The sequence below is a fragment of the Gigantopelta aegis genome, chromosome 3 (assembly GCF_016097555.1).
Source record: "Gigantopelta aegis isolate Gae_Host chromosome 3, Gae_host_genome, whole genome shotgun sequence".
NCBI classification, from domain to species: domain Eukaryota; kingdom Metazoa; phylum Mollusca; class Gastropoda; order Neomphalida; family Peltospiridae; genus Gigantopelta; species Gigantopelta aegis.
Window position 1 is genome coordinate 43,988,881 of NC_054701.1, and position 64,352 is coordinate 44,053,232.

General features: G+C 35.8%; 2 protein-coding genes across 5 annotated transcripts; one reads left to right on the top strand and one right to left on the bottom strand.

Annotated features, from left to right (window-relative positions):
* Positions 1 to 3,888: 3,888 nt before the first annotated feature.
* Positions 3,889 to 38,191, bottom strand: LOC121368095 (protein bicaudal D-like). Of its 4 annotated transcripts, none has more exons than XR_005957475.1 (5): positions 37,876 to 38,191; positions 21,345 to 22,610; positions 19,361 to 20,415; positions 10,478 to 10,508; positions 3,889 to 5,454 (listed from the first exon to the last, which is right to left on the bottom strand). XR_005957475.1 is itself a non-coding variant. In XM_041492652.1 (5 exons), the coding sequence occupies exons 1-5, from the start codon at positions 38,089 to 38,091 to the stop codon at positions 5,366 to 5,368; spliced, it is 2,544 nt and encodes an 847-aa protein (XP_041348586.1). In that variant the 5' UTR covers positions 38,092 to 38,191; the 3' UTR covers positions 3,889 to 5,365. The 4 variants fall into 4 exon arrangements, 3 of the variants coding, with proteins under 3 accessions (XP_041348586.1, XP_041348589.1, XP_041348588.1); XM_041492652.1 differs by having other exon boundaries at positions 19,474 to 20,415; XM_041492655.1 differs by lacking the exon at positions 10,478 to 10,508 and having other exon boundaries at positions 19,474 to 20,415.
* A 9,110-nt stretch (positions 38,192 to 47,301) lies between these two features.
* LOC121368657 lies at positions 47,302 to 63,385 on the top strand. The gene is made up of 3 exons (XM_041493396.1): positions 47,302 to 47,449; positions 48,479 to 50,485; positions 60,829 to 63,385. Exons 2-3 carry the CDS (start codon positions 48,518 to 48,520, stop codon positions 63,031 to 63,033), a joined length of 4,173 nt encoding a protein of 1,390 aa, XP_041349330.1. The 5' UTR covers positions 47,302 to 47,449; positions 48,479 to 48,517; the 3' UTR covers positions 63,034 to 63,385.
* The last annotated feature ends 967 nt before the right edge of the window (positions 63,386 to 64,352 follow it).

A 64,352-nucleotide genomic window follows, 5' to 3' on the forward strand; every position in this document is an offset into this window, starting at 1 on the left:
CATCGAAAACACTTTTATCTAAAACTAGTGCTAGTGGTGGATGAGACTGGAGTTTGGCATCCAAAGCAATATCTAAAACTGTAGTGCTAATGGTGGGTGAGATTGGAGTTTAGCAGTTTTGATTTTGATTTAATCCTATTCATATGCTTACATTTGTTTGACACCCAATAGCCAATGTGAATTTTTATGCTGGGATTATCATTAAACATTCATTCATTCATTCATTCATTCCAAAACATTGATATCTAAAACTAGTGCTAGTGGTGGATAAAATGTGAATTTGGAGTTTGACATCCACAACACTGGTATTTAAAACTAGTGCTAGTAAAGGGTGAGACTGGAGTTTCTCAGTTTTTCATTTTAATATTATTCTAATGCTTACACCCAATATGTATGTCAAACATTCATTTGAAAACACTGGGACAGTGGTATTTAAAACTGTAGTGCTAATAGTGAGTGGGACTGGAGTTGCAAAACAGTTACACAGACTATCACTATCCTGCTTGTACTTGAATTGTGGTTCTACCTGTACATGTGTACTAAAGCCAGTGAATGATGACATGCATCTTGTTTCGACTCCATGGATCTTGTTTCGACTCCATGGACTACAGGTTTAGCAACCTTTATGATACAACAATATGAGGAGTGTTGTGTTGCTGTCTTGATGTTGAAACCATTCTTGTATAAATGTCACAAAGACTGGTCATCTTGTTTTATTATATATACTCAACCATTAGTCATGAAAAACTGGTTGGAACATAAAAAGCCAAATGGCCAACAGAACCCCTGTCTTTTTAAGTAAAAGCTAAATTCCACTCTTGCATTTGATATTTTCTGAATATTTTACAGCCAAGCACATTATTGAAAGGAATATTTGTTTAATGCCGCCTCATAACATTTTATAAGCACTATTAGGTGTGTCTAACATAGGCTACTCCTACAGAAAAACAGGAAGAGATCTTATATATTTGTATATATATACTTTTAAAAAGGCGGGACAATACAAACCATAACATTTGATGTATCAGTTGTGGAATACTGCTTGGTAGAATTAAATCCATTAAGGGTGCTGATCCTACAATTCATCCCACCTCATATGAGTGCTCTACCACCGAGCTACATCCCATCAGTTGACTACTGGGGATCATACATAACAGGTCTGTATGAACTGGATGAAAATGTATAGGTTTTTTTCGTCCCATTATATAAATGAAAACAAAAATTAGGCTTGTGCCCACCGAACTAGACTGCGCTCCCCTCCACTAGAGAATGCCCCCGACTACAGATGTTCCTACGAGTCTGCATAAGACTAGTGTAACACTGTTTGGAATATTGAAGAAACCCACAGCTACCACATAAGGTACTCTTATAATTAGCAACAAGAAAATGTCTATTATACACGTGCACAGACGGAGCAGGATGTAGCCCAGTGGTAAGGTGCTCGCCTGATGCATAGTCTGTCTAGGATAGATCCAATAGACAGTGCATCACAACTGGTATATCAAAGGCTGTGGTATGTGCTGTCCTGTCTGGAAAAGTGGCATATAAAAGATCCCTTGCTGCATTAGGAAAAATGTAGTGGGTTTCCTCTGATGACTACGTGTCAAACACTTGCCAAATGTTTGACATCCATTAGCTGATGATTAATTAATCCATGTACTCCAGTGGTGTCATCAAACAAAACAAACTTTAACATACACAGACAAAATTACAGACTGCAGCCTTTGATGAAATTGGGATCGATTCCCATCGGTGTGCCCATTGGGTTATTTCTCGCTCCAGCCAGTTCACCACAAGTTGCTGGTATATCAAAGGACGTGATACGTGTTACCCTGTCTTTGGGATGTTGCATATAAAAGATCCCTTGCTGCTAATCCAAAAGAGTAGCCCATGAAGTGGCAACAGCATGTTTCCTCTCTCAATATCTGTGTGGTCCTTAACCATATAACCGTGAATAAAATGTGTTGAGTGTGTTGTTAAATAGAACATTTCCTAACTTCCTTTGATAAAACTACATCATGTGGTGGTGGGGGAGACAACCCAAGGTGGAGTAACCATACAACAGTGACACATGATCACAGCTCATGAGAGTATTGTACCAATCTTCACAAATTCATACACAAAATGGTATAAAATGTTTTCATGTACAAATAACTGCACACTTATAAAATTAAACAATTTTGTCGTTCTGCAGTGGTTCAGGTCGATTCAGTTTGACAATGTCAACTATGCTATTCAGGATACATTTACATTTGAGGTAAGATTCATACAGGGATGGTTACTTTTGAAAAGATTCCGACGTTTTAGTTTCTATCAACTTTACAGTCCCATATAAAAACATTTGCATGTTAGTTATAGTACATCCAGGTGTTGTATACATACCCCAGTAATGTTGAGCACACATTACCAGAAAGAAGGAAGGAAATGGTTTAGTTAATGACGCACTCAACACATTTTATTTACGGTTATATGCCGTCGGACATATGGTTAAGGACCACACAGATATTGAGGGAGGAAACCCGCTGTCGCCACTTCATGGGCTACTCTTTTTTTTTTTTTTATTAGCAGCAAGGGATCTTTTATATGAACCATCCCATAGACAAGATGGCACATACCACAGCCTTTGATGTACCAGCTAGTCGTGGTGCACTGGCTGGAGCGAGAAATAGCTCAATGAGCCCACGAACGGATTGATCCCAAACCGACCACGCATCAAGCGAGCACTTTACCACTGGGCTACGTACCGCCCTTTACCAAAAAGAATACCATGATATTTGCACTTTAACAGACTTCCGATTAATTCGTCGGTAGGGACTTGTATCTGCTGGCTAAATATGAGACAGTCGTGTCTAATCTGAAGTTATGCCCCAGTTAGAATTTACCAAATGCCAGCTGTTAAAATCTGTTGTTTAATGACACCACTAGAGCACAATGATTTATTTATCGACTATTGGTTGTAAAGATTTTTGGTAATTTTGACATTATAGTCTTAGAGCGAAAACCAGCTACATTTGTTCATTAGTAGCGAGGGATCTTTTATATATACCATCCCACACAGTATAGCACATACCATGGCCTTTGTTTTGCACTGGTTGGAATGAGAAGTAGCCCAGTGGGCCCCAACATCAAGGATCGACCCCCGACTGACTGTGTATCAGTCGAGCACTTGCCACGGGGCTATTGTCCTGCCCCATCCAAATGCCAACAAGACCATCATGTTGGCTGCCGTGTACCAGGGGCATAGCGTGATATGGACCTGGGAGGGTTCGAATAGGAACCAAGTGGACCCTTTTCTATTTTGTTTTTGCACCACCAGAAACTCCAAATGTATAAACCTGTATGCTTTAGTTCTGAAAGCAGACCATTTGCTTCAGCAGGGTTGGGGTGGGTTGTGTGTATGTGTGTGTCTGAACCCCCAAACCACACCAGCCTATGCCCCTGTGTACTGTATATCAGTTAGGATCCTGGCATGTCCTGGGCTCACACCTGTTTTTATTGTCTGCACTAAATACATACAAAATAAATAAAATGCAGATATTAATATTTAAAAAACTATTTCCAGTTGTTAGTGGAGGCTACCTCAAAGAATATCTATACCAAGTTTCAGATTTGAGGAAAAGTTAACAGATAAATGACAAACAAAGCAGACAAACTCCATTAAGGAATATCATTGCAGTGCCAATAAAAAATAAATGATAATTCTAAAATACCGACCAATGACACAGGTTATAGTAAGAGTTTTTAATTATTATTATTTTATTTTTTTTTTGGGGGGGGGGGGGGGGGGGGGGGAGGAGGGAGAGAGAGACATTTGTCCAAATGACAAAATTATTGTACTGAGGTTCTAAACTATTAATAAAGTGAAAAAAGATAACAAACATGAAGAAGTTTATTTTCACAAAATTTAATTGTGGTTACTTCATTGTGTGTATGTATACAAAGTCAGGTACGAATTTGGTACCAGCAACAGTCTCTGTGTAAGAACACATACAAGCCGACATTTTCAGCACTGAATAAAACAAAAACATGTATGCCGCTGTCTACACATACACAATCACAGCAGACGCAAATAAACCATTTCATATAGGCACAGAGATGATTGTGAACACTGGCAGCCAATAAAATGCATGATTTATGAGTCAACATTATGCGAACATTTAATTTATTAATCAGTAATAAAAAGACTTTGATTTCAATAAATAAAAGCTTAGTACCAGTAATTAATAAAATGTGGAATTCAGTTAAAAGTAGAAACTATTTCAATATACTTGTAACATTCATATTTCGTTCTCTCTGTTCTGCAGTAACTGTGTTGTTTGTGGTAGAGCAATCAGAACAGGTGGTCACAGATAATAAAAAATGAATGTACAATTTTTTTTTTTTTTTTAATTACTATTAATAAATATGTAACAAACATTGCATATAAACAATTATCCTACCACACACTCTAGCAAACACAACATGGTTTAACAATTAGGCAGGAACAAATTGCATAAATAAGCCATGAGGGCTTCTTCTGTTCAGTTCTATTACGAAACACGTGCAAGTCAGGTGTTTTATATTAAAATTTTCTCACACTCACACTCAAACTCAAGTTCAGCAATTTACGGAACCAAAGCTTCCCTCGATCAGAATAGCAAATTGTTAATCTCTGACTAGTAAATATACATGAATAAATAATCTATACCGGTATTCCTTGATTAAAGCATTTATGAATAAATAAATGCATTTAAACCACAAAACAATTGTATTTAAAATGTTGGTCAATTCATATTATAATCATGACACCTGTATTTCATACATAAAATCTATATATATATATACCCCAATTTATTTACCAATCATTGTTATTTTCTTTTAGACTATTATTATTATTATTATTATTATTAAATACGACTGTATCCACCACCATCTTATATAAATATCACAGTTTTGATTAAAGGGTATGTACAACATGCAGACAAATCTCAAACGTTAATATCAGACTGATTCTAAGAAATCTAGTGTGTACCTATTTCTTAACATATACTTTCCATCCAACGAAACCCAGTATAACATGTAGATATGCACTGTACGACTGCACAGATGAGACTTATATTAACACAATTTCAACTATATTCCATATTTTAAAGTAAGTTGTTTTTAAGTATCTGTCCAGAGTTGTCTCCCTTAAGAGGATTTTTTTTTTTTTAAACTGCCATCATGCATATTGGCATGATGGATACTAAAAAACATGAGATAGTCAGAATATATTTTTGAAAATCACGTTGGAGACAGAAGGAATGAGAGAAATGCCAACATGGCAGTTTGTTGCTGGGCTGGAAACTGTGGCCCTGTCTTTGAGTCGGAGGTAAGAGATCAGGGGTCATGGCTTGTCCTCCAGCATTTTGTCTTCCATCAGGCTTGTTGTCATCACCTGGCTACTGCAGGTGCCAGGACTGCAGTTCATCAGCTCTGCAAAACACAAGCACAACCACACTGAGCAAGCAGCTACACGTACATACAACTGAGCACAAACTGAAATACAATGACCTGCGAGCTACACAAGATGATTTAGCCCAACACAAAAGTCTGCCTAGTCTTATAACACTAACCCAAAAAACAAAACAAAAACAACAATAAAAAAAAAAGACAAAAACATTCGACCACAAAAGCAAAAGAATTACTGCCTTATTTGGGCAAAAATGCAACAGGTAATAAAAGTATTGCCAATACATTTTATTTGTCGACTCTTAAAACATTTTAGTGAGGAACTTGCTTTGTTAAAAGATGTATAGCTGAACATTAATACAGCCACTGCATGTACAAATGTAGATTTGAAATATTGATTAATGCTAAACATGTTGTTGTCATGGCTACCAGTACATCAAATGAATGCATGATTTATATCTCTACCAAATTATGTACATAATTTTGAAATTAACTTTTAAATACCAGTATATAAAGGTATAAACACTATGCACACCTGACTACATGTACATCTATATCATTCAGGTAGATTCATTTTATTTGTTAGTAAATAGTAATATTTTAAACTAAACTGAAGCTGAAAGCAAAAAGCTCCGATTAACTTATTTACATGCATAAAACATGCAGTATCATGATTTACAATGGAATTTATAAAAATAAAAAATAAATTAATTTTTTTTATACATATATGTGAACAGTTGTCAGAAATGGATAATTTTCAGTTTAGAATCTAATGTCAACTTGACAGACTATACATGTATACACATGTAAACTTTATTTTAATAAAAAGAAAGATGCACATGATGTATTTCATATTTGAAGAATAACTGTGTTCTGCATTCCCATCTTGTATGAATAAATGATAAGGTATTTAATAAGTTTTATGATATAACATGACTGAGATGAAAGTGGGTTATGAAAAAAAAATCAGGAAATTTTAATATTGGTGATCGAGTGCTGAGATTAGCCTTAGGGTTATAGTGCATGACTGTCTAAAATGGCAATCTGTAATAAGAATATATGCAAGTATCAGCCGAAAGCATATTGTAAGTTTTAAACAGTGAAAAACCTGGAAACACTGTATAGATTAAAAATCTGGAATTGTGGATAGATTTGGTAAGATGTTCATCTCTGTATTACTGATCAACAAAAGGTAAATAAACCTATAAATAAAATGCAACTGTAAATGCACTTCCTTCACTTTTACCGACTTTTCAAATGTTTATACTCAATGCCACTAAATACGTATACTGTGTATGTATGTGGTAATTTATTTAAATATGAATACACTCAACAGAACTGCACAACAAAAAAAACAAAACAAAAAAAAAGAAAAAAAAAGATTACCAATACATAGATCACAGGCCTCAATATATTGCCAAACCTATTGTTGCATTTGTGCATTGGTTATATATAAGTTAAATTTCTATTTAGCATAATTATTTATGTAAAATTTATTTAATTGTTAGTCCTAGCATTGAGGTTTTTTAAAATGTATTTTCAATGATAAAACCAGGTTAGGCAAAGTTTCACTTGGCATATACATGTATCTGAACATAAGAATGACTTTTAAAACATCTATTATTCATCAACAAAACATGTTATTAATAACACTGGCCATAATTATTGCACAGGTATTTAAGAAAATATATGCTCATGTGTACATACTACTGCATAATTTATTATATACATGTTCTTAAAAATTACATGTAGCTACAAAAATAACAAATTAACTCATGCAGAAAATTCTAAAAATAAAATAATAATTAAAAAAACCTTCATGTATGGAGATGATAAATAAGAACAAAACTAATTTTATCATATAATCAATCATTGATTGACACATTAGAACTTTAAAGTTTAACAAGTCTAAACTGGCTTTATGTTGAACAGAATGGCCAGCTGTGGTGCACAGAATCACAAATGCTTGATACTGGTCTTGAAGAGGATTCAACAATGGAAAGAATCTTATGTTTGTATCAATTTATCACACTGAAGGATTTAAAAACAATTCCAAAGTAGTGAAAGATTCTACATGTACATGTATTAATTTTGTTTGCATTCCTACATTTTAAATATATTTAAATTTGGAAAGGGGTTGGGTAGGTAAGAGCAGGCATATCTGACTAAACTGCCAAACTAATGATTGAACAGATCTGTTAAAGAAAAACTATCCGGTTTATTCCCCACTTCAACACGTGCCAGTTTAGAGTGTGCACAATATGACAAAATCAGAAAATCAAAGGCAGCATTATGAATACAGTGGTACATTTCAAAGTGATAAGAGCAGAAAAAGACATAAAACATTGAAAAGCTCATTAAGGCTAGGTGGTGGTCCAACACTGCAAATCAAATCAATGGGTATTAAAATGAAGGTCTCTTTCTGCCTAGCTAATTGCATTATGCTGATTATTAACTAAAAGGTTACTTTTCAGAAGTGAAAAGGCCACTGCGCATCCTGACACAATGTATGGACTCCTAAATATGTTGCTGTCTGTTATAATTGACTGTTACTAAAGCCACATTCAGATGGTTGAGTTCTGAATACAACATGAAAACACGATCTATGCTCATTGAACAAGATGTTAAAACTGTGCTTCATGTGGTTATATGATACATACATGTAATATACTAGTAGAACCATGTTTTTTGTCAAACTGATGTAAATGAGTACAAAATGAGAGAAGAAGTTTGCTTTGTTTAATGGCACCACTAGAACACATTGATTTGTTAATCATCGGCTATTGGATGTCCAACATTTGGTAATTCTGACAAATAGTCTTACAGAGGAAACCCACTACATTTTTCCATTAGTAGCAAGGGATTTTTTATATTCTCCGTCCCACAGACAGGATAGCACATAAAACGGCCTTTGATATACCAGTCATGATGCACTGGCTGGAACTAGAAATAGCCCATTAGGCCTGCTGACAGCGTAAATATCATTTTGGAATATGAGCTCTTCCTATGTACTTATTAATGAAAGGTGAGGATAAGGCCATGGCAGCCGAAAGAAGTCTTTCAATGGAAGACAGGACATCACACAAATGACAGTCTTTGATTAAGCAGGTGTCATTTGTCAGTCTGTGTCATGCATTAAGAAAATCTTGTACAAACAGATGTACATGTAATGGATGAAAGGACAAGGCTAGACTTTTGATACATATGTATTTTGTAAATTTGCTTAAACTGAAAAATTGCCAAAATGCACCAACAATTTTTATTAATTAAGTGAGGTGCATGTACATATACATTGTAGCATCTACAAGTTTATCTAAACACAGGAAATAGTGAAAATTAGTTACTACAAATACTGAATTGAAAATTTCTAAAAAGTTAAATATATATATATATATATATATTTTTTTTTTTTTTTTTTTAACATACTACAAAAAGTTAGCTTGGCAGAACAAGACCAAATAAAACCAAATAAAAACAGGAAAAAAAGGTAACAAATTAATCAACTGAAAATAGAAGCAAATTATTTCATAAAATACTTATTCAGGCCAGCACATTTCAATGGTTTTTCAAGTGATTTTACTTAAATATCACTAAAACCTAAACTGAAGTTTTCTATGCTTTGGCAAAATCACAATGTAGTTAAGATGGAGATGGGGGGGGGGGGGGGGGGGGGGGGGGGGGGGGGAGGGGGGGGGAGGGGCACGTGCGCCATAAAAAACCTCAAATAATTTCCAATGTAAATACATTTATGTACACATGTTCATATATTGAAAGTAAAGAAGCATGTTCACGTCTGTAAAATCTAATTAAGGTTTATACTTTAGATTTGCCGGTCTAATCACATCCAATTACTAATATGGTTTGTTATTTAAATGTTCCAATGGGCAATGTTTTGTTTTGTTAGTTTTTTTTTTATTTGTGATGCATTACATGTAGCTCTTATATTAATAATAATTTTTATCTTTATGAAGACAATAAACTTTACTGAAACCCAAGCACCGTATTAAAATGCAGACAATAAAAAATATTCAACCACAGGAAAATGATACATCTTATATGTAAGTGCCCACAGTCAAGATTAATAAGATATAATGTGTTTATAAGAGCAAGCTCTTTTTATCACGCCCTGCATGTCCTTGACACAAGTGCCAAAATATCAACATGCTTTATTTGTATTGTACATGTGAGGCAGGACGTAGCCCAGTGGTAAAGTGCTCGCTTGATGCACAGTCAGTTTGGGATTAATCCCCGCTGGTGGGCCCCCATTGGGCTATTTCTTGCCCCAGTCAGTGCACCACAACTGGTATATCAATGGCTGTGGTATGTGCTATCCTGTCTGTGGGATGGCACATATTAAAGGTCCCTTGCTACTAATGGAAAAATGTAGTGGGTTTCCTCTGTAGGACTATACGTCAAAGTTATCAAATGTTTGACATCCAATAGACAATGATTACTAAATCAATGTGCTCTAGTGATATCATTAAACAAAACAGTCAGTCATATATATGAAGATTTTTCTTTTATATAGCTACATGTATAAAGCCTGCATGTACATGTTAGTACAAGTGCATGAACTGTAGCCAACATATCTTAGTGTTGATACGTGTGTGACTATAACCGGCTTTCGTACCACATTATCTTAATATCAGCTATAAAAAGAACAATGAAAGGATATAGATACATGTAATAAACAGACTAGATTTAGCACAGATAAGAGTGTGTCAAAAGTGACATTCAAATCTGACATGGATTAATAGCTGGCTACCTGGAGATTTCCTACAGATTTTGTGCGTGAAAAATGAAATAAAACTTCTGACATGAATTAATAACTGTCTACATGTATCTTTAGTGGGATTTTTGTTTTCTTGTATGAAAGATGAAATACAGACTTGGAAACAGAATTCATGTTTTACATCATTTTTAAGTACCGGTATCGTAGATGGGACATAATGGTAACAATAAACCATTTTTACAGCATCCTAGCCTGAATGTGTAAATAAATGTACAAAAAGAAGCTGGCATGCTGAGATAATAATTGGTTAGAAACCTGTAGGTATCAGGCGCCTTGCACTTAAACCCTGCAAGAACAAAATCAAACATTAACCCTGCAAAAAAGTCAAACATTAACAGTTCATACGTTTTGTTCTATTTGTATATCTGACCTGGTCATTCATTCATGCATGTACACATGTGTACATACCCTGTATATAGACACAAATCTCATAAATATTAAGGCTCAATATTGACTGGCATCAGGTCGCTCACAAGCAGTTTTTCTTTCCATGTTATTTTTTTTTAGAGTATTCTAAATACATGAATATGAATATCCGAAATATGTAAATTTCAAGAGTGACAATTATAATCATAAGCTTTTAACTGCGTTTATCACATTATTGTTGAAAAAAAGAGTTACATTATGAATCTCATAAAAAAGACTAATTTCTCAATTTTTAATATTTGCTCCCAGATTAAAATCTAAGAAGCATGCAAGACTGCTTCTCAATCCTCAAAATGAATTTTGAAACTTGATAAAATATGGATGCATACGGAAATATTAAATATACAGGTACATGTATGTGCTTGTGTACCTCGTACGTACAGGTAACAGTAAATTTTATTGTGATCAAAACTTGTCTTAAGCAGGCACTGAGAGAGCAACAAAACTTGATTTCACAAAACAGGTTATTACTAAAAGCTGAAATCGTGCCTGAAATACAAACAGAACTAAATGTTTTGACAAACTAATCTGTTTCGCCATCAAGTAATACTGAAATTCTTAAAATAGATCATATTCTTTAATTATTTAGTAACCATGCAACACACAGGCAGCATGTATTTTTTTATAAAATAACTTAATTTTGCTGACATTAAAATTGATCAAATGATGTGGCTAAGCAAGTAAAAATCAATTGGATTTATTTTTAAACCTATCTAAATAGATAATAGTACAGATTACTTTAGAAATAATTGAACAAACATACTGTTCAGTATTGTACTGCAATTTATGATGGACGTTTCATATATTGCTAAACAGTGCTAAAACATTAAACATTATAAAATTATATACTTTGCCACCATCCACAATATATTTTGTAATAATTTGTATGTACATGTATTCACATTATAAGGTGAGGGATGGGCAGTTTACATAAGCCTCCTAGAATGTTTTTTAAAGATTAATATAAATTTGTTCCATTTTAAGGTCTAAGGCACCACTAACTCTGCTCAAACTGCAGCCAAATGTTAAACAACCCTATATCCTACATATTATATATACTGGTGTAGGAAGGTGCCTAAATGTGGGGGCACACACACACACACACACAAATACATGTAAAAATATATAAAAACCATCGCTGCTGCTGCTACATGGGGGGGGGGGGGGGGGGGGCGCGGCGGCACATGCCTCCTGCTTTCTACACCAGCAATATACTAGCTGTAACCTATGCCCAGCATGGGAAAGTTTAGATGGGGATGTTGTGTCCTTACATAAGGGCCAGGCTTTCCCTCCAAAACATGTTCACTGCATGTGTATAGTCAGCTGTCAAGTAATCACAAAGACGACCATGCCCTTCAAGGCTTTCATTATGGAATTCATCTTTGTACGCAATAGTTAGCACTTCGTGTTTACTTTCAAGAGAAGTGATCACAAGCATCAATGGTAATTTAAAAAAGGCAGGATACCAATCATGAGTTCCTGGTTGGGATGGGATTTAACCTTCTGAGTACTGCAGTCGAGATATCTCGCCCGACGTCACGTCAGTCGACATACTGTACACTGTATACAGTGCATTCCCCAATTCATATTTCCCGCCGTTTTGCACATGACACTCACCAGAAACGGAAATATAATAAAGAAAAAAGATTTTTTTTCAAAATGATGGCTTTTGTTTCGATTTCGGTTTTCGGCAAGTATTTTCGCTTGAAAACAATTGCGGCATGTCGTGGTCATTTTCAGGGATCGATAGCTGATTGTGACAGCTAATTTGATAATAAATTTGATCGTTTTACCAACAACGGAAATTACCAAATATTGCAATATGAATCGTAGTTCGGGTTTAAAAAAAATTCTGGTCAGAAAACCACTGTTATCGGGAATAATGGACATAAATACTGGACAGCTGGCCACAAATGCCCGTAAGTAGACGCAACTTTTTCGATTTTTTGCCTAATTTTAATCACCATTAGCCGATCTAAAATAATAAAAATTACAAAAAAGACACGAAAATAATACTTACCGATTCATATATGAACTTTATTTCATGTATTTATAAAACATTTAAGTGAATATATGTGAGTAAAAATTATAAACTTGTACCCACTCGACGTGGTTTTTGTTAAAAATTAATCCAGTAGTCTAAAGGTTAAAAACAACTGAAAACAATTGATGGCCCACTGGACATCAAGTGAATGAATGAAGGTTTAACGACACCCCAGCATGAAAAATACATCGGCTATTGGGTGTCGAACTATGGTAATGCAAACAAATAAGGTGATGATCAACATCAATATAAAAATTCAAGATTTAAATAAAAACAGTGTAAAGAACTGTGCAAAAGCGAATGCTCTACATCTGAGCAACAAATATATCCAACACCCAATAAAAAGAAACTGGGAGATAAATCATGTTCCTCTTTAAAAAGGATATATGTACAATGTTCACATTTTAACACGTGTATAGAAATTGTCACCACTACACTGAGGACAGATGACACTTGACATTTCCAGAGTTAGCATTGCTTTGTCTCTTAATTCGATATATCCAGAGGACTTGCAAGCTGCATACTGATCATCAGGAGACATCCTGCAGTGAAAACTGTCTGGCTGATACAGCAGAGAATACACATGTACTCGTAAATTATGTAATTATTAACATTATAGTCATGGACAAAACAAAGGCTATGCAGTTACAGTTAGGAGTCAGTGGGGAAAAAAATAAGGTTTTGTTTTGAACTACATTTGTTTATTATATGGTAAATGTTATTAATATTTTGGAAGCAAAAAACATTGAAAAAGAATTAAAATGGCTAAACTAGTAAAGTGGGGTTAAAAGTGCTGAAACTAGAAGAATGGGGTTAATTATCATTTTCCATTTGGTGATGAACCAAGATTTCGGGGAACAATATTTCAAAATCTTAGGTAACTGAAGTCAGTTTGTGTGATTTTCACCTACATGTAGGTAACTGAAAGTGTGTTTATGTTAGTTACATCTATGTAATTAGTGAGTTTACAACCTAATCTAACATACTTGTATGTGTAAGTCAGTTCTGTGTCACACAGACATAAACTGCAGATGTATATTAAACATATTGATTATATAATGAAATAGTATTTTGCTACTGGTCCACTAATTTGCTGCTTATCTAATGTTCAAAAAGTCAGTCTTGAACATTTCTGGAATAGTTTGCAACTTGTAAAATGTAAAGAAATTCAAAGCGACTGGCAGTTTTCATGAAATATATGTAATGTGCCTTGGGATTTAGATGTATGATGGGAGATACATTTTTGTACATGTATGTAACCAGGTACTGACTTCTTCTTTCAGCATTAAACCATATTATTACCAACATTGCTTATTTACTCGTGTTTAATGTGGGTCAATATACAAATATATGCATTTAGTGCATGCCATGTCCCCTCCCCTTCCCACTTACTACCACAAACACTTTTTAAAAAATTAAAAAATCAATAAAATTCTTTTGATGTTGTTGATAATAGTGTACCCGGTAAAGTAACACTGATGTATGCAAAATTACCTGTTAATTAATACTATTTATTAGTACTGGCAATCAGTTGGAATTTTATCATCAATTGTTGGTTTTCACCAACTGGTCAACTTTGATTATAAAGGAAGTGGTTTATTTAACGACAACTTTGATTATAAAGGAAGTGGTTTATTTAACGACAACTTTGATTATAAATACAATTAATTGGAATTTATCCTGTAACCACCGTTTCGATTGACAGAATACGATGACAGATAAAGCACTCATGTGATGTCACACACATAGCCTACATTACAAAATTTCTGATTTGACCTCTAGGTCATTGTACAATATGGCTGAAATAACAGAAATAATAGCTTTTCCCCTATTTTTATGGTATGCAGGATAAAGATAATAACTAGTTAATGATGTCAGATATCTGCTTTATCCTGTTCAGATCGAATGAGAAACTCCACTCAGCAATGCGGAATATCCCATTCTTACCATCACAGGATAAAGCGGATATCAGACGTCATTAACTAGTTATTCTCTATATATATTATATGAACTTAGGATTGATTTGAAGTATTATAACTGTGCACCTACATGTATATGTAGCAGATAAAGTTTGTTTTGTTTAATAACACCACTAGAGCACATTCATTAATTAATCATCAGCTATGGGATGTCAAACATTGGGTAATTCTGACACATAGTCATCAGAGGAAACCTGCTACAAAATTTTCCCTAATGCAGAAAAGGATCTTTTATATGCACTTTCCCACATACAGGAAAGCACATGCCATAGCCTTTGTCCAGTTGTGGTGCACTGGTTGGAATGAGAAAAAAAACAATCAGTTCAATAGATCCACTGAGGTGGTTCGATCCTGCGACACAAGCACCTCAAGCAAACACATGTAGTACATGTAAGTTAAAATGTTCCCTTTCTTCTTTTAAATGGTATAGGCCAACATGTAGTTGCATGGCTTTGTCTTGTTTAAAAAAAAAAAGATAAACCATGTGACAAGAAAACATGTTACCTGCATGCTCTCTACTTAAGTTTGTTAATAATCTATATTTATTATTAACTGATCAATATTACAGAAATTCATAGAATATCTGAGAGAAAGCAAGTACAAGTAACAGTCTCGTTTATCAATACAATGTACATTTTCAAAATGTTGATTAGCAACATTTCTATTCAATAGAAAATCGATTAGCATCTAATAGTTGTCTAATGTTTTAAAACTGTGTAGCATTTTCTGAAACTTGCTTAGCAAATTGTGACATGATACTGAACAAAATGTTCCCTGTCAGAGCCATTCCATAAATTGTTTGTTACATGCAGGGTGGGAGTGGAAGGAACTAAATGTTTGTCTCAGACTGTATATTCTACATAATTATTTTTATGCATGGTTGGGATTTATATATTTTTAATCATGCATTGTGGGAAGTACTACCCCATATGCTGGATACACTTGATTTGTTTTCCGTGGGCAGGTATTTTCAAAAATCACTATTTAATGCTTAAAAATTCAGACTTGTGTAACCAACCTATTATGGAAGTTCAAAATTTATCAAATGTGCGCATGCGCACACACACAAACACACAAAAACACACAAACACATTCACTCACATCACACACTGAGGTAGAGAGACCGAATTGCAGCAAACAGAGGGAGAAAGAAAAAAGAAAAAAAAGAGAGAGAGATAAGAACGGGAAAGGAACAGGAAGAAAGGGAGAGAGAGACAGATATAGAAAAGGGGAGGAGAGGCAGAGGAGAACAGAGAGAGACTGAGCCCCATAAAGATAGATGTACACAGAGACTGCATGCTGGCAATCCACTGTAAAGGAATAGGGTTATTCAACTGTATTTGGTATGCAATATATGTGATATAACAATAAAACCATGCAGTGTTCGAGATTAATGGTATCCTGATATCCCGGGGATACCAGAATTTAATTTTGGATACCAGACTTCAAGAACCCAGTATCCCACCGGGATATAATGGGTTTTTTTTAATCCTGCGTTATTATTTTTCACTAAACAATGAAAGTCGTCATTTAAGTAACAGTATTTTCGAGCTCATACCCAGTCTAATGCTATGCCATAACAATATCTCTCCCAACTCATACCCAGTCTAATTCTACACTGGAGAAATAGCGGAGTAGCAATAGACTGGGAACCACTAAGTTGCTATTGTTTTTGTTGGATGTTTCCTCCATTCAAATTTTATTTGAGATATTGATTCCACATCTGCAGAAAATTGATGCAGGTAGGATTATCATTAATAATGTTAGAACACTTATAAATTACTGCTAAATATTAATTTATGTTAGTAATATTAAAAAATCGATTCCGTTAGATTGCAAATTTCACAAATTCCACAACTGCAGTGTTGCAATAGACTGGGAACGAGAACAGTGTCCAAGTTTGTTACGATGTTATTTATAAATTTCATTTAAGTGGGATACTAAATTTTCAGGTGGGATACCAGATTTTTAAATGTTAGTATCCAACTGGGATACTGCCCCAATTTTTTTTATCTCAAACACTGCCATGTTGCTAATTTTATGTTGGAAGGGGCTATCCGTAAAGTATGTACATAGGTAAATATCTTCTACATAAAAATGTTCAAGCTCATTTGTACATGAACATAAACATGTAATGTATTTCAGTATGTTGTAAACATTACATGTAGTGAAAACAAAGCATTTAGCTTTTACATGTATTAGTGTTATGTACTCTTTATCAAATATTAATACTTCAGCCTTAGAACATTCTTTGAGTGAGAAAAGAAATAATGTGACGAACGGCAGCCATAACAATTTGATCACTTCATGACAAAAAGAAATATGTTTTGTTCATTGAAGCAATCGAACCAACACACAAATCCCATAAGTTTTATTCATTCATGCAGTCAACCTAAGACTATGTACACTGTTAATGCCAAGAAATGCTGATGAGAGATTTAATGGAAAAAAAAAAGGTTTAAAGCCATAATGATAGGTACATGTATCTAAATCTTTTAAATACATCTATAAGTTATATAACGCTGCCTACTGAACTGTAACTTGTACAACAATAGATACACAATATAACGCTATCGTTTTCAGAATCCACTAAAACTACAACAAGGTCTAAAACAGAAAACAATCCTATAGTTTTGCACTTACATGTATATGTAGAATGTATATATGGAAAAAGAACCACAACACTTATTAACTACAAGTATGTCATGTATGCATACAATCACTTACATGTACATGTGTATATATGGAAAAAGAACCACAACACTTATTAACTACATGTATGTCATGTATGCATACAATCACTTACATGTACATGTGTATATATGGAAAAAGAACCACAACACTTATTAACTACATGTATGTCATGTATGCATACAATCACTTACGTGTACATGTGTATATGTTAACACATTTTTTACCATTTGTTTTCTGAACCATCTCAAATGTAAACTTTCAAAACAAATATTACATACATGATCCAGGCACTAATCTAGTTATGAATGGCATTTTTTTAATGTGGCCAAATGTTGGTCAAAGTCGCCAAATTGTTATGTTAGCAGTAGTGAGAAGTCAAAGTCAATAATACTTAGGATGTAATCTGATTTAAAAAAAACAAAAAACACATAATAGACATCAAGCCACCGACTTGTGTACTGCCACATTTTAAAACGCTCATGTTTCAGTCATATGTATATTTCATTTTATCTTTGTATATATGGCCAGGCTAGTTACATGTAGTCCTTTGTTTTACTAAATTGGATATCAATACATGTCAATCTGTTTGCAGTCATGGGTCAAGCTTTTATCAGTTCTATGCTGGCTTTATTTGACTAATGCCAGAAAATATTGATTATTATTTTAACTTTAATATGACGACTCGCTAAGTATTAGTTACTAAACACTATCAGATTTTTAATATTCAAGTATTCTGCTTAAATTTTATTTCCGAAAGTAGTAGTACTTGATAACAAAATATTATGACTGGGATTGAGTGTACAATTCGGAATCTTTCTCAGTGATTGTGCAACATGATGAAACATTATGATAACATCCCGAAAAACCATTATTCTCTCTTTGCCAATATAAATTTTTATCAACTACTGGCCTTTCTTCTTGGAAAAGAAGTCACTTCTCCTTTTTCAATCCTAGATTAATGCCTGCATGAACATGATAATGAAAAATATATATACAATAACAAAAAATACAAATGTCAAATTAAAAAACTTTCTAATTTAAACAAAAATACATGAACACAATAATGAAAAAAGAAACTTGATAACAGATAAAAAGAGGTACATTATAAACTCTGAAAAAGAATTAATAGAACACATTAATGGAAAACACAGAACTAAAGCCAGCACAATAAATACTGCATTACAACTGTTAGTATAATCCAAAAATGATAACTCTGAAGGGAGGATAAAGGCTAGAATGAAAACTAAATAACTCATTAACTGTAATAATTTTGATCCCTTCAGCCCATCCACTCCAGTCTGTATGTGATCATTTCTGAAACAGTTGTAAGTAAAAACACAGGCAAACGTCACACTAATAATGACAACATGAACTGTAGGTTCTCCCTGTAGAAGAGTATGCTAGACAGTTTTAGATAGAAGTGGCTGGCTGCAGAGTTCGTATGCTACGTTCACTATAAAGAAGGGTATTAGAGGGTTTAGTCTACCCCAACACTACCTGTCATACCTCAGAATGGTGGACTTCCTTGTCATTTCTCTTTTTAATGGTGATTGTTTTTAATTGTTTTTTAAAACATTTTTTGTGGGGGGCCAGGGAAATTGTTGAAAAACTATAGAATTTGTTCCGTATTTTTAGAAACATTACATGTATCTGAGCCCATTTGTTTCACAGATGATTTTTTCTCTCAATAAAACCTAATGTATTCAAAACAAAATGAGTTCATAAATATTCTCATTTTCTTTTATACATCATAGGAATACATTCTTTGGTATGACAAGGCAACAGCAGTGTTCACAGATATTTGTACATTTTAAAATCACACCCAAGCAGAGTTTGTTTGTTGTATTAATTATTAACTATTATACATGCCTTTTTTGAATGACAAATCTTTGTGAACACTGGTGTTGGCTTTTTCAGGTTAAATAGGTTACCCAATGATATGATGCCCATACCCAAGATGAAAGTCATTACATGCCTCAGTATGTACCGACTTACCCAGTTAAGCAGCCACAACCATCCCTACTGTTTTAATAGTCCCGATCTCGCCTGAAGTTTTGGTAATATCTCCTGTTTTGACCATACTCTTCCGAGGGAGTGTGGTGACTTACTTTGGATGTCATTTTACTACGGCCAGGTCTTCGTGACGTCATGTTCCGTCGTTCCCGGTCAAACTCTAGATCCTCCAGTCGTTGAGTCAGAGCCAGTTTCTGCTGAATTGCCATTCGTAAGAGAGAGTTCAGTGTTTTCTTCTCTTCCTCAGCTGCAGCCAACTGACGCTGCTGCTCATCCAACTGGGTAACGTACTCGTCGCAGCGCTGTGCAAACATTGCACGCAGTGAGGCAAACGTTGCAGCATCTTCTTTCAGAGCTTTGAGTTCGTTCCTCAATTTCATCATCGTCTCTGTTACAATAACCTTCTCATTCTCATACTTCTGTTTGAGGTTGGCGAGGGCCACTTCAGCAGTAGATTTGTTCGCTTTGAGAACACTTCGCAAGGTAGCGATCTGCTCCCGTTTGGTCGAAAGCATGGCCTTCAGTTTGAGAACCTGTTCCTGCAGTTCCTGAGAATCAACAGTCTCACTTACATTGTTCTGCTTCTGCTTGGAGAGCTCTATCAGGTGGTCGACGGCCCGTTTGAGGTACTTCACCTGATCACCAATAGTTTCAGACAGTTTATCACAAGACGTGGGATCGCCCTTGGAGTCACCATTCACCATAGCACCCTTATCCTTTGATTTTTTGGTCTTTTTACCCGAAACTTTTGATTTGGCAGAGTCTTTGATAGATTTAATGTCTTCTTCATGTCCATTTTGAATAACATTCTCCTCACCATCTCCTGAAACCTTGTCTTCTGGCTCCTCGCTGCTTTCCTTGCTAGAACTTTTAGATGTGAGTGCCTTAGCATGTTCAAGCATGACTCGACTGGGCGTCTCATTGGTGAACTCACAGACAAGGTGATAGAGTTGGGCCAGCTCCTCGGTTACCTTGATCAACTCATCCTGTGTACTGTTCATTCTGCCATGGGCATCTCCTGCAATCTGGGTCATCACCTATTTGGACACAAACACAAATAATTTTTTTTTTAATGCACTTTAATAACTTTTTTAATTACACATTGACAAATATTTAAATTACAAAATTTGAACACGGTTGAAATAAAATCAACAGCTTCTTTTTATGTTACATAAATTGTAAATCAGAAATTATTTCATTTTTTATTGTTAAGACTAGTCTTTATAAAATGGTTAGGCTGTTATCCCATAAACAATTGCAAATCAGTGCAAGGGTACAAAACAATATGATTCTTATATATATATATATATATATAAATATAAATATAAATAAAAGGTTTTCCCTAGCTTGTTTTAGCATGGTGCAGCACCATGCCTCAGTAGTCTAGCACCATCTTGCCTCAATCAGCGCCATGCTGCTCTGAGATTAAACAAGCCTTTTTCAATAATTAATTCTAAAATTGCCTTTATAAAACACCCAAAAAGATATTATTAATTAATAAAATATGCCTTTTATATCTTTTGCCATTCATTTATTAAAGCAAGCACATAAATTACATTAATGTTTATTTTAAAAAAAATTATAATAATTTTTTTTAATGAAACTTCCGCCCCGAAAATGGTGAAAATGCCACAAAAGTGTTTGGTCTACCATGCCTTGCCTAATTTCTAGGGAAATCACTAATATATATACAATGATACAATAGATAGATAGATACAATGTATATAATTGTGCAGAGATACACATTTTATACTTAGCTAACCTATTTTGCCTAAATGATTCTTAAAATTTGAGGTTTTTTTTTTTTACATCTGGCTAACATATTTTGTTAAAATTATTCTAAAATGATACTAAGAATTAAAAATAACCCCAAAAAACCTGGCACAATTAAAAAGTATATCCTGGGCAAAATCTTAAATACGTATGTAGACCAACCTTCAAGTCTTAAATATGTATGTAGACCAACCTTCAAATCCTTTTCTATGTCCTTGATGGCCTCCTCGTATTGCTGACACTTAATGCTGAAGTCTTGCAGGGCCTCTTCCACCGCAGGATCCCCATGACTCCTGCCTTGAAGTCGGCCAATCTCAGCCTGCAGACTGGTAATCTCTTTCAGGGCAGTCGTGTATTTCTGTTCATTGGTGGACAGATTCCTCCTGAGCTGTAGCAAAGCTCTCTTGTCTTGATCAGTTTCATTTTCTATCTGTTCATCCAGCAAAGCATCCTGTCCAGCACTGGATTCATCCTGATTAAGTTCAGCATCATTGATGTTGGCTATAGAACTGATGTGTGCCTTCAGCTGGTCGGCACGTAACTTCTGTTCCACCAAGTCCTTCTGAGTCTCTTCTATGAGATTCTGTGCTTCATCTAGAGCTTTCTGCAATTCACTCTTTTCTGATTCACTCTGTTCCAGGAGCTGTTCCAGTTTCCGGACCTCCGTCACCTGAATCTCACTGAGGAGGTCATTGACCATGCTAGGTCTCACTTTAGATGGAGGTGTCTGACTGTCATGTTTTGTGAAGTCTGCTTCAATCCTCTTGAGGGCTGGATGATCATGAACATCACCATCTTCTTCCGCTCCACTGTCCTGAGATTCGTGACTGTTCCCGATGTTCAATCCTTCACTTAAACCACTGAAATGAGCCAAGTTGCTGAGGTTGAACATAGACTCCTGTGTTAATCTCTGGTCCAGCTCCTTCTTCAGGGCATGTTTTTGTTCACGCTCTTGCTGCAGGGCATATATTGTATCCTCGAGTGTCTTTTCCGTGATTTTCCTAAGATTCAGAGACTCATCATACTGCATGTTGAGATCCTCTGTTTCCTCCTGCAGTCGTTTCACCTCATGCTTCATTGCCTCAAACTCCACCTGCGCCTGCTTCAGCTGCGAGACCTGCTTCTGTAGACTGATATTCTCGTCCTCCAGCTCAGCGTAGTCAGTCAGGTTCCTGTTCTCGCGAATCTTGTATTCCTTGATCTCGTGCTTCAACTGTTGGCGCTGAGCCTGACAGGAGTCCAGGTTCTGAACCAGTTCACTTACGTACTGGCTGTGGTGAGCATTTTCAGACGTCAGCCTGTCCAGTTCTTGTTTGGTGGCCTTGAGTTCTGCTTCCAGGTCACTGATAGAGGCCCGGTACCCTTCTTCTCTCGATATGGTCTCCTGAAGAAACGCCTCCTCATTGTGAATCCCACTTTGGTTTACTCTCTTGTAGGTGATTTGATGTTTGTTCAAAGCCTGAAATGGTAAGTAAAGAAAAAACATTTAAGTACATGAGTGTATTTGATGGACAAATAATGGTAAAACATTTTGACACAGATTTTGTACTACCGGAACTCCATTAGTCAAGTCTGCTAAAGAGATCATCTTTATTAAGTAGTCTTCAACTTTAAAATTAAGAAAATAAATGAAAAGAATATTTTAATGTCACCCCAGCACATCTAAAACTGGCTACACTTGGTTGTAAAAGAATGTGAAAACACTCATACATGTATATTCTGCTACAAGAGCATCAAGAGATCTTTAATTTGCTCTTTACCACAGACAGGACAGCACATACCACAGCCTTTGATGTACCAGTCATGTGGAATTAGTTGGGATGACAGAAAAAGAACAAACTGAATGAATGAATGTTTAACATTCCAACACAAAAATACACACCAACTATTGGATGATTGTTGATATAACCTTCAGTAATATTATATACTGATGGAAGGAAATAAGGGAACACATTGAATTGTAGACCAAATTCAATTCACTACCAGCATAGTAATGGCTGTATTTCACACCAAGTTGTAATGAGGGATTGAATGTCTGTAGTGTTGAATGTGCTGCCTATATGTTCCCAGCCAGCTTCTGACAATATCAACTGATTTTTGATGCAGTCATTATTTCTTGTTGCTATCTGTGTGATCCTTTATTTCTTTCCATCAGTATATATAAAGCAGCAATCATCAGCAAGGTAAAAGAAAAGAAAGAAATGTTTTATTTAACGATGCACTCAACACATTTTATTTACGGTTATGTGGCGTCAGAAATATGGTTAAGGACCACACAGAGTTTGAGAGGAAACCCGCTGTCGCCACTTCATGGGCTACTCTTTTTAATTAACAGCAAGGGATCTTTTATATGCACCATCCCACAGACAGGATAACACATACCATGGCGTTTGATATACCAGTCGTGGTGCACTGGCTGGAGCGAAAAATAGCCCAATAGGCCCACCGAATGGGATCGATCCCAGACTGACCCCACATCAAGCGAGAGCTGTACCACTGAGCTACATCCCGCCCTCATGTCTAGAGAAAGAAGGAAATGTTTTATTTAACGATGCACTCAACACATTTTATTTACGGTTATATGGTGTCAGACATATGGTTAAGGACCACACAGATTTTGAAGGAGGAAACCCGCTGTCGCCACTACATGGGCTACTCTTCCAATTAGCAGCAAGGGATCTTTTATTTGCGCTTCCCACAGGCAGGATAGCACAAACCATGGCCTTTGTTGAACCAGTTATGGATCACTGGTCAGTGCAAGTGGTTTACACCTACCCATTGAGCCTTGCGGAGCACTCACTCAGGGTTTGGAGTCAGTATCTGGATTAAAAATCCCATGCCTCGACTGGGATCCGAACCCATTACCTACCAGCCTGTAGACCGATGGCCTGCCACGACGCCACCGAGGCCGGTTCATGTCTAGAGAATACAGCCTCTAAAAGATTCTAGCATATGACGGATCATCTGAGTTTTTCTCTAATGTGTAATAATATATGAATATGTGAATATTAATAATTCTGAAAGGTTTTTGCCAAAGGCTCACCTACATGTATGGCAATTTTAAGCCTGCCTATAGCAATTGTAAACCAGTAATTTTTACAAAAAATTGTCTCTTCAACTGACAGTAATAATGTTTTAACCAGCAGCAGAAAACTGCTACCACTAAAGCCGCTGACCTACATCTACAGCAATTTATATACTATAGCAGTTACCACAATTGAAGTTGACTGCACAATATAGAATGTACACAGAGATCTGTTTATGTTATTCCAATGTGCAGATATAATGTCACATTCTACAAACATGTCTGGTTAATATATACTGAACCCCAAAAAGAAGGAAGGAAATGTTTTATTTAACGATGCACTCAACACATTTTATTTACGGTTATATAGTTACGGACAACACAGATATTGAGAGAGAAAACCTGCTGTCGTCACTTCAAGGGCTACTTTTTTTATTTGCAGCAAGGGATATTTTATATGCACATCCCACAGACAAGGTAGTACATACCACAGCCTTTGATATGCCAGTCGTGGTGCACTGGCTGGAGCGAGGAACCCTTAAAGAAACGTAAATATAATTTTCAGCTGTAGTAATACTAGTATTAAAGGTTGTGTTTTATGAAGTGATCAACACATCTTGTGATACTGGAGAATTACAGGGTTGATATACAGTGTATCATTTCACAATTGATTGGGGGTTTCTAATCTCAAAACCCTATAGTCCATCACATCATTTTATAAATACGTTTTTTTTGTAAATAATTTCAGTTTGATTTGACATAAAAAAAAGTGAAAGTGTTTTGGAAGTAACAAAACAATACTATTTTTGTATGCAATTTATAAATTAATTGGCTCAGAAATAAATAACTTGTAGTAAATGTCATAGCATGACTAAAAGGTGTTCCTTGTGAGACGGACTATAGTCTGATTATAAACTAAATGTAACGGTTTTTTTTGGTATTCAGTATAGTGGTTTTTGTATGCAATTAACCGATGTTTGTCTTTATAAAGCTATTCAAATATGCAACATAATTTGTATTGATTTAATGCTAAATGGTTCTGTGCCGCCAAATAATATGCAAATAACTGATTTATGCTATAAAACGATATGCAATAACGTGGATTTGACTGTATATACATGCAGTGATACATGCCAGGCTTGTCATTACGCAAAATTTAAAAACTATTGGTAAATTTTATTTTAATTTGGTGAAATAATTCTCATAGTGAAACTTTTTTTTTAAATGTTTTTTTTTAAACTTGAAAATCTGACATGTTCTGCTAACCTACAGCTAGACCTATATATACACAATTAAATTACTATTTCCTGGTTCAGATAGTCTGAATTTCTTTTTATGTTTAGAAAAGTATTACAGTTAAAAATACACCCACATTTTTTCTTTTCACCGTCATTTCCTGATAAATAATGGTGCATATATGTATGTACATAAAGCACATTTTTCTCTTCAAAGAAACGAAGGGAAACCCTACTGAATGTTTCAGCAATGTTTGTTACAAAACCTTGAATGTAATAATATGAAACAAACTAGGAATAAACTTAATGCACTTTCTTGTTTTTGTACAAATTTAAGACAGTAGTACAATACATGTATATTGCACAGTGTGTGCTGTTAATCACACACACACACACACACACACACACACCCCTCATCTAGAATATTTTAGGTGAGCTACAAATGAATCACCGTGAAATAATATTACTGATATATTTCATTTGAAACTTCATGTGATTGCTAGCCTAACATAATTTCAGAAGAGTAAATCTTCAGGTCACCTGGACTTTCCTCACGGAAAGAAAAGAAAGAAAGAAAGAAGTGTTTTATTTAACCACAAAGTCAACACATTTAAATTATGGTTACATTGTGTCAGACATATGGTTAAGGATCACAGAGATAATTAGAGAGTAAACCTGCTGTCCCCACTCAATGGACTACTCTTTTTGATTAATTAGCACAAAGGGATCTTTTTTATGCACTATCTCACAGACAGGATAGTATATACCATGGCCAATAGTACACCAGTTGTGAAGCACTGGCTGGAACGAGAAATAGTCCAATGGGCCCACCAATGGGGATCGATCCTAGACTGACTGCACATCAAGCAAATGCTTTATCACTGGGATACATCCTGCCCCATAGCTGATTGTAGCACTATTCATACTTTTCTTAGTGGATATGGGCTGGCATATTAACGTGTGCACCTCTTTGTATTATACACTGTGGTATAACATTTTAAATGTTGTTCGGTGTGTGATCAGTGCACAGCTGGTATACCACAGGCCAACACCACGAGATACAGGGCTAAATATGTGCCCTGATTATTCACTCAGCCAAAGAGATGAGTGTACTTGTCAATATGAGTCAGCTCATGTACACACAATGTACCTTGCAATAAGTTCACTGTTAGGGCTGTTCCAGAACTGATCACAGGGTAGGTGGGTGGATGTAAAAGGTAGGGAATTTTTTTTTTAATGTATACCAACACCCACAGATTAAAATTTTATTTAAACCATGTATGCAACTGCAAAAATAACCCTGTTAAATGCATAATATACATACATGTGTATATGTATTGAGCATGTGTAATTATTACAGGAGTTCCCCCTCCCCATGTAATCAATTTTGGATCATCCCTAATAAAAACACCTTCGCCATACATTCTGCCTAAAATGCCACAAGTGTTTACAGCTACAGACCTTCACAGCCGAAGATGACTTGCACAGGTTGTCTAATAATAAAAATGGGTAAATATTGATTCTATGAATAGGCAAGCCTAGCTGGAGCTGTGCCGTGTTTTGATCAATGATCGCATAATTACATCTGTGGCTGAATATAGCAGTATTGACATGTACTGTATGCAGTGCCCAGCTGAGGATTAAGATGACTGAAATCTTTGCATTTCAAATCACATCTTTAAACAGTCTGACAATATTATTGTATTGTTATGCTTTGTAAACAAAACTAATGTTACGGATTAATATTTTTGTTTATTTCAAACAGTATTACATGCACTGATTGTAATTATAAAAATAGCCTTTCAGTCATAAAGTTACACTTACATATGAATGTGCAAAAGTAACTACCAAATTCACAATTACGAGTCAAGAAAATCAAGCTTCAAGGGTTGATTTTCTTGATGATCAAGTGTCAAAAAAAAAAAAATCTACAAAAGGATGAGTAGCAGAAATAGTTTCTAGTTTAATTGGTCTTATTTTAGTATAATTATTATAAAATTCACTGAATTTGATTTTGTAAACCGTGACATTGCACCTTCTCAGCTGATGTAATTTAATATTACTTCACGAGAACGAATGCATGCAGTTACATATTATGTGATGTCACGTACTGCAGAAAGTGGCAACAGTAGTTTACCTCCTAAAACAACGATAAATAAAATAAAGTTTGTTATGTTTAACGACACCACCACAGCACATTGATATCATCAGCTATTGGATATTAAACATATGGTAATTTTAACACAGTCATAGAGAGGAAACCCGCTACATTTTTCCATTAGTAGCAAGGAATCTTTTATATGCACCATCCCACAGACAGGATAGCACATACCATGACCTTTGATATACTAGTCGTGGTGCACTGGCTGGATTAGAAATAGTCCAATGGGTCCATCGATGGGGATCGATCCTAGACCGACCACGCATCAGGTGATGCTATGTACTGCACTGCTTACAGAGTGAGGTAATCAAAAGGAGGCAATGCAAGTCTATCTCCTAAACGATGAGATCAATTAACCAATGAGAAGGGTGCATTACTTAATACCATCAACGGATGCTTGCAACATGTTTTTTTATTTTTTTGCATAGATTTGTGAAACCTATGTACAATGCAGTACCAGTTAATTGAACAAGAACAGTATGAGTTAAGTTTTGAAACAACTTTCTTATTAATACAGTTGACCTATTAAACAGGTTGGACTGTAAATGTACTTTCACTTTTAACAGAACATGATATGCACCGACTGGAAGTACTGTTTGGTTTGATAAATGATACAGGTATGACCAATTCCCACGTCAACATCTACTCCAACCAGTGTTCCATGATAAGTGTAAGTGCCCTCCTGTCTGTGGGAAAGTCATTCTAAATCACTGTTATTCAAAATGTACATGTAGCATAATCAATTAAGATTGCATTTTAGTATAAAAATATAATTAACACTTCCACGACATGAAAACGTCAAGTTAAACGTATTAAGATATAACTCGACACAGTGGGTTATAAGAGGTACAGATATATTGCATGTTACAAAAGGTGGATGATTGTGGGATGAAAAAAAGGGACATAAAAATGCCAATGCTAACTTATTAAGACATACTCAATGTAGCCACTAAGCCAGTCAAAAGAGGTAAAAATAACTTTCTATTGGATGTTCCCATGAAACTTGAAAAATAAAAAAATAAAGAGAGAAAAAAAAAGAAATGAGAAGAAAAGCAATAGTTGTGATTCCTACTCACAGGCATACATTATCCTTTTGTATGATCATAAAAGTTTAAATAATTTTGTGAGACGCTTAACACCCACGTTTACCGAGTAAACTAGAGCAGAACCAACACACACCCTTTAATCCACAGGCAGTAACTTGTTCAATTAGTCTGTCCTTTGTTAGTTTTTTTTATCAGGTATAACAGGTTCTCACCACATGGCTATGGGATTGAAAGTTTGCTAAGTACAACAATAATTAAGACCAAAAATAAAAGCAAGCAGGAATACCTGTAGGCCTACCGGTACTCTGAATTGAGAAGAAACGTAACTAAGTATAACTAGGAAATACATACTGGTACATGTTCAACCAGTTAATGTACTTCAATTTAGAAACAAATAGATACCTGAAACAGATATTGGGGAAATTTGCACAGCAACCACCTGTACATAAAAGACATTTCTAACACATTACAAGCTAAAGGTGTAAGCCCTGACAAATGCATGTATGCTACCCCACAAAAGTGTACATTAGTACTATACTACTAATACATGTAGAAGCAGGTGTGTGTGGGTGCAAATATTTTAGCAGGGGTGGGTGGATTGGTGGTCTGAACTGGCGAATGAGGTATAGTCATGCTCCCCTAAAAAATATATTGGAAAAAACAGAATATAATGTGTTGAGAGTGTGTGTGTGTATGTATGTCTGTTACGCCCTGACAAATGCATGTACATGTATGCTACCCTCACCATAGTATGTAGTACAGGCGACAGGGTATGATTTTGGTGACTCTATGCAGGGGACAATAATTAAAAATCTTAGGTAACCGGAAGTCAGTTCACGTGAGTTTGACTTAGGTAACCGATTGTTCGTTTACGTGAATATAGTTCTCGTAACCTATAAGTTAGGTCTACCTAATCCTAAAACACTTGAACTACGGTTCTGTCCTACATTAGTGATTCAAATGTACTTAAAAACTAACAGATTTTTTCTTTCATTACTGATATATGGTACTTTAAATTTTAGAATGTAATAGTTCACCATGTAACCGATTGGCAGTTCTCGTGATTTTAAAATTGCGTAACCGACACGCGAACAGAACAATGGTTCTCGTGAAATATTGTGCCCTGCTATGCAGCCACCATTGATGCCTACTTTTCATGCTGACAACCAGTACACACAAATATATGGCCTATTTTTTAAAATTATAACCATGTATTTTTTTTTTTAAAAGATAACAAACAGCCTCCTACTGATTGTGACATAGTCCTTCACATTTGACATTTCAAGCCAGTGAAACATATCACTCTCCTCTCAAGCATATCATATTTTGTAAGTCATTTAATATATTTTTTATTTGGACATACATGTACATATGTGCATTATGTTTAAGCTCTTAGCTGCAAAATAGATAATGTGTTGTTAATGTTTGAAATATTGTTAATTTTTATTAATATCTTTGGCAGAATTCATTCTTTACAGCCAAATAAAAAGAAACACTTTTTATTTAAAACACACTATATAATTCATGTGTACATTTTGCTTTAAAGATTTCTACTTTGGAGTTATAAATATTTTACACAGTTTCCTAATACAGGCAATTATGGCCCATGCCTTTAAATTTATATAATTATTAACAGCTTTAAATAAGCAGCAATATAAAAAATAACCAGGTCCCATATTTTCTAAGACATCTTAGTGCTAGAAAATTGTAAAAGCATTGTAGGCTATGACATCACTATGGTATGCGCTACAGTGACATTATAGACTACACTGGTTTACTGATTGTGTAGCGTTGAGATAGCTTTGCAAATCCCTAGTTAAGTACTTATATCTATGGTTTAAGTCTACCTGATCAAGTGGTTGTCAACTGTTTAATGAATTAATTTGTAAACATATTCTATATATTAATCTTGTATGCAGCAAATGGCAGCTTACTAGTAATGGCAGCTTACTAGTAATTAAATTTATGTCCTGTCAATGTAAAATTAATTTGGTTCTTTTGAATAAAATATCCCTCTACAAACACTGGCACTAATTAGTAATTGCTTTTGCATATTTTATTTACACTCAACAAAATTAATTAAAGGCAAGAAGACTTCTGGATAATTCTTTGCTAGTGTTATATTATTTTAATAAGTCATCATCACAGATGATTTCTAAACACTGTTTCAGTAAAATCGGACCCATGATAGTATTGATACATGAACAAATCTTGCACACACAGATGTATGGCAGGTTTTTTGTGCATTTATGAAAAGTAACGAAATGCAACCGCTGCAATTGCCCACGACAAAGCCGTGGAGTTATTCATTCTCCACAGCACCTTTTTCTGCTGTGGGCTATATTTGACTTTTTTCAAGGAATGTTTTTTTGCCATGAACATTTTCTTAATTACAGGGGTTAAAAATGTGCATTCGGTTAGGAGTCGTAACGATTCTTGTTATTTTGTATGCTCTAAATTATTGTTCAAACCAATAAGTTTAATAAAATGCCACAATGTTAACACATTGCAAAGGAAGAAGCTGTAATATTTAGTTTATATCATATAAAAGAGGCAAAAAATATTTGCTGGCTCCTAATTAATTTTGTTAAGTATACCGTAAGTTATATCAGCAGGGTAAATAAGTTAACATCTACACATTTATACATGTAAGTGGCAGAAAGTTTTTAATAATAATTTAAAACATGCGTAGTGCAATTTACAGAAAATGTTATGTACAGTACACATACATACATGTAGTACCTGCACGCAAATGGGTGGGAGAGTGCATGTACAAACACAGGGCTTCTAGAATTTTTCAGTGATTTCAGGGATCAGTGATTAAATTTACTAGCCACGACTCAAAATTCAGTAGCCCTACTTTACTTTAAGTTGATACAATTTTACTTATTAATGGTAATAATCTGAAATGTCATCTAATAGGGAGATAGAGCTTAAAACACTAACACTTGGGCTGGGGGCAGGATAGTCATATATTTACAAAATAGACTTAACTGCAACATTTGACCCAAAAACAACTCACTAGCCATTAGGCATGGCAACAGTAGTTATTAACTAGCCCAACATTGAATATCACTAGCCATAGGAGTGGGGTTACCATAAACTAGAAGCCCTGGCAAACATGTTAAATGCACCTATACATGTATGTTACCAGCTCTACTGTCACATCAAAATGTAAAGCTTGCAATAAAGAGAAAGGTGCAGCACTCTTCCCCATCAAGTGCTGCCCTGTCCCATTTGTTGCTACTAGTATCCTGCCATAATAAAATATTCACTTGCATTCTCATCAAAAAGCATACAGTGTTGTCATGAATCAACTTTCTCAACCACGAAATATTTGACAATTACATCATCAGGTCATTATTAAGTGTGTAAGTCTACCAATGGTACTGTACATTGACAAGTTCATTTCATAGTGTCTAGCCTAAGTTGTAATACTTACAAATGCACATAAGATGATAGCGCTGTCTAGCGGTTGTCAAGTCTTAAAAAGTTTGATTAACCTTTCTTTCTTTCTCTCTCTCTGCCTGCCTGTCTGTCTGTCTGTCACACACACAAGTGAACAGTTCCTGTTAACTGAAACTTTGAAATATTGTCCCCTGGGTACTGACTGGGATGTGGAGGGGAAAAAGGTTCCACCAAGGGGTTCTATCCTACAACCCAAGCTTTACTGATCAAGGATGGACCCAAAAAAGCTAACAGCCCAAACAAGGTTTTGATGCATGACTACATGTAAGCAGGATTTAAGATCAAACACCCACACTACTTGTTTTTACTACCAGTCAATAAAAAGGTACAATGCTAGATCTGTGACTATGTTACTATATGTATGAGATATTTCAAATTACCCCTACACTATTTAGCAAAACAATGATACAATAACCACTACAATTCAACTTGTAGGTGCAGTCTTTCCTTATTAGTGTTGACATGACTATGCATCACAATTAATGCACACACACACACACACACACACATGTAGTCGGCCATGGCAAACTGCCATCAACTTTCTAACATACATGTATCTATGTATAACATGACTAAGATATAATGTAACTACAAAATTAATAGACAAGCACAGTTAAGTTTGGTCTTGGGAATTGGTTGAACAGCATTATGGATGATATTCATTAACTGAAGCAGTATCCAACTGATTTTGTATATATGGTTGAAATTGACAGTTCTAACTGAACATGCTTATACCAGTGATGTAGTGTGGGGGGTGGGGGGTGGGGGCAGTTGCACAGAGGCTAATTTAACCAATCATATATTGTTTTCTTTTTTTTTACTGTTAAATTTTATAAAATCATACATATATACATACATACATACATAGTGTGGGTTGACTCCCCCAATAGTAGGTTCCCCCCTCCCAATCTAAAATACTCATACATGTATACACAATGTATATCTTAAAACATATTTTTATGGTGGTTGGGGAAAAGAGGATTCTACCAGAAAATACCATTTTTATAATGCATGGCAGGTGTAATACATTGCTTACTTTGTACAAAATTTTATATATTTTGCTTTGAGTTGTGAATGTTAAATTATTTGAGTAATAACATTTAAAAAATATACATTATTCCAACAAAGATATATCTCCACCATACCCTTTTCCTATAAAATGATTTCCAGAACAACTCTGAATGTACACATGTAAGTAGGCCCCATAAATACATAGCTTGATCAGCTTGTTATACTTTGGTACAGACTGACAATGCAATGTACACATCACATATCCTTCAACAGGAGCCAGTTATCCCAGAGGTTATGAAACATGATTCCCATCTTATTGTCAAATCTCAACTTGGTAGATCTATATACAAGCACATATCAATGTTATTAACACTGCTAGTGGAACCAAATGTGTTTACACAGAAGTCAGAACTGTTTTAACAGGTTGGGTTTTCAACCAAAACATGAACACACACAACACAGGATGGCAAACAGTCTTCAGTACAGGTAAATGTGTTCAGATAATTTACTTGTTATATCTGACTAAATTTAATCATGTACAGACATACACACTGAGAGACAAAGATGAGGGGGGGGGGGGGAGAGAGGGAGAGAGAGAGAGAGAGAGAGAGAGAGAGAGAGAGAGAGAGAGAGAGAGAGAGAGAGAGAGAGAGAGAGAGAGAGAGAGAGAGAGAGAAACCAAATTTCAACCTCCGAAAACATTAACATCACCACTAGATCACACTAATTGTTGGCTATTGGATGTCAAACATTTGGTAATTTAGACATAGTCTTAGAGATGAAACCTGTTACATTTTCCCAATTAGACAGGACAGCACACACCACAGCCTTTGATACACCAGTTGTGGTGCACTGGATCGAACATGAAATAGCCCAATGGGCCCAGCGATAAGGATCGATCCCAAACTGACTGCGCATCAAGTGAGCGCCTTACCACTTGGCTTACATTCCACCCCTCAACCTCCAAATTCTGCTTTATTTGGTCAGTTGTTTGAGAGCTCCCCTAAGGTGCTTGCGCTGTAGGATCAAACCACCTCAGTGGGCCTATTTTTTGATTTGGCTTTCTTCCATCCCAAACAGTGCCCCATGACTCAGTCACATGTATATTAAAAGCCATGGTATGTGCTGTCTTGTCAATGGGAAAGTGCATATAAAATATCTCTAGCTGCTAAATGGAAAAATGTAGCATGTTTTCTCAAAGACACACATGCCAAACATTACCAAATGTTGACATCCAATAGCTGATGGTCAATATATCAGTGTACTCTAGTGGTGTTGCTACACAAAACAAACTTAACTTTATTTTGTATATGTGTACATGCACATGTAGTGCCTGTAAGCTATACTGTTTGGGTTACACTTGATCCTATCAGCAACACCAAATGTTTCAGCTGGTTAATAATCTGACACCACAATTTCAGGGTTGGTGATCATCAGTTATTTTGACAAGTAAGATCTTAATATCATATATCTTCACATCACCTGGGATACATACATGCCTATCAAATTATAAACAACAGGCATCACAACCCTTGCAATTAAGGAAATGTCCACAACAACAAAAAAGCTGCCATTGAAAAAAAAAAAACCCCATGAATATGTCCAAGGCCAAAATGTGCCGTGAAGAATTAAAAACTCCATGGTTGGTACCAGAATGGTGTCTTTAAGCCAAAATGTGCCGTGAAGAATTAAAAACTCCATGGTTGGTACCAGAATGGTGTCTTTAAGCCAAAATGTGCCGTGAAGAATTAAAAACTCCATGGTTGGTACCAGAATGGTGTCTTTAAGCCAAAATGTGCCGTGAAGAATTAAAAACTCCATGGTTGATACCAGAATGGTGTCTTTAAGCCAAAATGTGCCGTGAAGAATTAAAAACTCCATGGTTGGTACCAGAATGGTGTCTTTAAGCCAAAATGGTCAAGGAAAGACTGGAAATGTAACCATTAAAATTAACTACCTGTAGCTAATCAACCATTAACTTGACCTTACCCAACATTAAAGTGCCAGGTGATTGGAGACAAAAGTTAGCTTACTGTTAAAAATTAATGCATCTCTTCATGTCTCATTCTCAATCCCTTGATGGAAGTTTTGAGTTTTAATAAATTAAAATGTTTCCTTTTAATGCATGTAATGTACATCAGTACCTGTATGTGGATGCACATGTAGTTATTTGTTAATGTACCTGTATGCAGTAGTGACCTGTGAGGTATATATATGCAGCTCACGTATGTGTCCTACATATACATGAATGGTAGAAATTCCAGGTCAGTGCACTGAATACCCAGACTTTAAAAGTAAATTCATCAAACATGATGACGTACACCCACGCATGTAAGTACTGTACCATCAAATTCATAAAACGCATACTTGGTCACAAAGGCAGTCATTTTAAACACCCTCTCAACCAACCTCCATATCTCCATACATGTGCAAAATAAATGGACTATATACTTTCTCCCAGCAGTATCATAAAATATACTACAAAACAATCCCTCTGCATGTCTTACTATATATGTACCTGTACATATATAATACGCAGGTACATCTAATGTCATCATCTGAGGTCAGCGATCTAAGATTTAAGAATGCTATAAAGACCCACACACATGTACATCACAACCATAAATACATGGTTTAATGGGGATAATCGCACCCAGTGACATTTATTGCTGTCATCAGCATAGTTCACGAACAGCAACACACAATAATGTGACATACATACATGTATGCAACATGTTATATTGCTAACATGATCATGAGAGCAAGACATAAAAAGTGTCATGCAATTTTCCAATGTTTATGGTAGATCGTACAAATGCATGTGGATACATATGCAGGTTTCAACTTAACGTGTTAAGTAATACATGTATTACCACTAACTACAGCTAACTGAAAACCTGTTGAGTAAGACTTCAACGACTCAATCTACATCAGTACATGTTATGTAGGTTGGCAGGGCTGAACTTAATAACAAGTGCTGTTATTGAGATATAAACTGACATAGGTCAGAGGTTTCACTGATGGCACTTAAAAATAAAAGTTAAATTGTGCCACTGGATAAAACTTACTGCCATCAGTAAAGTTTTTCAACGATGGCAAAATGTATATATACACCAGGCAACATTTTGTTTACAAATTTTAGCGGCAGTTGGTGATCAGTTAGAAATTGAGTAGCAACAGCTATTTAATGGTTTAGAATTGTGATGCAATACTGAACAAAATGTTCCCTGTACACCTGGTGTACATACATTATCTGCTAGTATTTAAATATATATTATATTTACAAATGTTGTTCTGCATACAGCAAACTAACCTTTCAGTCATGTTTATTTGAACACTTAAAAGCTGTTTCACCCATAGCTTTTTTATTATTATTGCTGTGAGTGGCACATTTTTAAAAGTTTGAGCCCTATGCTGGCATTAGGAATCTGCATTAGGAATCGTTCATCAAAGCCATTCAAATATAATCTAGGTAATATACATCACTAAATATTGTAAAAGATGGCATTATATTTAACAAAATATACAACACAATGTGATACAATTTACTTACTTAGGACCCGTTTTGCATTCATCAACATGCCACCATCATATGATGTTTTGTAATGCTACATGAATATGTATACATTACATGTATTAGACCATGCAGATATAAATTACTATATTATGTACTAGCTGTTTTGAGAGTTTGACTAGCAACTATTTAAATGGTTCAACCAAGGGGGACCCAATATTGGTTATTTTAACAGAGATTGAATAATATATCATCTTTTTCTTGTTATTTGTTTCTTTCTTTCTTTCTTAAGGGTGGGGCTTCAATATAGCTGCATTAGGCTAATGTTTATTTTTTAAATCAGTAATTTTACATTTTACTATCTATCAGTCAACTAAGCTGCACAATAAATGATTGAGGTACGAAATGACCAAACAGACATAGTACGAAATAACCATGGTACAAAATGACCAAATAACCATGGTACGAAATGACTTGGATACGAAATGGTAAAATTTAGTATGAAATGACTATGGTACGAATTGACTGGTTACCGATGATTTACACGTCTTGTTGATTGTGGAGTGACTGGACATGCCAAAAGATTTGGTATCCTAGCGGACTACTGGGTTCAGACAACTTGTAGTCTGAGTGAGACATCGGTAGCTAAAATACCTTGGGCTACCGCTAAGGTCGAGCCCTGTTACTCCCTCAGCCCATAGTCCAAATGAACATGGAAAGTGTCGTTCTTTCTATGTCTAAAATTTTTTACATTACCCTATATATAGCTGGTATTCAAAACTTGTGGCATCATGCTTCAACCCTTTCTCAACTAAAATAGTGCAACAAATGGACACACAAATCAAAAATGTATAACCTACCGTACTCATTAAATCCTAATCGAAGTACTGGCGTCATTATTAACAAAATAATTCCTCAAACGACAACCTTCAAAACTGTCCACACCATTTTAAATTTGCTAAATAGAGGGAAGCAACTTGCCTTGCACATTAAAAAAAAGTATTGACTTAATGTGCAACCTGCACTACCTTAGTCCCTTTTCAGAATGATCTTTAGCTGCCTTGATATTGCTCATGGTGAAGACTGTAAAATACCTAACATGTGAAAATAACTAATATAAAAGAAAATAGCATCTAGGCATAGTATAAAAATAACTAATTTAGTTAACAAATACCACGACTTTTGATAGTATGAGATGAGTCATATGACTCATAGTATTGAACTAAGCGATATGATAAGAAATTAAAATCTTGAATATATTCACCTCTTTGGCACACTCCAATTCTGCCTTCACGTTATAATAATGAGCCTCTGTTTCCTCCAACTGTTGCTGAATTCGTTCTTTTTCTTCCAGAACAACCAAACCATATTCCGCAGCCTGCAATTTCTCGTTTGTCGTTTCGGCCAACTCATTTTGAAGACGAATCAGCTCTTTTCTGAGGTCTTCCAAAGAAGCATCTGGGCTAGCAGGGTCAGACATGGTGCTGGCCAGAGGGTGGAAGACCCTTAAGACGCGAAAATCTTCATAAAAACTTTAATTTCTGTAACGCTTTCATCACCATCCGGCCGCCATGTCTTCACTAAATTATGCAGCTATGCCAATACACCACGTGACCTTTATGCCAGACTGTTTTGTCGTCTGCTGTAGCCTATAGGGAATAATTTTAATAAATATTTAAATAAATAAGTAAAAATGTTAAATCAAACTCTTATTTTAAATCATAATATTGTTTCATTGTTACTAAATTGTTTTACAATGTAACATATACGTTAATACAATATAACAATGTTTCTATGTGTATTACATAGTAAACTAAGGGACACTACTCTAGATAAAGAAAGAAAAGAAATCTACAGGTGTATACTGTCAGAAAAGAATTATGGGGCTATTATTTAAGCATGTACTTTGAGCTTAAATGGGAAGTAAAGTTAAATATGAGCCATATATGTGTTGGAAAGATGCATACTCGGACCACCAACACATACTGACACTGAAATGAAAACGCGTAATTTTAGAATTAATAAAAAAAAAACCCGTGATTAATCCTGCTAACTGGGGGTAGCCATTTTATTTCTTTTTCGTCGTGTCCGGTACTCTAGCGTATAAGGAAGTAACGTCAGCTCCTACCAACTCCTGTATGCACAGTGTAAACAAACGCAGTAATTTACAACAAGGCGCTTCGCTAATACCAACCTGAGTTGTAAAACAACATAAATGACTTGCTAATATAATAAACTATTTAACTAAATATATTTCAATTTGCATTAACAGAACGAAATGGGGTTATAGTATTTTTCTCTAAAAATGCCCCCCAAAAAAGCAAAAAAAGAAAAAGAAAAGCATACTATTAGGACTAATGGTACGTTCGATAAAAAACGACCACCCATGTTAACCAAGAGACGTAATTAGTCTGTTCTGTGATTTTAGATGGGACAGTCTACTTAATCAATAATATTATATAATTATTTACTACGGAAGCGTATTGGTGCCATCACACACACTAAAAGAATTATATTTTCCAACATTTAAACTTGGAAAAATCAAGTGTAATCGTGTAAAAATCAACTTTAAACTTGGAAAAATCAATTTTAATCTTGGAAAAAATCAAGTTTAATCTTGGAAAAATCAACTTTAATCTTGAAAAGATCAACATACAAGTTTGGAAAGATGCCACTACACACAATAAAATAATTATATTTTCCAACATTTAAACTTGGAAAAATCAACTTTAAACTTGGAAAAATCAACTTTAATCTTGGAAAGATCAACATATAATCTTAGAAAAATGAACTTTAAATTTGGAAGAATCAACAACCTTTAATATATTAATTAACAAACTAAGTTTAGATATAAATAGTACACCATTAGAACAGATTAATTAACAAATTAAGTTTAGATAGAAATATCACACTATTGTATCAGGGCCACATACCTTTAATATATTAATTAACAAACTAAGTTTAGATAGAAATATCACACAGTTGTAATAAGACCACATACCTTTAATATGTTAATTAATAAACTAAGTTCAGATTACAATATCACAATATTGTAACAGGGCCACGGACCTTTAATATATTAATACTGTGTGATATTTCTATCTAAACTTTGTCAATTAATATATTAAAGGTTTGGAAAATATTAATGAACTTAATTTTAACCCTAAGCTACTAGAAATTAAAAATTCATTGAAAAGATGGTCTTTAAGAAAATTAACAGTCTTAGGTAGAATAATAGTTCTTAAAACATTAATAATACCAATTATTACACATCTTCTAATATCTTTACCGAACCCAAGAGAAATGTTCTTAAAAACTCTAAACACACTATTTTTTAAATTTATTTGGCAGAATAAACCTGAAAAGTTAAAACGTGATCTAATAACTCAAGACTATAAAGTAGGAGGACTCAAAATGTTAAATGTAAGTAACTTCATGATCGCTTTAAAAAGTTCGTGGATACGAAGATTGTTTGTAAGTAATTCAAAGTGGGTTTATCTCTTTAAGTCTGTTACAAACGTATCAACAAATGAATTAATAATACATGGAGATTATTTCATTACGGGAAAAGCCACCCAAATTCTAAATAAGTTTTGGAGAGATACATTACTTTGTTGGGTAAAGATAGAAAATAAACATAATCCTGAAAGTGTAAACGATATTTTATGTACGAACATCTAGCATAATACTGAAATACTTATAGATCGAAAACCATTTATATATAAAAATTATGCCCGCAAAGGCATTATTTTCATAAGTGACCTATTCGATGAACAAGGTGATATTTTGTCTTATGGTAAATTTATAAATATATATCATACAACAACAAATTTCTTGTACTATGTTTCACTGGTAAAAGCAGTAAAATCATACCTTAAAAATTTAGATACTTTGAAAGATGATAGTTTCACAACAATAAATAAACCCATTCTTCCATTTAAACTAAAACTATTGTTAAAAAGCCAACGAGGATGTAAAGATATGTACGATATAATAAACTTCAAATCAGTAACGCCAAAATCACAAATTAAATACACGAATCAAGGATTTATTTTTACACCAAGTGATTGGGAACAGTACTATTTGCTACCTTTCCAATGCGTGAACGATTCAACATTATTATGGTTCCAATACAAATTATTTCAAAGAATTTTAGCTACTAATACATTTTTACATATGATTCGCTACATCGATTCGAATATGTGCAATTTATGTAGTAATTATCCTGAAACCATATCACATTTATTTGTAGAGTGTAATGAGACCAAAAACTTATGGGATTCGGTACAAGCCTGGATATTAACTAAGACTGGGAATATAATTACTTTTAATAAAAATAATATCATGTTTGGTTTCATAAATAATGAAAAAGATACTTTCTTAATTGGCTAATTATTAATATAAAATACTATATTTACTGTACAAAAATACAGAAAAAATGCTTAGAAATCACTGCCATTAAAAACATATTGCATAAAAAATTTGAAATAGAAAGATATATTCTATTTAAAAAATGTAATTATGAAAAATTTATTAAAGAATGGTCCCCATGGCTCAACCTCTTTAATGAGCGAGTGATAGTAATATAGATATAATTAATATTAAGAAAATATAATGTATACATATATACATGTAGCAATACATATTGTGACTGATTTAGTGCGTGGCCTGTTTGGAGATCGCAGAGTTTCATGTCTTATTTAATTCAAAACAACTTCTTTCCTTCTTCTTATGCCATCTATATCTGTCTTGTATTTTTCTTCTTCTTCTTCTTCTTCTTCTTCTTCTTCTTCTTCTTCTTCTTCTAAATCCTTTTCTGATTCTCATCCTTCTTATTCGATATTTTCTCTGTTCCGGTTTAAATCTCGGATCATAACAATAGTTATATTATAGATCACTGTCCATGTGCATCTGTATGCATGAATTGAACTTCACCCTGAATCAGTTTCTATTAGCTTTTGTTATTTTTAACAGTTTGTTGCTGCTTAGATCATGGATACAAATGTAAAGCAGTGAGTCGGGGCTCCCAAACCCGACACTGCTATATGATCTGGGACAATAAATATGTATTAAAAAAAAAAAAAAAAAAAAAAAAAAAAAAAAAAAATATATAATATATATATATATATATATATATATATATATATATATATATATATATATATATATATATATATATATATATATATATATATATATATTAAAGGTACGTGGTCCTATTTCAATAATGTGTGATATTTCTATCTAAACTAGTCTTTGTTAATTAATATATTAAAGGACCGGGGTCCTACTACAATACCGTGTGATATTTCTATCTAAACTTAGTTTACTAATCAGGCCCGTAACCAGCCATGTTTGCGGGAGTGGGGTGGGGTGTGTGTGTGTGGGGGGGGGGGGGGTGCGTTGAGATATTGGGTGGAACTAAATTTATATCATAGGTGTCGAAGGCACCGAATCGAGCGCCCGAAGGGTGCGTGAGGTCTAAGAGGTTCGGGGCATGCTTACCCGGAAACGTTTTAAATGTAGATGCTCAGAGATGCATTCTGGAGCTATTTGTGATGAGTTTTTAATATTTTATTTCAGGTATTTTGAGGTCGTAGCGCGTAAATTTTTTGATAAGACTTCAAGAGCAGCAGTAAACTTTAACTACATTAAATGTGTGACACGTTGTAAAAACCTACCTGTGTTCGACTATGGGCCAGGTACGACTGAACAGTGTCGCACTCATAACATATCTAGAGCGATCGTACTCCAATATAACCATCGCTCAAAATATGGATACGATCATTGACAGACTTGGCAGAAGCAAGGGGCGAGACGCATATTTTTTTCTAAGACCAGCATATAAGTGAACAGAACTAGTTACACTGTGAAACAATACATTTCTATTTTGTACCTTAATACTCGTTAATTGTAATCCATGTCAAATGCGCAGTGGGTCCGTTTGCAACCCTATATAGCTATTTGGCAGTGCTTAATTCAAATGTGAATAAATGTTATCGAGATTCGAGCATTTTTTTTTAAAGCCTCTAAATTCGGACAAAACTCAGCCTGCCACCCCCTTCCCCAGACAAACTGGAGCCTGTACACCTGTGAGGGGCTGTATGGTGAGTATAATGTTATCATTAATAGACAAGGATTCATAGTTTGTGAAAACAACAATTAAATCACTATACGCGCGCGTGGTAAAAAAACCCACAACTCATAAATGTGTTTAGATTAAGGTATTGGGCATAGCTTTCGTTTTCTGTTTGGTGTATTGACGGCATCGGAATCGCTTTCGTTAATAATATTTAAGTCAGTTGCTCCCCCTTGATTGTTAATTCAACAAGGGTATATAATCGAAGTTCCACCATTTACTTTGTACCCAGCACGTACTCTAATAAGGAGCCGGACAAAAGAATACCGGTTCCGAGTACACAATTGCAATGCACCCGGGGGGAGCGGAACAAAAGAAAATCAGCCTCCCCTACCCAAACCCCCAATACTTGCTGCTGGTAATAACTTGGTACTTGGTGATGCCACGACCAGAAGCGGTCAGGCCCTTTATAAGGGCCCTATGGGCAACCTAGGGAGACACCACAGCATCGTAGAGCTCTAAAATTAACGAGCTACTCTCGATTCACTAATATCAAAACCTATATTAGCTCGGCCTTTCGACCGACCGTTCAAAATTGCGCCAAATTCCCTCAATCAAAATTGCGCACCCTTTTCTCTTTGGCATTTAACTGCTCCATTCAAATTCCATAGCACCACCACCACCCACACCCGCCTGCTACCGATTTGATCGGGCTGCTGGTGCTCCCTTGCACCTGCCAGTGCAGGCGGTCCCTCCTCTCCCCCCCCCCCCCCCACCTTTCCTGTCATGGACGGTGGAGTCTGCCAAGGCCGGCTCTTGTGCCCACGACAGACGTGCGCTACAACAGCTTGTTCTGAATGTGCACGTAAAACCCTATGACCTGACCTGACCTGATTCACTTTATTCGAGACAGAATGAAAGGTATGACATGTTAAACATATTTACGGTACCGGTACCAATCACATGTCAGACACGGTTTAAGTTGAGAACGCATTCGACAGTGTCAGCTGTTAAATACATTCATCTCTAAACAACATGCAATATAAAAAGCAATTCGCCGAACGCAACAAATTCAATAGTCATATTTAACTGACATTTTATTTTTTTGAGGGTGATCGCAGTTGATCAAGATATTTCGTAAACGTATTTATTTTATTGACCAGTTATATTATACTTTTTTCTTTTTTTTCGTAAGAAAAGCGTCCATCGTTTGGCAGCTCTTGAATATATTAATTAACAAAGTTTAGATAGAAATATCACACAGTATTATAGTAGGCCCACGCACCTTTAATATATTAATTAACAAAGTAGGACCTCGTTCCTGTAATATATTAATTAACAAGCTAAGTTTAGATAGAAATATCGTCAGTATTGAAACAGAACAACGTCCCTTTCATATATCAATTAACAAAGTTTAGATAGAAATATCACATAGTATTGAAGTAGGACACGTACCTTTAATGTATTAATTAACAATATTAATATATTAACGGTGCATACCAGTTACAATTTTGTGATATTTTAATCTAAACTTAGTTTGTTAATTAATATAAAGGCATGTGGTCCCATTATAATTGTGTGATATTTCTATCTAAACTTAATTTGTTAATTAATATATTAAAGGTATGTGTCCCTGTTACAAAAATGAAAGTTGATTTTTCCAAGATTAAAGTTGATCTTTCCAAGATTATATGTGGATCTTTCCAAGATTATATGTGGATCTCTCCAAGATTATATGTGGATCTTTCCAAGATTATATATGGATCTTTGCAAGATTAAACTTGATTTTTCCAAGTTTAAAGTTGATTTTTCCAAGATTGAACTTGATTTTTCCAAGTTTAAATGTTGGAAAATCGAATTATTTTATTGTGTGTGATGGCACTAATACGCTTCCGTATTACACAGCTGGCATTGCGTTAGGTTTAATTTTTATAACTTACTGAGTTTTAATAATTCCTGCAAACAATATACGTTTGTGTAAACGTAGGGAATTAATTAAGATATTTGAATTAATTAATTAAATAATTCAGAAGACCTGACGTTAAATACTTTCATATCATGTAAAAGAGCGTTGACAACTGTCCAAATGTCCGTTTAGCTCTCTTAGCGTCAGTGCTCTGACTAGATACAGCGTAGGGCGCAACGCATTATATTTAGGTGGACTCGTATACTACATACATGTATGCATGACATTAACATATGGCTATTTAGAATCTTGAGAGAGAGAGAGAGAGAGAGAGAGAGAGAGAGAGAGAGAGAGAGAGAGAGAGAGAGAGAGAGAGAGAGAGAGAGAGAGACACACACACACACAGACAGACAGACAGACAGACATACGGGGTAAAAGAGAGAACCCGCTACCGCCACACACGATACTTCTTCCAAAAAGCAGCAAGGGTCTTTTATGCACTTTTTAAAAATTTATTTTTTAAATAAATATTTACTGTCCCAGACCATATAGAAGTGTTGGGGTTGGGAACCCCGAATCACTGCTTTACATAATATTTATATCCATGTTCTAATAACAACAAAATATGTTTAACATAACAAAGCTGACAGAAACTGATTCAGACTAAAGTTCAACACATGCATACAGTTGAACGTGGACAGTGATCTGTATTACATATAACCATATGTTTTTATAATCTCAGATTTAAACGACAACAGAGAAATAGCGAATAAGAGGGAAGAAAATCAGAAGGGAATATATTTAGAATAAGAAGAAGAAGAAGAAGAAGAAGAAGAAGAATACAAGACAGATAAAAATTTGTTTTTATTATTCCCATTTTTATTGATATGATATCCACACACAGATATATACAGTGAATATGACAAAGAGATATTTAACTACATGGAAAATAAAGTAGTTAAAGATATATTTAGCTAGAAAATCAAATATATGTGACTAATAATCAACATACATGTGTGAAAAATTCAAAAGGAGACCGAGGACATACTAAGTATCAAAAAGAAGAGAGAAAAAAAATACAATCTAATTTTTAAATAAATTGTGACAAATTGACCAAAATTTGGTGAATTTATCATAATTGCATGCGGAAAAAGCTGTTGCTTTTGACACATAATAGTATTCAGTCAACTCTTTTTGGATCCATTTCAAACTGGGTACACGTGCATTGAAATGACTTTTAAATATTAAGTGTTTTGTAACAAGTACAATGACATTAACGGGATCGTTATTTCTGGTTTTAAAACCAAAAATTACATTTTCTTTATTAAATTAAATGTTGCTGCCTGTTTTTACATGAATCCAGTTCTGAAAAGACAGAGATAAATGGCATAAGAAGAAAAAAAAAGAAAAGTTTTTTTGAATTATATAAAACCTAAAACCCTGCGATCTCCAAACAAGCCATGCACTAAATCAGTCTTAATATATATTGCTACATGTATCAGTATACGCTATATTTTCATAATATGACATGCCACGACCTTTAATATACCAGTCGCGGGCACTAGTTGGGATAGGAAAACAAAAACCCACCCAGAGTCCATCGATGGCGATCGATCCTTCCGCCCATCGCATCTCAGTTGAAAACTGTACCAATGGGTTATATCCATCACCAATATAAACAAAGTCAGGTGTGTGTCGGTACCGTTGACAGTTGTTCGTTGACGTCCCATTTACTCTAGAGTGATGAAGATATACCAATAGTGTTGAAATAGAGTATGACACAAATCATTTATCAGTTACTAACGGGGTGGGGCGATACGAATATGCGTGCGTGTGTGTCTGTGTGTGTGTGTATTTCTTCGTCTCTGTCTCTCTCAACTCCGTCTCTATTTCTCTGTGTGTGTGCGTGTGTGTGTGTGTGTGTGTGTATTTCTTCGTCTCTGTCTCTCTCAACTCTGTCTCTATTTCTGTGTGTGAGTGTGTATGTTTTACGTATATGTTTTGTGTGTATATGCGTGTGTGCATATGTGTATGTGTTGGGGGGGGGGGGGGGGGTATGGGTGCGAGCGTACACAAATGACAATCTTTAGCATTTGTCGGGAGAGGGGTTAACCCCTCCCCTCTGCCGATTACAAGTAGCAATGAAATAAAATTAATATACTGTCCACTATAACATAACGCTACCCCCCAAAAAAACCCCAAACATTTTCTAACATAAATTCTCCGTCATTTAATTTTTAATTTCGTCAGTAATTTGTAAAATGCACAAGTGTAAATCTGGGGGAGGGGAGCTTTCAGTTTCAAAGGAACACCCCAATTTGTCGTTTCGCAGCTACTAGGAAGTCACTATACCTTAGGCTTGTTGTCATACTCAATATATGATGGAAAGTAAAATCTTACTTAAAACACCTCTGAGCAACATACATATATGCAATCCTGCGAAATACCAAACTTCTTATTTACTGGCAAATTGCTAAAGCATTTAAAAAGAGTAGGGATGGGGGTTAAATTGATAATGTATTACATTCGTGGGGTAACACAACGCTGATTGGTCCATTTACTTCCCTGCTACCTACAATGGGGTCTTTCTGGAACAACCCTAATATTACATGTCAAATAGTTACTCGATGACAAACATTTCAATCATCGTATGGTTTGGTCAAACTAATAATGCAATTGGTGTCGTCTAACTGTTTAGTTAACTTTATCCTAACCCTGTACATGTCAGATAATGCTAATGCGAGTTAACAAATGTTATCTGCGAGTCAACGAGGAGGTACGCATCCAGCTGGGCCTTTCACTGACTGGACATATTTTTCAAATTTTAGAAGCTGAATGAGTACTCTGATTAAGGTATTTGAATATTGTTTTTAATTTTAAACTAGTCTTTGATATTGCGTTGACCACTGATGCTGATACTGATGCTGATGATGATGATGACGATGATGACGATGATGGTGGTGGTGGTAATAATAACAAAAAGGATAAAACTTCTTAAGTTTTTAATCCATCTAGAGTTCAAGTATGTTTTCTTGGACATTCAATTAAGCGCAACATTTAGTGGGTCATTGTGAAAAGAAGACCCCCCCCCCCCCCCCCCCCCCAAGAAACGCCCTTTTCCCCAGTAAGCAACAAAGGATCTTTTATATGCATTTTCACAAGAAATATGAAGCGTATATGTATATGTGCCATCAAGTAATTGATATATCAGTCTTGGAATTATAAGTATTTTAAACATTTGTAGCCAATATAATAAAATAATAAATAAACCATGGATATGGTACAGCAACAAAAATAACAATCTACGGCTGCCTATTGGACCCTCAGTTCTTCTACAGAGTTCGGGTAAGCTATGAATAAGTATTCTCCATATTTAAAACAATAAAATTAAACGGTAGGAAGTCATTTTTGTTTGTGATAATTTTGGAATTGATCTTAACTTGTGGTGAAAGAAAGAAATGTTTTATTTAACGACGCACTCAACACATTTTATTTACGGTTATATGGCGTCAGACATATGGTTAAGGACCACACAAAATTTGAGAGGAAACCCGCTGTCGCCACTACATGGGCTACTCTTTCCGATTAGCAGCAAGGGATCTTTTATTTGCGCTTCCCACAGGCAGGATAGCACAAACCATGGCCTTTGTTGAACCAGTTATGGATCACTGGTCGGTGCAAGTGGTTTACACCTACCCATTGAGCCTTGCGGAGCACTCATTCAGGGTTTGGAGTCGGTATTTGGATTAAAAATCCCATGCCTCGACTGGGATCCGAACCCAGTACCTACCAGCCTGTAGACCGATGGCCTAACCACGACGCCACCGAGGCCGGTAAACTTGTGGTGTTAAAGTATTAACAAACACCGTTTTTGTTTTTCAGTATTTAACAGATTGAACATCTTCCAAGCTACATCACAAGATGATGAGTTGGGATAAAGCCATACTGCTGGTGATACTGACGGTTCTGACAGTAACTGTTGACACCCAACGATGGCCCTTATCAGGATCATGTAACCCTTGTAAGTGTTCAATAAAATATAAAGGATTCGAGATTGTGAAAGGCGTCAATTGTTTCAACCTAAATTTGACAGAATTCCCTTCACATTTACCAACGGACATGGACGTTCTTGATTTTGCAAACAACAATCTGCAATCGGACAATGTAAAGGGCGTCGGCAGATTTCCATTGCTACAATTTCTCTCTCTTGTCAATAATAATATTACAAAGCTGGATGACTCGCCGTTTTCGAAGTCATCTTTGCTAACGTCTTTGAAATTTGCGGGGAACGATATCATAAAGCTCACAAAAAATGCATTTCGTGGACTGCGAAACCTAAAGACGCTGCACGGATTGAAGATAGAGTCAGCAGAGGCACAAATGTTTGAATACCTTCCACGACTAAGGGAACTGGATTTGGAAATTGGATCTACTGAAATACCAACAGGAATATTCGATGGCCTGACAGTTCACTCATTGCAGCTTACTCTTCTAAAAGCAACCAAAATCCCTAAGGATATCTTTTCCTTTGGTAGAAATACTCTGAAAAAAATCCGCATTGTTGGACCACAATTAACGTCCATGCATGACGATTTGTTACAAGGACTAATGTTTTTGATGTACATCTACCTTGAAGTACCAAAACTGGAAACGTTACCTGAAAGGATATTCAATAAATTCCAATTAAGTAATTTGCAGACTATACAGTTAGTTTCAGTACAGACTCTTCCTTCAAGTATTTTCAGAAATCTGAACAACATGCATACCCTTAAGATCAGCAAAGCAGAAGAATTGCCGAAACACCTTTTCAACAGTCTTCTCAGCCTTCAAGAACTTGATTTGTCTCAGAGTTTCATAAGCCAAATTCCAGATAACTGGTTTGCACGACTCGGTAACCTACTAACTCTTAACATTAGCCAAACTAGTCTACGAATGCTAGATCCGGAGAGTTTAAGGGGTTTAACTCAACTAATAGTATTAGACATTTCTGGAAATTCGTTACGGTTAATTCCTCAAGATGCCTTCACACCGTTTCAGAATACTCTGACGTATCTTGATTTGAGCGAAAATATTTTGAAGAATATTGAAACCGATGCTTTAGGCAGAATGCAATCTTTGAAGACGCTTGATCTAAGCGATAATAAAATGTCATCTTTGCAAAGTGACATGTTCAATGATCTTATTCGTCTAAGAGTTTTGAATATGCACGAAAATATGTTGTCCTTCCTGCCGGCTAAGATATTTCACCGTCAACAAAGACTGAGCAAACTAAATCTAGGTTCCAACTTATTCCGCAGCTTCCCACACGCCCTTCTCGAATTATCAGACGTGCTTGTCAACTTGGATCTATCAAACAATCAGATTCGTAATATCGACCGCTGCCTGGAAGATAAGTTCCGGTTTCTTGAATTTCTGTGTCTGAAATCAAACCCTCTAAACTGCGACTGTAACATCTTGAAACTGAAGACGTCCCACCGAATCCTGCGCCTGCAAGCAGTGTGTGTCAGTCCAGACGAGTTTAAAAATCAACACGTTGATAACATTTCCACTCCAGATCGGTGCATCGGTACAAAATGTGTTGTACAGTCAGGTCGTTTGGTCTTTGTGGACATGATATCGCCAACGAGAGTTGTGCTGACGGGTCCCGAGTCCGTGCTCTACGCAAGCAGTATGGCTTCTCAGATTGTACAGCAAAGCGAGCACGGGAACCATCAGCATCACGGCGGAGAGGGTCTGGAGGCCTTGTTCAACAAAATAGAATTCAAGGCGATTGTCGGAGGAGTAGGAGGGTTCATTTTTATGTGCCTCATTGCTGTGGTTGTATATGTCAAGAAAAGACACGATAACAAAACAAGATATGCTGTGGCACGCCTCGATAAAAAGAATGGTGTAGTGTAAATCAGCAGAAAACTCATTTTCTTGGATTTAATATTACTTCTTTAAAAAAAAAAAAAAAAACCGCCCCAAAACAACAACATTGCTTACGTTTTCAAATTTGTTGTAAAAAGTTTACAATATGCTTCCACAAAGGTCAGACTTTCCAGGAAAGCTATTTTTTGGTCTGATGTGCGGAATAAATCTTTCTTTCTTTCTTTTTAAGGGGCCATTCACAGTTAGGCTATTAACTTGTTTTTCTACCTATAAACTACCACTGCTGCTTCTGTTACCATTGCTGTTGCTTCGTCTTCTACTACCATTGATGCTGCTGCAGCTGCTGATACTGCTGCTACTCTACTACTACTGTTAAACCTGTACATCTGAACAACTATTAAGCAGTCATGCTGTTTTAGTCATCTAGGAGTCGGAAGATGTTAACAACAGGAGGAACGGTTCAGTGACCAGTAATATATTGATATGTGATTTTTAGAATTAGGAGATGGAAACAGTGAAAAATGTGAAAACCAAACGTTCAGAAATGCAATTTCATGCATTTTACAATAAAAGTTGAACATTACAATTTAATGCTAATAAATGCAACACTTTTAAAATGCATTTTTTGACATTTATATACATAAAATTGTATATGCGCTGAATCTATAAACACCACAGTTAGATCAAATTAAATAATTACTTGCAATGAACAAATGTACAATCCATTCAAATAATTCGTTACATTTGCAATGACAGATATCATTTTGCAATGTATTATTTTCAAGTTACTATGTAGGTTTTTGTATTAAATGCTTTAGCTGCTGAAATAGTTTGGCTCCCTTGTAGACCAGCTTCGGAATGATATAAGTGTAACCCGGAGAGGACCCTTCCGCAAAAACTGAGGGCCACTTTTTGTTCTTTTTTTTTGTTGAACATATTGAACAAATAGTTGACTGTAACTTTTCCATAAAATAATATTTGCTTGTCTTCGTCATTTTGCAATCCCCTTACCAAAGCTGCAATGTACATGATTCAGAATTTCTAACTAATCTGGGGGGGGGGGGGGGGGGGGGGGGGTGATGAACCTACATGTAGCACAAATGTTCAGTTGTATTTTCTGCTATATCGATGACCTCGTAGCATTCAATGATTACATGACAATGTAAGCAGTTCACCTTCCATCCATTGTGTTAGAAATAAAAGGTTAACAACAAAGAAAATAATCCTGTTAGGTCAGGTCATATGTTGTAACGTGTACTCAGAACAAGCTGTTGTAGCACAAGCCTGTCATGGGCGCAGGTGTCGACATTCGTCGGCTTCTCCGCCCAGGACAGGAAAAGGTTTGGAGGTGGGTGGGAGAAGGGGTCGCCCACGCTGGCATGTGCAAGGGAGCACGAGCAGCTCGACCATGATCGGTAGCTGGCGAGGGTAGATTTTGATGCTCTTGAATTTGCAAATGTCTCGTAGGATTAAGGCCAATTTGCAAATGTCTCGTAGGATTAAGATCAATTAGAAACTGGGTTTTTTAAAGGTAATTTCGAAGTATTTCATAATGTTTTATGGCTAACATGTAGGCTTAGATGCCATTTTGATATGGCGCATCATTGACAAAAATGAAATGGGATGCAATACTTTATGCAATACATTCTGCTGAAAACGTTTCAGGACTACACATGTACTCTTAACAGGGGTTGCACGTGTTGGCGATGATTCGTGATGATACAGTTTTATGAACCTTTCGTTTTTCATATAAATGTTCATTATTAAAGAAACTGATTATAGTTCTGAGGTACACGTACCTTTTCTGTTACTAAGGTTATAATAAGCTATTACCGAAAATGTTTAACATATACCTCAGGTCAATTCTCCGGTCACTACCTTTAACTCCTGTTGTGTGCTAGAATTTCGTTATTATGAATTTAAAAACCCCCAAAAAAACCTTAGTAACAAAAATACAATCTACTAAATAGTCGAAAATCGTTGTTTTAAAATATAAATTTTTAAGTGCCAGATGCCAGGAAAACGCCTTTGAGGCTTTCAGAGATTTTAACTTTTCCGGGGAAGCATGCCTCTGGATCCCCATACAACTTCATATCCAAAAGGCCCAGGCAAATACCTAGTCGAACCCTCCCACTCGACATGCTGGCTACGGGCCTAAAAATAGGCCCTTTTACCTTCTAAAAACATGGCCAGGTACGGTACTAATAGGAATATTGGTAGAGATAACCGAGAGAACCTTTCAAAGGAGGGGCGGGACGTAGCCCAGTAGTAAAGCGCTCGCTTGATGCACGGTCGGTCTGGGATCGATCCCCGTCGGTGGGCACATTAGGCTATTTCTCTCCACAGCCAGTGCACCACGACTGGTATATCAAAGGCCGTGGTATATGCTATCCTATCTGTGGGATGGTGCATATAAAAGATCCCTTTCTACTAATGGAAAAAATGTAGCGGGTTTCCTCTCTATGACTGTGTCAAAATGACTATGTTTGACATCCAGTAGCCGCTGATTAATAAATCAATGTGCTCTAGTGGTGTCGTTAAACAAAACAATTTAAAAAAAAACCACTTTCAAATGATGATACAAACATGGAACTTGCACTGATGATTTTCCTGGGGCGTTATTCAAAAAAAGTCAAAATAACCATTTGCATTAAAATAAGGCCGCCATGGTGCTTCACCAATGTTTATTAATGAGATGTATTTTAATAGAGCTTTTTGATATTAGTATTTTTTTCAATTCTTGTATCACCATTTGAAAACTCAGTTCCGTTATGTGCTCTCCTAGTAGTGCTAATAGTAGGTGACCATGGTTTGGGGAGGTTACCATACTTTGTCACTCCCACCGTCAGAGCTGGGGCGGATCTGGGGTGGGGGTGGGGTGGTGGTTCCAAGGTGTCCCCCCCCCCCCCCCCCCCCTCAAATTTAAGAAGTGCCCCTTTTATTTAGGATTTTTAGGTTTTTTACAAATTTATTTATTCTGTCAATGTATAGAACACTGTAGAATACGTCTGCCAGCGTCCCTGTTGTAGCACTATTATATTATAATCCATGTGAATCGTGTGTAATTTTTCAATAGTGCCTTTTCATATGTTATGGTGCCCTTTTTGTCTTGGACACCCCCCCACCTCATCAGAAAAGCTGGATCCGCCCCAGCAGAGGCCTATTTCACAATATATATAGAATATAGAAATTTGATAGAAATTATTCATATATTAGACGTTAGGTTCAGCATGTTTTTAAACATATCAAAAGAAAATAAGATTACTAATATCGGAAAACTCTATTAATAAAGTAGGACAGTTTGGCGGCCATATTGAAAAATGGCTGCTATTTTGAAAATCCAAGTGATCATTGATTGAATTTGAAAAACGGCCAGTGAGATCATTTGTGCCGAATTTCATGCTTTTATCACCAACTAAAAGGTTCTTACAGCCGGCCTTAAGCGTATTTACATCAAATATAAAAGGAGTTCTGGCGCATACTCCTGCCGAAAATTTCGAATAACTGATGTTCTAAATTGCAATTTCCTGCATTCTTCAAGTAAACTTCTTCATGGCAAATGTTGGTAAATGCCAACATTTTAAATATGTAAAGCTAACATATACTTTGACGAATATACGTACAAAACGTAATACTATATATCTATATATGTATGTATGTATATATGTATGTATGTAGTATGTACGTACGTACGCACGCACGCACGCACGCACACACGCACATACATACATACATACATACATACATATATATATATATATATATATATATATACATACATACATACATGCATACAATTGGGCAAACATTACAACCGGTAGTTCATTATTACAGTAGGTTTTATGACGACCAAATATCTTGAAGTGAAATTTGAAATTTGACGGGGTTTTTTTATCAGTAGTTGGTGATACCACCACGAGGCATACCGCGTATGAGTCTCCCAGTGGACATTTGAGGGAGTCTGTTCCACTCCTCTTGCTGCGCCTGACCAAGTTCTGCTAACGTGGTACTTTGACGTTGACGCACACGTCTCCCTATCATGTCCCAGACGTGTTCAATGGGAAAAAGGTCTGGGCTCATTGCTGGCCATGGCATTCTATAGATGTTGTGCTGCTGGAGGCGAGCATTGACGATTCGTGCACGGTGAGCACGGGCATTGTCGTCCTGAAAAAAATGTCGACCCACATGCCTTGCAAACGGGAAGACAAAGGGTTTCAGTATGTTGTCCCGGTAGTAGCTACTGTCCAGTGACCCTTCTTTGCACACTATAGAGGGGGGTTTTGTCAGTCATAGTGATACCACCCCACACCATAACCGATCCACCGCCAAATCTGTCATAAAATCGCATTGTGACGTTGGCGTACCGTTCATTTTGTCATCGCCAGACCGGACCACGCCTGTCAAGGTAAGTCCAAAGTGAATAGGGACTCATCTGAAAACATGACACATGACCAGCGACGAATACCCCAGTTCTGATGCTCCCTACACCATTAACGTCTGTGAACAATGTGACGATTTGTCAAGGTAGGCACAACCCGGGGCCGTCGAACATGAAGATGGGCTGCATGAAGACGATTTCTAATCGTATTTGAGCTTGATTTCTTAGAGCCTGATTACGGATGAATCGATCCTGTACTCCTGCCGTTGCCCTGGGACGACCGGAACGGGGTCGATCGTCAACATTTTGAGTTTGTTGGTACCTGTTCCATAGTCTGCTAATCACTGACTTCGAAATATTGAAGGTGTTGGCCACTTCACGCTGACTTCTACCCGTTTGCAGCATGCCAACAGTCCGTAGACGCTCATCGCATTGCATACGCCGCATCGCAAATTCAAACAATAAAAATGACTAAAAACAAAACAATATTAACAACTGTATGATCAACGTAATGAAAATGATTGACAGAAATGTTCCACAGTGATTAATCGACATTCCTGAAAATTGTCAAAATCGAGAATGACACCCCACGCACGTGTTCGGGGCAACTGCGTGATGCACGTGCAAACTATGGAATGTGTTTCGGTGTGTTGATAAACAGACCTGAACGTTCTTTACTAGGATGTCTGTGGTCAAAACGTACGTTCGGTCTAATAGTTGATATTTACATTAATATTTCAGGTTCCCCTACTTTTTTTGAAGAGTATATATATCAATGAAAACCTTCTCAACATCTACTGTTCTAAAACGATTATCAATAGTCCTATTATTTTATTTTCTTACAGCCCATAGTATTTTGTTATAGGATGAATTACTATTATTTATTTCTCAGAATTCTAGTGGTGTCATTAAACAAAACAAAACAAACTTTAACTTTTTATTTATCAGTGTTATTTTTGCCCCAAACATGTTGAGATTTCCCTTTAAAGAACTTCTACAGGTGAAATTGTCAGAACGGCCGCTGTCGACTTTCTCGGGGAGACAAACTCATACAAAACAGACATATAGTTTCAGTCGGGGGACATAAAAAAGGAAAGTCTATAGTAGCCTACAGGCCAGTGGAGCTGATTTTAATCAAATTGGCTATCTATAGTCTTTTTTTCATACTATGGATTTACTACAAGCTATTTAAGCCATTTCTGAGCTGATTGTTTTCTAAATTGCATACAAAAATAGTATTCCAAAATATTTTTTGTTTTCTTCTTACGTCAAACCAAACTGAAATTATTTATATATATTAAAAAAATGATTATAGGAGAATGGGACAGACTGTTGATCCCACCCCTCCAACTCCGAAAGACTACAAACATAGCTTTATCCAGCAACCTCTGTTTCTATTAGCAGATTATGACTTTTGACGTCACTCATATGACGTCACACGCATAGCTACATTACAAAATTGCTCACTTAACCTCTAGGTCATCGTACAATGTGGCAGAAATAATAGTTTTTCCCTTAATTTTTATGGTCTGCAAGATAAAAATAATAACTAGTTACTGACGTCGGATATCTGCTTTATCCTGTTCAGGTCGAATGAGAAATTCCGCTCGACAGGGCCTCGCAGAATTTCCCATTCTTACCTTCATAGGATAAAGCAGATATCCGACGTCATTAACTGGGTATTCTCTATGTAAACCACGTGACTATGACGTCGTCATGACACGTCGTCTGGCCAACAGTAACTGTTACTGGTAGTACTTCGCCAAATGGCTGTTAATTTCTTTTTTTTTTTTAATCTGTTATTGTGAATAAAACACCACAGTTATCTATGAAAGACATAAAGGCAGTTATATATACAGGTAAGCACATTCTAATAGCCTATTTCATATAGTTAATTAATACATGTGACATTGCTTTACTTGAAAAAAACTAAAAAGTTGTGCTAATATTAAAAATAGAAACGAAAGGAATTTCCTTCCAACGACAGCATCACGGTCTTCAAATGAAGACATGTCAAATTTTATTAAAAAACAAACAAAAAACCCCCAACAAATTGGATTCTTAAAAACATATACACAAATACAATTAGCTGTTTTGAATTTATGTTTCACAGACCGTGTCGGTTCTTGCGCAGTTATTTTGGCGCCATAAATATGGATGCGTGAATTAACGCGGGAAAAACAAACTAAACAACCACCACTCATTTAATAGTGTGCAGTTGAGCAAAAAAGCTTTATACCAAATTAGTTTTTAAACTGCATTACCAATATTTATTTACATGCTCATATACCACTAGAGTTTCGAGCATATCTGTTCTGGGCCCTATCTCTGCAATCAAGAAGTTAAGTTCGATTTTAAATGGCACCCCACCCACATGGCCTCACAAGGGCCAAATTACATTTTATTTATATAAAAATAGAATAAAACAATGGCATTGTGCTTTATTTGTGTCAATAATTTTGGTTCGACAGGATATAGAATAAAGTTAAAAAGTTTTTTTGTTTAACGACACCACTAGAGCACATCGATTTTATTAATCAACCTTTGGCAATTTGACGTATCGGTGTGCGATTTTTATCTAAAAAATTTAAGTGTCATAAAGACTCCCTGTTTACGAATGTTTAGAGCCCACCACCAACCCAGCGAGCACTGCCGTGCATCTCCAGTAGAACAGAAGATACACTAAATGTTTTGCATAAAACCATGGAAAAGATCGCTATTCAAGACTGTTTTCCCAGGATTTTGAGATATATGTTGACTGTGTCATTTTGAAGAATCAATGTAATTTGTACAAATAATTTTTACGAGCATGCAGCTCGTATGCTAGCCAAGCTAGAGAGTCCTATATGATTTTTGCGAGCCTCAAGCTCCCAGATTCTGCTCAGAATTGTACACTGCGTATAGTCTTAGGGAAAAACCCGCAAAAGTTTTTCATTAATTGCAAGGAATTTTTCATATGCACCATCCCAGAGACAGGATAGCACATACCTGTACCTGTGTGTGTGTACACACTGCGGTTCTGGCAGAACTCAGTGGAAAAGTTAGTTTACTTCGTTTAATGACATCACTAGAGCACTAATTTATTAATCATTGACTACTAAATGTCAAACATTTGGTAAGTCTTAGGAAACCTACATTTTTCCAATTAGTAGCAAGGATCTTTTATATATGCACCATCCTACAGACAGGAGAGCACATACCAAGGCCTTTTATATACCAGTCGTGGTGCATTGGCTGGAACAAGGAATAATCCAATGGGCTCACCAACGGGGATCTATGGCATCTTTTATATGCACCATCACACAGACAGGATAGCACATGTCACAACCTTTGATATATCAGTCATGGTGCACTGGCTGGAACGTGAAAAACCCCAATGGACCCACTGATGGGGATCGATCCTAGACCGCCTGCCATCAGACAAGCACTTTACCACTGGGCAACACCACGACCCCAAGATTATAAGATGGAATCCCAAAATATCTATTATTATATGGTATCATTTTATTCCAGTGGAATCCCCCCCTCTCAAATTCAATGCCAGGTATGTGTGTGCATACTTGTCAGGTGTTTGGGTTTTGTAGGTTTCAGTCGCTTAATGAGGTTCCTTCATGCAAAAAGAAATGCATGGGATATTAGAATCTTTCCAAAGTCAAGATTACTAAAACAGAAAATAACTTCCATGCACTTCAGTCTAAATGCATCCAGCTCAAACATAATTATAGATGTAAGATTTGACATTTTTTTTGTGAGATCTCAAGGTCAAGGTCACTATTCTTTAAATAGAGAATAATACATGAGTGGCCATTTGATACCATTTATCTCACAAGTTGTTTTAAAATGTATCTTAACGAGCGAAAGCGAGTTTAATATCTTTTTAAGCAACTTGTGAGATAAATGGTATCTAACAGACATGAATGTATTATTCTATTTCTTACATATCCTCAAAAACCAGGCTTTAAACAAATTTTAACATCTTTTTCGACTAAGAGTTATTTACAGCCGCTGCATGTATAGCTAACTTGCACGTCACGGACACATGATTGTCAGGTTAACTATACGTCACAATGTAATCAATTTCCATTGTGTAGTTTTTCATTGGATATATGGCAGTGGTCATCACCTAGGAGCATTCAATCGTATGTCTTCCAATTGTTAACACACGTACATGTGAAAACAACCATGTGTTATCAAAAATAATGAATGGTTTTCTCACTAATGTTGTGTAAGAAAATATAGTGTAATTGCAAATTATTTATTCTAATTTTTTGTGTGTGGTTCATACTGAACAGACTCCTCTATAACATTTCTGAAGATTTGAAAATGGCAATTCCTGAAATTGCAAATAAGGTTAGACTCGTGCACAGCCCTCGAAATTCAAATCATCTTGTGATGGCAATTTGGTACAGATAATAATGTAAATACCCCATAATCAGGCCTTGAATTCGGTAAATATGAGGGCAGGGCCATTTTGCCTAGACCAATAGTTATTTTGGAGGGCATTACAACCAAAGATGCAAATAAGATTAAGACTCGTGCACAGCCCTCCAAATTCAAATCATCTTGTGATAGCAATTTGGTACAGATAATAAAGTAAATACCCCATAATCAGGCCTTGAATTCGGTAAATATGAGGGCAAGGGCATTATGACCAAGGATGCGGGGCAACAAGACAAACTTAAACAAGTATCTTAATATAACACAACAGCACCCATTCAAAAGAAATACCAATTACTATCGTGCAAAATAAGGCACAGTCATCTGGCCATGAGACTGTTTAATTAGCAGGGCATCGGAGCGTATGACTAGCAATACTAGGTATTGTGGCAATTTTCCGTTGAAATTGAGTCCTGCATAATGATAAAAGTGTCATTATAGGTCAATTATGCAACAACTTTTTGCATTAGCACTAGAAATGTGTGGTATACCGGTATACAGCAATATAAATTTTGAACAATTCGTATTGGAATATTTTTCTAGCATTTCAGTATATATGTTGCACGCGTGTTAGAGCCATCGTGAATTTTGAGTGCTGTGTGCAGAAAGACAAGTTTCAATGTACCAAATTAATATGACGCCATATACACTAGTGCAACCAAATGGCAATGACATACCACAACCTTTTATGTACCAGTTGTTGGGCAACGAATGGAATGAAAACAAAATCCATCAGTGATTCTTTTTGGGGTAGACTGGTGATGGTGGTTGAAGTTGTTCTGAGACAAAATCCATCAGGTTCTACCACTGAGCTAGATTCCACCCCTGCTATTAAAAAAAGTGATTCTTTTTAGGGTGGACAGGTGATGGTGGTTGTCCTGAGACCCAACTAGCAGCGGACTGTACTAGAATAAATTTTCTTGCACACTGGACAGGGTTATCCAGCTTTTGCACGGTGCTAGAAAAATCTGTCTGACCCTAGGGCTAGATAAATCTGTCTGCCCCGAGGGCTAAACGATTTCTACATATGCGTGGCGTCATAACTCATGTTTTACGATGATTGACGTCATAACTCATGGTTTTCAAAATTCAGTTTGCCAATTCATGTTGTATCATTGTTTAAAAAAATATTTAAACAAATTAATATTTTCAACTTTATATTTGTTAAGTTGTTGCATTTTTATATCATTGCATAAGTTGGACTATATTTTTCAGCGTATGATTAAATGAGTTTCATTGTTTGTAGGCGAAATGTTTACAAATCATTCTATAATAAACAAACCGTACGTAGCTTACAAAATTACTGTTTTGTTACTGTAATTAAATGGGCAAGAAAAAGAATCAATCACTGTTGTGAGGTATAGATACGGCAATTCCAACCCTCGGAACAAAATGTTTTTATAATGGCCTCACTAAACCTCGGCCCCCACAAAAAAATTTGTGTCCCTTGGGTTGAAATTGCCATACCTATACCTCACAACGGTCATAGATTCTATTAATATCACATTAAAGTGTAGCATTTTTGCTTTTTAGATCTGAGCCCTAGATCATCATGATTTGGAATGTTCTCAGACTGCTGGTGCTGACATGTTCTGTGGTCAGAGCTGAATCCCAGAAATGGCCTCTGTCAGGATCATGCGAACCATGCACATGTTCTGTAAGTAATTTAGAATCAGAACGTATAAGGCATGTTGATTGCTCCTACCTAGGCCTGACCACGATTCCAGAAAATCTACCAAAAGATGTGGATGTGCTTGATTTCTCAAACAACAAACTGCAGTCTGACCAAGTAAATGGAGTACAGAAATTCCCATTTCTTCAGTCCTTGTCTCTAGCTAACAATGATATTACTACATTGGATGATTCACCATTTTCAAAATCACCATTGTTAATGTCTTTGAAACTCACAGGTAACAGGATCAGAAAGCTGACAAACAAATCTTTTAATGGATTACAAAACCTCCATACAATGCAAGGCTTGAAGATAGACACAGCAGAACCACAGGTCTTCGTTCATTTGCTACAGCTTAAAGAACTTGATCTAGAAATTACAGCATATCAAATACCAGGGAAAATATTTGATGGTATCAAAGTGCATTCGTTAAATCTAACTCTTCCGAAAGCATCAGAACTTCCCAGTAATCTCTTTGCCGTTGGAATACATACACTAAAAGACCTTCACATTATAGCACCAAAAGTAAGGAGCTTAAATGAAGATGTGTTCAGAGGACTAATGTTTCTGAGAAAGATCTATCTAGAAATGCCACGATTAATTCATTTTCCTGAAAGTATTTTCAATTACCACAATGAAAGTGAAGCTAAAGTTAACAGTAGCAAATCCAGTAATCTTCAAGAAATACAGCTCAATAAAATACAGAATCTTCCCACTGACGTATTTAGCAGGCAAAAACAGCTCCTCGTTCTTGGAATCAAGAGAGCAGAAGAACTGAATGATGACCTCTTTGATGGCCTTGTCAATCTTCAAGTGCTCGAACTATCACAGACATTCATAAGCAGAATTCCAACAAACTGGTTTGCCCAACTCGGTAATTTGGTGTCTCTTTCTCTTAGAGAAACAAGTTTGAGAAGACTAGATGCAGAGAGCTTTACCGGCCTAACTCAACTGAAAACCTTAGACCTGTCCTTGAATTCATTGAGGGTAATCCCCAAAGATGCCTTCACACCTCTTCAGAATACCTTGGAGCATCTCGACTTGAGTGGAAATATCTTGAAGAGTATTGAAACAGGTGCATTACATGGAATGTTTTTTCTGAAAACTCTTCATCTCAGTGACAACAAGATGTCATCCTTGCAGAATGGGCTATTTAATGACTTAATTCGTTTAAGCTCGTTAAATATCCAGGAAAACAAGCTGTCTTTTCTGCCAGATGACATATTTTCCCAACAACAAAAGCTCAACAATGTGAATCTTGCATCCAATTCATTCAGCAACTTACCGCGTGCCTTACTTCAAGTGTCATATATGTTGATCAGTTTGGATCTGTCTCACAATCAAATCCATGACGTCGGCATCTGCATGACAGAAAAATTTCCTTTTCTAGAAGTTTTGTCTCTGAACTTTAATCCTCTGCACTGCGATTGTAACATCTTGCTACTGAGAGAAATGCAACCAAACCTAAACGTTGAAGGAGAATGCACCAGCCCAGATGAGTTTGAAAATCTGCATGTCGAAAAGATTTCCGTGCCAGACAGGTGCTTCAGCGAAATATGTGATTTAGTGGAAGAAGCTGTTCCTATAGAACCAACACCTACACCTACACCTACACCTACCAAACGTCTTCCAGGGACGGATGCTGGTGGCATTCAAGATACTTACCCTGAGACTATAGTCACTGAGCCGATTACAATGTCAAACACACCAAAAATCAAGTACACAACGGCAGTGGTCTACACCGAATCTAGCTCAAAGGACATCCAACCATCTACACCAGCTGTGCACCAACACAACACAGAATATGTCCATAATGAATCAACTACCGACACAAACGTCAGGAGTACTACTCAAGTCAGTATTCATGGACAACCAGAGCCAGCGGGAGCAACTAGCAGTGCCACGGGAGAAAGTGGACAGACAAGCATTTATAAAACTGTGGAGTTCCGTGCCGTCATTGGCACCGTGTCAGGATGTCTCTTTCTGCTGCTGTTTGGCGTAGTTATTTACTTGAAGAAGAAATATGAGAGTAAAAAGAGGTTCACACTGAAACGAAGAAATCACTCTGATGATGAGTAATGCATGGCTAAACAGTTCATTCAGTAGTTTTATCATTTTCTGCCTTGATCCTATTTGTGAAATTTATTTTGGCATGGTTGTAGATATTCACATATTTAAAAAAAAAAGGAGGTTTATCTGCATATTCTTTTTAAAATGTTAATCCATTTGTTCTGCTTTTATATTAAACTTGATGAAATCATTGTTTATGTTTAGTTTGATTTTGAAATGGATTTACATTCATCACAAAACATAACTTTATTTTGGCATGGTTGCAGATATTCACATATTTAAAAAAAAAGGTTTATCTGCATATTCTTTTTAAAATGTTAATCCATTTGTTCTACTTTTATATTAAACTTGATGAAATCATTGTTTATGTTTAGTTTGATTTTGAAATTAGATTTATATTTATTACAAAACATAACTTTGTAAGTTTCAAAATAAGGAGCTGAAAAACAAACAGTTAAACCCCCGGTATATGTAAGCAAGGTTTCTGCCAGAGGGTAAAATGGGTATTTTTTTAAGTTTACCTTTTGACAAAATTAACGTCTCTTAAAGGGACATACCCTAGTTTTTAAACACTAAAGCATATTTTTTTTACTATTATAGCCATTTTTGTTAACTGAAATCATACTTTACTTAGATTTTATGGTTTAGATTATCAATTTCCATACATTCAAAGTGTTTTTGGTCTTCCTGGTATTTTTAATATCACAAAATGCATTTATCATATTTTTAAAACTGCACGTGCGTCTGAGAAGTAACAGTTGTGGAGTAGAGTTTTAGTCTATTTTTAGATGGTATTTCACCATTTCAAAGTCACAGGCTCATGTTTCACTCAATTATAACTTTATCGAAATGTGTTAAGCTACTATTTGGATTAACAGACAACAGGTATGCACTTCTATACATCTAAGAGTACATATATCCAATGACTTTTGATGTACCAGAGATCATGCTAGGGAGTGATTCAGGCGAAATAGTCCCACCTCGCACCTATACCACTGAACTCCACCATGTTTATGTGCAAAGTTGAAATCCACTTTGCCTTCGATTTTTCAGCATTAAAATCATTACATGATTAGTAATATAGTCATCACAAATACAAACTGCAACGATGCATTTGCCGAATGATCACATATAAAGAAATCTAAATTGTTACACAATTTTCTGTTGTGTACCATAAGAATGAAAAGGAGATCATGCGACTAAATAGACTGGGATCTCGGGAATTTTTGTTAAAATCCAGAATACATCCAAACATTCCGAAGTATAAAACTTGTGAAAAGACAATAAAAACAATATTGGAAGACATTTTTTTTTCCATAAAATTACTT

Excerpts from the sequence above, each read along its gene's own strand:
- LOC121368657 (XM_041493396.1), top strand. The coding sequence starts at position 48,518 with ATGATGAGTTGGGATAAAGCCATACTGCTGGTGATACTGACGGTTCTG. Across the intron at positions 50,486-60,828 it reads GCCTCGATAAAAAGAATGGT|ATCATCATGATTTGGAATGT; the intron begins GTAGTGTAAATC and ends TCTGAGCCCTAG.
- LOC121368095 (XM_041492652.1), bottom strand. The coding sequence starts at position 38,091 with ATGTCTGACCCTGCTAGCCCAGATGCTTCTTTGGAAGACCTCAGAAAA. Across the intron at positions 10,509-19,473 it reads GTAGTAAAATGACATCCAAA|GGTTTAAGTGCAAGGCGCCT; the intron begins GTAAGTCACCAC and ends TTGTTCTTGCAG. Across the intron at positions 5,455-10,477 it reads AAGGCGCCTGATACCTACAG|AGCTGATGAACTGCAGTCCT; the intron begins GTTTCTAACCAA and ends TGTGTTTTGCAG.